The sequence below is a fragment of the Polypterus senegalus genome, chromosome 2 (assembly GCF_016835505.1).
Source record: "Polypterus senegalus isolate Bchr_013 chromosome 2, ASM1683550v1, whole genome shotgun sequence".
Lineage (NCBI taxonomy): Eukaryota > Metazoa > Chordata > Cladistia > Polypteriformes > Polypteridae > Polypterus > Polypterus senegalus.
This window is the reverse complement of record NC_053155.1, coordinates 145101010-145158408: the sequence shown is the minus strand read 5'-3', so window position 1 is coordinate 145158408 and position 57399 is coordinate 145101010. Positions and strand designations below refer to the sequence as shown.

The window sequence follows — 57399 nt, the reverse complement described above, 5'->3', positions numbered from 1 at the left end:
TAGCATCTGTGTTTGCAAATATTTTCACTCCTTCACCCACTGCAGTTTGCTTACTGCGCCAACAGGACAGTTTAAGATGTAGTAAACATTGCTCACTACCACACCTTGCAGCATTTAGTCTTCCCAGTTACTTTTGCCAGTATCTTATTTGTGGATTTCAGTTCTGTATTTAACAGAATCATACCAAAATATCTCCAAAGTAAACTTCTCAGTATTAACCTGGACTATGTCTATGGATTCCTGAGTTTCTAAGAAATGGGCAACAGACAGTAAAACTGGGCATATATCAGTCAGGGACGCTGACCCTAAGCACAGGGTCCCATTAGAGCTGTGTTTCTGTTAAACTGCTGAAGTCTGCTGTTGACAACAGCCGGATTGGCCTGATCACAGATGGGGACGAGATGCCATATAAGAAAGAGTTGAATTGGCTGACTAATTCGGACACCCTCAACAATCTCAACTTGAATATTCTGAAAACAGTGGAAATGGTTGTGGATTTTAGGAGAAGCACCTTACCCTGGTTATAAATGGTGTCACTGACAATAAGGTGGAGTCATTTAAATTTCATCACAACAATCTCACTCATAGTCTGAACTGAGGTGAAAACACAACTTCTGTTATCCAAAAAACTCAGCAGCATATGCATTTTCTCCATCAACCTGTTCCAACCAGAGCTAGTTCAGTTTTATAGAACTGATATAGAAATTGCCCTAACTTTCCGCATAACTGCCTGGTATAACAATGCATCTGTTTCCTCAAAATATACACTGCAGCGTGCCATTTAGACAGTAGAAAAGATTGTAAGCCTGAAATTGCACCTTATTGATAAGACCTGTATAAATCATGGGTCAGTAAACCTGCTGGAAATATAACCAAAGACAATACTCACCCACGTAACCAACTCTTTCAGTAATTACCATCATGGAAACATTACTGGTCACTAAAAGTACGAACCACTTGACACATCAAGAGTTTCTTTCCTACTGTAGTCACTCTGGTTAAACATAGTCACTGATTCATTTCTGTCTTTTTCTGATCTCCAAACTCATCCATCCAACCTAAATTACATTTATTTTATAAAGACTTAACATGATGTTGTCACAAAGATGAGTCACAGATATCATGAAGGTTTGGGGCAGCCATCCGTATATTGTTTCAAGGCTGCAAAATTGAACAAAGATGTTCACAGGTTTAAGTCCAAAATAGAACTGATAGTATGGAGGTAAGACGGTGGCTTTAAAGACCAGTAAAGGAAATGACGTAATTGGGGCCGGAACTGGAAGTGACGTTATAATTGGTTTATAAAGCCTTAAATAATCTCGCTCCATCTTATATTCCAAATCGTAACCTTAGATCCTTAAATGAGTGTCTCCTTAGAATTCCAAAAGCTAAACTTAAAAGAAGTGGTGAGGCGTTACACTTTCTGCTGTTATGCACCTAAAACCTGGAATAGCCTGCCAATAGAAATTCGTCAGGCTAATACAGTAGAGCATTTTAAAAAACTGCTGAAAACACATTACTTTAACATGGCTTTCTCCTAACTTCACTTTAACTTAATACTGATACTCTGTATGTTCAATTCTTCATAATAACTATTCACAGTGGCTCCAAAATCCATACTGACCCCTACTCTCTCTTCTGTTTCTTTTTCCGGTTTTCCGGTTTCTTTGTGGTGGCGGACTGCGCCACCACCACCTACTCAAAGCATCATGATGCACCAACATTGATGGACTGAAAGCCAGATGTCTACGTGACCATTATCATCTGGTCCTTCCATGAAAACCCTAAACACAAAGAGGACTGTTTGATTTACGTTAGGTAGATTGCCCAGAGGGACTGGGCGGTCTCGTGGTCTGGAACCCCTACAGATTTTATTTTCTTTTCCAGCTTTTTGGAGTTTTTTTTTTGTTTTTTCTGTCCACCCTGGCCATCGGACCTTACTTATTTTATGTTAATTAATGTTGACTTATGTTTATCTTTTATTGTGTCTTCTATTTTTCTATTCATTTTGTAAAGCACTTTGAGCTACATTTTTTTGTATCAAAATGTGCTATATAAATAAATGTTGATTGATTGAATTGGCACCGGACCTTGAAGTGACGTCGGCGAGACCGGAAGTGACGTCATCAGTGACGCCGGAACCCTGTGTGATATCCTGTGAATGGTCTGCAAGAGAATGAGTGACCCAGTCAGTGCACCCCGCTGCCCCCGGTCTGGCGTGGAATTACTATCATTTAGGCCTTTCAGCTGTCTCCCAATCGCACGTGTGTGACAGTGTATTAGTAGCAAGATTTCAGTTCCATACTGTCAAATTGTTTTATATATTTGTGCTTGCTTTGTAATTACATTAGAACATTAGAACATTAAAAAAATCTAGATAAGAACAGGCCGTTCAGCCCAACAAAGCTTGCCAGTCTTATCCACTTAATTTTTCTAAAAAAAAACATTGTCTAGTTTTAAAAGTCCCTAAAGTCCTATTGGCTACCACACTACTTGGTAACTTATACCAAGTGTCTATGATTCACTGTGTAAAGAAAAATGTCAGAAATTTACCCTTGACAAGCTTCCAACTGTGTCTTTTAATCTTTCTTCATAGTTCATTCCCTGTAGCCCTGTAGAGCGTAGTTGCTCTTCTCCAGACTTTTTCTAGCATTGCTATGTCCTTTGTGTAGCCTGAAGGCCAGAACTGTACTCGGTACTCCAGATGAAACTTCACCAGTGCATTATAAAACCTCCTTGGACTTGTACTCTACAAATCTTGCTATATAACCTAACATTCTGTTATCCTTCTTAATGGCTTCTGAAAACTTTCTGGCAGTTGATAGTGTCAAGTCCACTAATACTCCTAAATCCTTTTCATAAGGCGTACTTTTGTTTTTCAGACCTTCCATTGTGTATTCAATACATTACACTTTCTGATTTTAAATTTCATCTGCCACAAATTTGCCAAAGCCTGTATGCTGTCCAAGTCCCTTTGTTATGAATCAACAGATTCCAAATTATCTGCCAATCCACTGTAATGGACAGCTGGCAGTTCAACCTGCACAAAACACCCAGGACGCTAGATGGTGACTTCCAGGGGACGCTGCAGGGAGACACAGAGATTTCTGTTGCCAGTATAGCCCGGAAGTACTCCCAAATCATGAAGATGGAAGGACAGGCTGAAGAAAATGCAAGTCTCCATCTGACCCAGAAGTGCTGGTGAATCACATGGACTGAGGGACAGAAGCACTTCCTGATAAAGGACTAGTGGAGACCCAGCAAGAGAGTCGGAGTTGGGAGGGAGTGTGACAGAGCTGCTGGGAGGAGAGGAGGAGAATTATTGTGTGATTATTAGCTTTTCATAATAGACCATAAGGCAGCAAAGAGCAATCTAAAATGTTTGAAGATGCCCTGGTGCTAAAATTTCTTAAATATGTCTATACAGTATATACTGTACGTACATATACTTTTTGTTTTAAGATTCCAGTGTAACTCCAACAATAACATAATGTACAAGTACAAACAAAATTAAGGAAAAATAACTGCAAAAAGGCAGTACGTCACTGATTGAAATCTGTTGGGAGGCCTGGACACCTGACCAAAGAATGAAATGACAGTGGTATGTTGTGCAGAGGTGTTATCACTACTGTCAGCACAAGAGTCCTGAAGAGGAGGCTACAGCACCCCAGCATTTGACTAATCATTATTTATTCATGTACTCACTAACAAACCCTGATGATTTGTGATCTTCAAAGGTAGATTCTGCACACTTCAGCAGAATATTCAAATCAGCCATCTGACCTGTCAGATCTTGCTTCTTTAATAATCTTAAACTTAAAGCAGGTATCCCACTTCTCAAGCAATTTGGAAGATGTGTCAGAGCCAAATAAAAGACTGAAATCTTGATTTACCTTTAACACATTAAAACAGAATACATATAACTTCGCAATTATTTCACTCAAGATGACTGACTAAAATAAAAGGTTACACAGAAAAAAAATCAACTGACTACAGAGTATATGTATAAAACTGATAGATAAGTAAAATTTTAAAATTTTAAAAGTTATAAAATTTTTTATAACTTACCAAGCCTTTTGTATCCAAAAATCTCGGAAAGACGGAAAGTACAGATGTCATTTTCTCTGAGTTATGCACCAGTTGCTGGCGGTATTGAAATGTTTTTCTCATTTTCTCATAAATGAGTACTTTATCTGAACAGTGAGTCAGGAAAGATATTGCTTCTCTGCAACTGTCTCCAGTTAGCTGTTCTTCTGGATGAAGAATTTCTCGCACTGAACTTGGACTTCCATTTTTATTTTGTTTTACTTCCTTGCTTTGAAACAAAGTCTTGCGCTGCACCGTTTTTAGGCGCCAAGCAAGGTAACCAGTACCACTCTCTGTATCATAAAAATGTTCCTTAAAAAATAAAATAAAAAGCAAACAAATTATTATATATGCCATCTCTTAAAACTTTTACAGCATAATAAACTGTATGTCAGTAAGAAAAAAAAAAGATTTTGGTCACTTACATATCCTTTTATAGAAAAGGGATCCTTAAGAGAAGGAAAAAGAGTAACAATCCCTAAAGCATATTTTTCTCTCATTTCTTTTGCTGGAATTCGTCTAAAAAAAAAAAAGTATATTTTATAGTTGATCACACATTATTGCATTAATCTCTCCATCCATTATCAAACCCACTAAATCCAATTTGGGAATGCAAGGGATCAGCCTATCCTGGTTTACTGGATACATGGCAGACATTTGCCAAGCACCACATGGCATGCTCAAATATGTCAATATAGACTAATTTAGAATTGGAAATTAATCTAGCATGCACATCATGTGGAAAGAAAACTTGAGTACCCACAGAAGTGGAGAACTTTCAGAATTTTTAAATTTATATTCTACAAGAAATATTGTAAAACTAAACCCAAATAAAATATACAATATACTGCATTTAAATGGAACTGTTTAATCTACTGACATTACTTTACATCCACTCATTCGTGCATCCATCCATCCATTTTCTTGGCCCACTTATCCTGGGCATTATATTTAAGTATATATTTATGTAACTTAAGATATAGTTGTACCCCTGGTCTTCTGTCATGTATGCAACCAACATGTTGATGAGCTGTCTCCTTGTGCAGTCACTGAGCGTTCTTTTTTCCCAGTATTCCTGCATTATTTTTTCTCCGCCAGGTTTCTTCATTAGAATGTTTTTAACAAGCTAAAAAAAAGTTAGGGGTGTCGACAAAAAGTAAAGGTCTTAAAGATACTACTCTACAATGAGAAATCACATAATGAACATATAAAATATTATGATCACGTATTAAACAAATAAATATGTTGCTATGCCTCTTTAGCATCTGTGGCTCTATCAGGTGAAAGTTGCGTCCTCTTTGCTGGTGGGCCTGTGTCCTGTTCGCTTGCTGAAGATACTGAAAGTGTGTCAGTGCAGGAGCTGGGGGATGAGTGTGCCAAAGGAAACTCTAAATAAATGCAAAAATGAAAATTTAGACACTTTAAAAGGCATTGTACTCAAAGCGTTTCTACCTTTTTTTTTTTGCAATAATACATTTAATACTCGTTAGTAAAACATCAGAATTCTGTAATTAAATAGCCTGACAGTCAAGTATTCACAAAAGTTTGTGGCCCCGGTACACTAATGGCGTTTCCAGCCTCTTACAATGCATCACCTTGAAACGCTGTCGCAGTACAATGATAAGTAAAAGCTGATAGACATAAGACTGTACTGTGGGAACACCAAGAGGACTCTACTTACCAGCACCGATGTCTTTCACAATGTAACACATTTCTGGCTTTAACTTGACTGTTTCGCCAAACACTTCCTCGTCGATTTCTGTTCCACTGTCATCGTAAACATGCACAATTAGATCTTCTGGGAGCCCGAACTTTTCCACCACTTAATGATATAAAGTAAAAGAAATAATCACAACTTTTACATTTGCTTGTTTTGAAAACTCGGTCAATTCAATATAGCAGTTATGCATTAAAAATAAATACAAAAGTCTGTGTTTTACTCGCCTTCTTTAATAAAATCAGTGTAGTGTAATCCATCCTCGCCAACTTTAACATATTTTTTTTTGTATCCCGTACTGAACTTTAATGAGCGTCTCCACAATTTTTTATTCTGTTGCTTACTAAATGTCCAGTTACCGTCTCTCGGAAATCAGTCACATTCGTCTACACAGAAGTATAATTATCTATGACCAAGACAAAAAGCTCGTTTTGCCACAATATGGCTTCTTCGTTTATAAAACTAATTCAGAGAATTTACAATTATGCGGACTTTGAAAAATAATAATGCTGATTATTACTGATACAATTTCAACTTCATATCTTAAAATTACATTATGGTTAAACATTTACTAAAAACATCATCATCGTTCAAAAATATCTTTTAAAATAACATCCAATGCGACATTTGTACGAAAACGTCTTAACTTAACTCAATATTAACAAATATACATAGTTTTGACTAAAATATTAACTACAATAAATTTACTTTAACAGCATCCTTCATAGCAATTGGCACATTATATGGGGAACACTCAAATAGCTGTGCTGAACTTTCCAGGTCAAAATTTATAGTGCCTGGTCCCATGAAGACATCTGCAAACAATTTAATTAAGTTGCTGCAGATGCGGGGCACTGATGAGGTACCACCTGTGAAGTACAGCTTTGCTGGAATTGTAAAGCACATTAGCCCAAACCTCTCATTTGTTAAGCCTAGCAGTAGAGGTTCCTGACTACTCTCCAGACTTTCAAATTCCAATCTATGCACACAACCATGAATGACACCTTCTGTCCTAAGGAGGTCATTGTTTGACCCGAGGACAATTTTAGCTTGGTATTGCTCGGACACAGTTCAGCCCTGGATGCTAATCTGATTTTGTCCTTTAAACACATAGCATCACTAGTGGCTCCGGAAACTAACTGACATTGCTGTGGTTTCTTGTGAAGCTACAGTACAGTGTAACTAACTACTTCTTACCTCTAGCACCCATAGTACCAATGCCCTGAATAGAGTAAACATCATTATCAGCACTGCTGTTTGCTTGGCTTGTATCTGGATCAATGGAAAGGAGTTTCCCTTCCATTTGTCTTTTCTTGCTTTTCAGGCACACTCTAGCAAAGTGGTTGGCTGTCCAACATAAATTGTATGAATTTCCATACTTCCATACTTTCGATGTGAACTGCCACAGTATTTGCATGTTTGGCGATCTGTAACAGAGCACTGCAATTGATCTGCTTGCTTTGCAGCACTGATGAGAAGAGACGACCTATAAATTTGCTTTGAGGTGTTATTAGCACTATCCATGGGGGTTTTGTCCAACACCATTGACCTAAGTCCCATATCAGTAAGCTCTGCTGATTGACATGTGTCCACTGTTAGGGCCAGGGTGAGATCTCTCTCTTGTAGTAAGCCCCTGTGGGTTGTGTCATTTGCTATACTCAGCACCATTTTATTGCGAATGAGTTAATGCTTCATACTCCGAGGTGGCAGATTTTTATTTTAGGTATGTAAGAAAAGTGTCAAATGGCTCCTATTCCCACTGTTTGCAACTGCCAAATACATAGCATTCATAAATCCCATTCTTTGTAGTTTATCCATCCCTCCAACACATGCAGAATGCCTGTTACATTTGTCTGGTCCACTGCTGAAGGACTCACATTGTGCTTGTAGGCATGTCTGCACTCTGTGCCCATGCAACTCTGAAAAGTACTTGCTTGAATTGCATCATCCTAGCAATGCCATAATCTTTGAATTCTAATCTCAGTACAACCCAATTTGCACATAGGTCACCACTCATTTCTATTGCTTTAGGAGGCAGAATGTGCATAGACATGGCCGCAGATGATTGAAGGACAGGTACGGAACTACTTACTTGACTTGATTTGCAGACGTGCCTCTTTTGTCTGTGCTTAAAATGCAAAAGAAAAACAGTGCCTTCTTGGTCTTTGGAATTATGTGGTTATACTTCTGACACCATGTTTCTCAAGTTAATAAAGACAATAGCCAGGCATTCAGTTTAAAGTCGACCATGTTGTATGATGCTGGATAAGTACACTGCATAAAAATGCTGGTGCTGGTTCATTAGCTAACATCTCTAACGGACACTTGGGCCAGGTCTTTACTACAACACAGGCCAGCCAATTCCTCCTCCATTTCATCTGGATCTGCCAGTATCTCCTACAGATATAGCCCTCATAGAAGTCTGACTCTTCTACTGTAGGCCATCCTCTAAAAAGTCCAACATTCAACAGGTCTTGCATTGCACTGGCCTCATTATTAAAATTTGACTTTGGGTTACTAAACTGCTTTTTTATATTAAATTTAAATGATTTCATTTAAATGGCAAATTATGCCAAAAATATTATTACTGTATATACTGTAATGTGATGGTGTCATGCATTGCATATTGTGCCGGTAACTATATTTATTTTGTTATGTGTATGGATGTTAACACAGTATTTCCTAGCAATTACATTGCCCATCAATAAAGTTACTCCTGCCTGTAATGCACATCCTAAAAAATGTGTGCGCAGTTTTTAAGAAAACTGAGTAATGGGAGAAGGCAAAATTCAATGTCTAAGGACAGGTTGAGGTCAAACTATGTATTATTGTGGTGTTAATGGAACACAAGTTTTTATGGGTTGGCTTGCTCTCACTCCCTAAGAGTTACACTTACACGGAAAGACAAACAGAGACCCTATTCACTCACTCTCTCCTCAGTACTCCATATAGGGACTCACTATCTTTAGCATGAGCAACCTTTGTTCCTGAGAATAACCTTGACACATAAAGGCTGACACACCTTCATTGTCCCCCCAGATATATCCGATATATCCCCAAGAATAACCTAGACACATGGAGGATGATGCCCCTTGGGCAATGCTTCTTACCTACCAGTGATGCATTACTCCCACCATGCTGCTATCATCTGGGTGCGTCTCCCCTTAGCCTTTAAATACTGAAAAAGAAAGTGCCATCTCTCTGTATCAGGTGCCCTGTATGTACTTTATTACTTCAATCACTCAAGATGTGTAAGGTATAGAAATATAAAAGGAAAACAGTATGTATTAAAATTGAATAATAGCAAATTAACTAAATTAAATAAATTATAGAAAATTGTGAGTAATATAAAGTCTGGATGTAAAGCAGTAACAAATGTACGTTCTTGCTTCCATTCCAAAAAGGTTTACATATTACTTACTAAAGATTAGCAACAAAGGAAATGTCAGCATCAGAGGAGAGATGTAAATAAGGCAGCTTATTTAGATTTATCAGTGGGTTTGATGCATGGACAGTGTCTTTAACATTCAGTAGGATAGTTTCTCCCTGATAGAAAGGAGTCTGTTTCTCTCAGATGTCTCTCATAGCTCTGTCTCACTGGTAGATGGGTCGTTCTTTATGCCACATGGCCACATGTGGTTCTGAAACCTCATGATGTTGTACACAGATAATTGGCTAGCTACTGTTCTCTTGTGATGGGCAGCTCTGGCAAAAAGATAATGACTGTACATACAATACACTTCATCTTATAAAGGGTACTTTATCTGTGCAGGCCGAAATTTAATTTATAGGCTGCCTTGCTATTGTATAATCAGATTATAGTGTGTGTTAAACACTTCTCTATATATATAAAATCCAGTGTCTATCTGTCTGTCTATCTGTATGTCTTACATCCGCTTAGGTATCAAATAAGCGAACTACTTAATGGATTTAGATCAGGCTTTTTTTCTAGAATTAGTTAGAACATTCCTGTTGATTTTGCGACTTCTCTCATCACGCTTGCAAGAGTGATATATTTGCGATAATCCAACGGGAGGGAGGGGAAGCGTGACGTCAAGAGTAGGGAGCCAGGCAGGGCCCTCCTCGCCGTCCTTTTTCACTATATTGTGGGTGGAGCCTCAAGGAGCAGCTAGTATAACATAAAAAGGAATATAAACAAAACCATAACATTGAAGTAAAATAGTCTCACAGCATTGCTCGTCACAGGTTTTCACAGCACTGCTCTGTGTAAGACAGTTTCAAAGAGTTCATTTACAAATCATCACAGTCCATCTAAGCAAAAACATGTAAAAAAGGCAGACTGCAGATTGCTTACAGTCCCAAAATGATAATTGTCCACTCCAGAGCAAAATACCAAAAGATCTTTAGACTGAGCCAAAAATCTGTCCAAAGGATGAAAGTCAGAGGGCAAAACAAGATTGCAACCAAGTAAATAATTTTCCCTAAACAAAATTTTTTTATATAAGTGTAACCAAGTTATTTTAGAATTTCCGAAAGCTTGGATATCTGAGTTAATCTCATGTAATTTTTACACCATCTTTTATATGGAGTTGTCACCAACACAGAAATCTAATTGAAGTTGACAACCCTGCTGTGTTTTTGAACAACTTCCATTCTGGCTTAATATCCGTAACTTCCCATGAGAAGCTCTTTTGGATGTGAAAGTTGGACTCAGCCAGAATGGAAACATCTCTTGGTCTGCATATTTGATAGACTCTTTCAGCAGAGCAATGTGCTTTATTCACTGATGCAAGCTGTACTGCATAGCATGCAACAGGCGACTTTTGCAAATTTCAACCCTACTCTCACAGAGAAATGTTGTCAAAGGGGAGAGACAGACACCAACATAGTTATCAACCTTCTTCACAAGATCTGGCTCAGTCTGTGTCAATGATGTAATGCTCCACCTTCTCAGAAGCTATTTTCTGCATGCCTAGATATAGTCCCTCTGTATGTAGTCTGCACATGAATATCAAATACCTAGCAGCATACCGATTCCTTACTCCTTACCTTGCAAATGTAAAGTCGACATAATATCTACAAGCACCTTCTTCAAAGCTAAGCTTGGCAATTCTACATGGACTACCCAACCACTATGTTATAACAAGTAAGTATGAACCCCAGAAAAGGTTTCAGCAATGGATCCCAGTATCCCTGTTTTGGAGAGGATCACATTCTTTTAATTGAACCAACATTAGAATCATATTATGGTTCAGTATCAGCAAAGGCGCAGAAATCAGCACCTTAAACATCTGGATCACATAACCCTAAGAGTCTCTTAGACAAACGTTTTAAATACAATTTTAACTTTCAAACATTGATTAGACTTTTTAAATACAATGAATTCTTATTTGTACTGTATCTTTATACAATTCTCAAAATGGAATTTTCAGCTGTTTTGCAATCTTTCAGTAAAAACAACAACCAGAGGAAAAGCACTTTAGGAATTAGTCTTTCATTTGTTGTTTTGTTTCAAAATGATACATGATGCTGTTTTCCAACTGTAATGGTGCCATTCTGTTCCCACAATGCAGAATACTGTTGAGTAAGCATCTGAATCCTTGAAATGAGAAGGACAATTCCAATGAAGGACAGGTTCTAACATACAAGTCTGGTTGGAGCTGAATGAAATTAAATGCACAAAATGTCTTCTTTATTCTAAAACCTGTTATGGAAATCAGGGATGCCACTAGGCATAGACTATGCCTGTTACAGTGAGTGCAAAGAAAAAACAAAACTGGCCAGGCCTGATTGTACACTGGGACAAAACAGGGCATCGCACTTCTCAATTGAATTGCCTTGCTTTCTCAGTTTTTGACAATTTTGAGTACTTCAACTTATTTAATGTGAATTCACCACTCACTTCCACTTACAATAAATGTTAATTCATCCACTACACACATACCCCCACTCTATTTAGTATTTCATAGTTGCAAGGAGGAGTAAAAAGACATCTTTCTTAGTTTTAGAACAATCTTTTTGTAGTGATTTCTCAACATTGGCGTGTTAGGGCCTACTGGTGATTTTATCTTAATTCTGACTCTGTATGCACTTATAAGTTGTTGCTAAAACTATATGATCAGTATACAACTGATCGTTGGTGCCACATTTGATGTGTGCTAATGAAGTAATTTTAACATCTTGAAAACACTGGTGCTGACTGTCATTGTGGGAAATGCATTTATTTAAACCCTTATGTCCAAAATAACCATATCACATATCAAAACTCTTTATTTACCAAACTGCTATTGTGTTCATAAGAATTAGAATGCTTTGAGATCAGTTCAGTTTATTTTGTATGGTGCTTCTTCACTAATCGAAACCAGAAAACCTCAACATATGATATCATGATTCAGCTCGTCTTGATGTCTAGTTATGCAAGATGTCAAGGTTTTTGGGGTTCTCTTGGCCCCCTAGACCCTCTAAAACCTTATTTTTAGACTATAGACTATTTCAGGTCAATTTTTTGTGCAGGCAATTACACTCTTATTGTTAAAGAGTAAACCAATAGGTGTCTTTAGCAAAAATTATCAGAATGACCTAAAGTTATGAATATCACATCATACAACCCTAGGGGTTCACCCCGTAATGGGATACAAGAGGGTCAAAGTTACTCTTTTTCACACAACTTCAGAAAAATAGGAATTGGTAATAAAGTTGTGTGCAGTATTTTATGTTACTTCGAGGGTGACCACAAATATTATATCTTTGATATGTGATTCTTTACTGGTGGTCCTAGACTTCTAAGTTTCACTCCTAGAAGGTTAAATTGATATATTTCAAACATATATATATATATAATTCACTAAGGCAAGACAACCATGGAACACTAAGGCAAGACAACCATGGAAAGCACGCGGAAGGCGTGGATTCACTAAGCCGACAAGTGAGACACCTATGGTGCGCGGAAGGAGCCACGCCCACCAAGTCCAAGACCATTGGATACGCGACAACTCGCAGGGGCCACGCCCACTAACTCGCGGCGACACAGAAAAATGGCGTCATTTACATTCGTCTGTCGTAGAGGCCACATACAGTGCATGTCATGCACCTCCGAGCTAAGTTGACTGTTCATAGAGGCATGTTTCTCGCGAAGTGAATCGCCATATGCAGCGTGTGAAGCGGTTTGCGAGGGTATCCCTTGGGATCCTAAAACAACCCTTTACAACTGAGGTTAAAGCACAATGAAGTAAGCAGTCTTTAAAACTGAGTTTTCGGTTACAACGCACGACCGCATGCACCATAGGAAACTGTTTTACGCTACATACAGCTATTAGCAAACATGCATCTTCTTAGATGCTCCTGCAGGAACACGGAAGACGTTTCCCTGCCCACCAACACTCCTTTTTCACTGGCGGCGTCTACCCTTGTTCTCTAGCCATTCACACTGCCTGCCCATTTGCCCGGATGCAAAACTCACCGACCACCCAGTTAGTCCCTTTCGTCTGTGCTAAGAGTCCACATGCACGTCTGAGCCACGCGGCGTTTGTTATGCCGTGGGTTCACTATCGTGTTGTATTTTGCTCTCTCCAGAGTTCCATCTTTTCAGTCACTTACTATTGTATTCTCACACCAACCCGTTTTAGACAACCGTGTCTTTGCAGAAGTGTTTTGCATTTAATAAATAATTATGCATGAGATTGAGCGTGTGTCTACCCGCGGAGAGGCGTGGGTAAGCCATTGAACCCCATTCAGACTGCAAACCGTGGAATTCCCACTAAGTGCGACTCATATGCTCCCACTCATTACGTCCCTACCCTTTGTACACACCCCCTCCCACCTCGCTACTACCGTGGTCGGGTGTCTTGGTGGATTATATATAGAAAGGCAGCCAAAATCACACAGAGCAATGAAAAGTCTACGTGAGTCACAGGTGCGTCTGGACTGTGTAAAGACGGCGACTCAAGTGACGAGTTGGAGGTGGGCACATGAGCGGTCAGTGCATATTGAGAGAAATCAGCAGACTAGCATGATGGACAGAGCTGAATGGATGTCCTTCTCCTCTCCTTCCATTCCACACTCCGCACGTGCACCCCATCCCTCTGCCTGGCAGGAGAAGGTGCGATGCCGGTCCGCCAGTTTTCAGTCACGGACGATTGTTTGTTGGTTCGTTCCGTGCGTTGTTACAATGTTGCTTTTCTTGCAGATTTATTACATTACCGATTTTTCAAATGTTAATTTTCTCCCTGTGCTTAAAATCATTAAAAACTGGCCTGATTTTTAAATTGATATATTTCAAACATGTTGGCTAGTGTAAGTTATTATTTAAGACTATTTAAAGGTCACAGATTATGAATATGTTGTTAATTTAGATTTTTGATCCTTTGCTACAAATGTAGCAACTCTTTACAATCTATAGAGGGTGAAACATAACAAGTCTCTATTACGATCAAGAATATTTAGATTTTAAACATTTAAATTGAAGCACACATTTTAATATTTTAAATGTGTGATGCAACAATTCTTGTTCATTATGTACTTCTGCCTGATGTAAAACATTTCTTATAAACACCACATATTAGATTGGCGTACAGTAATTCAGACTTATTTTTTAACTATAGCTAATAAATACTTGATCTTGAGTTTTGCTTACCTCTCTAAATTTTGGTTCTGTAATTTAAGTAGGTGTCCTTATAACCACTTTTCACAAATGGAATGAAGCCAAAAAGACAAATATATCTGAAATAGTTTAATTTAATTAATACAGTGTACTCTTGTGGAACCTACATGGAGTACAAAGGTAAACCAAATAAAAGTAAAATCCTGTTGTTGAACCCCTGTCAACCATGTATCATGGTTCCCCTTCCAGCTCAGGGTGGCGAAGGAGCAGTACAGGAGAAAGCTGGAGCAGAAGTTGCAGAATAACAGTTTAAAGGAAGTGTGGGATGGGATGAAGATCATCACTGGCTGCAGCTCGAAGCGGGGTGCCACCATCGAGAGAGACGTGGAGAGAGCAAACCAAATGAACAACTTTTTTAACAGGTTTGACCACCCTAACTCACTCTCACTTTGGAGTACTGCATCCTCCAACCATCCTTCTGCTAATACCAGCATAGGTGAGACATCCCCACCCATAATTACAGCAGCACAGGTAAGCAGAGAGCTGAGGAGACTTCGTGCCTGCAAAACAGCAGGTCCAGATGGAGTATTGCCACGACTGCTGAAGTCATTTGTGCGTTGGAACTGGGGAGTCCTCTATAGCCCATCTTCCACCTGAACCTGGAACAGGGGAGAGTCCAGACGCTTTGGAAAACATCTTGTATCACATCCTAGTGAGCTGAATAACTTCCAGCCTGTTGCTCTGACGTCACATGTGATGAAGACCATGGAGCGGCTGCTGCTTCACCACCTGAGGTCACAAGTCCGCCACACCCTCGACCCTCTGCAGTTCGCATACCAGGAGAAGGTGGGAGCGGAGGATGCCATCATCTATATGTTACACCGATCCCTCTCCCACCTGGACAGAGGTAGTGGTGCTGTAAGAATTATGTTTTTGGACTTCTCTAGCGCCTTCAACATCATCCAACCTCTGCTCCTTAGGGACAAGCTGACTGAGATGGGAGTAAACTCACACCTGGTGCCATGGATCATGGACTATCTTACAGACAGACCTCAGTATGTGAGTCTCCACTTACACCTGAACACCAGCAAGACCAAGGAACTGGTGGTGGATTTTAGGAGGCCCAGGCCCCTAAATCCCCATGATCATCAGAGTCGACTGTGTGCAGAGGGTACAGACCTATAAATACCTGGGAGTGCAGCTGGATGACAAATTGGACTGGACTGGCAATACTAATGCTCTGTGTAAGAAAGGTCAGAACAGGCTATACTTCCTTAGAAGGTTGGCGTCCTTCAACATCTGCAATAAGATGCTGCAGATATTTTACCAGACGGTTGTGGCGAGTGCCCTCTTCTACGCGGTGGTGTGCTGGGGAGGCAGCATAAAGAAGAAGGACGGCTCACGCCTGGACAAATTTGTTAGGAAGGCAGGCTCTATTGTAGGAATAAAGCTGGACAGTTTAACATCTGTAGCAGAGTGACGGGCACTAAGCAAACTCCTGTCGATCTTGAAGAATCCACTGCATCCACTTAACAGTGTTATCTCCAGGCAGAGGAGTAGCTTCAGTGACAGACTTTTGTTACTGTCTTGCTCCACTGACAGACTGAGGAGATCGTTCCTCCCCCACACTATGCGACTCCTCAGTTCCACCCAGGGGAGTAAATGCTAATATTATTCAAAGATTGTCTGTTTTTACATGCATTTAATTACTCTTTAATTTAATCATTTTTTTTGTATCAGTATACTGCTGCTGGATTATGTGAATTTCCCCTTGGGATTAATAAAGTATCTATCTATCTATCTATCTATCTATCCAAGTACCACTTTTTCCTTCTTGCCTCTCTTTTTCCTCTTACACTCTTTCTCTTTCTTAACATTGGCCTCATCTCTCAGGCTTCATCTCTCAGTGAGCCTTCTTCACAGATTCTACTTAACTTTAGACTGAATGAACCTTCTAATTTGAATTTGCTATAATCCCCCGTGCTAGGGCTATTTTTGGATCAGTTGTGGTCATTCTTCCTCATGAAATCAATGTTTTCTCTGCACTCATCAGTGCCCACTATAATTTAAAACAGTAAAGAAGGCAGCCCATCATTCCCTTAAAGAGGAGATAAAACATAATCCCATTCATCTACAGCAAGAGAAACAAAAAAAAGTGATGTAAAATCATGACAACTAATTGTCTCTAAGGTTAGACAAGCTTACATAGCATCTGGTGGGTGGAAAGATAGGCATCCAAATTCCTGACTGTTGCATCCAGCTTCTGGCTTGAAATTGAAAGCCAGAAGGAGTAACCAGCAGCTTTGATGTAAGACTGGCCCCGTCTCCTGGGGCTCCATCCATAAAACACTTGGAATGGAGGAACATTTAAAAGGACAGTAAATAATTATAAACCTAACAGAAAATACATAAAAATATAAAAAATAATATTTCAAAACTGACAATAAAACATAAAATCTACATAAATTCAGAGCATGTAACAGATGGGAGGAGTGCAAGACAGGATACTCCTTCTTTCCTGTTTTAAAGGCATTCTCTGAGTCCCTAAAGAAAAAATCTGGGGACAAACTCAAACAGTAGCAGAGATGGGGAACCTTACCTGAAAAAAAACATTTACAATGGAACCCCATATTAATGATCCATATTGAGTGTTTTCACACATGTATATTTTTTTTGGGTGAAGTGGTTGAATGTAAAATAACCATTGTCTGAAGATATGTGAGTTTTTTAAGTCTACATTCACACTGTAGCTGATAGTGACTGCATCCTGATCCTTGCATCGCATCTGATTTGTTTTTTGACTGCTCAAATTTATTGTACTACTTATTCAAATCTGATATGAATATGGATGTCTGCCTTGAATATGCCCCACATTGGCAAAATGCATAAGACAGCTTTGTAGGACTAATACTAGTTGATGAGCTAATTAACATTGTTTCGGTGAGAATGTCCGTGAAGCTCATTATGTCATGGAAGAGAAACAGTTGATTCGTGCACATTTATTACTACTGGTGTTCTGTATATTGAAACAAGTGGGACAAAGAACTGATAAGAACATAATGGGACACATTTGGATGCAAAGTAGGTGTTACAAGAGCAATGTAAAACCCTTCTGAAAGGTTTGATTCCATATCTATATATATTGTTTTGCTAATCACACTTCTCAAAAAAACATCAGATCTGGGACATGTAAGAGTGGAAAAAATGGAATAGTGCCGCAATGTGAATGTGGTCTGAAATATCAAATTTAAGGCTTTACATTGGGATTTAACAACATCGCTGCTGCTATTAACGACTAAAGTAAAAGAAGATCTGAAGAAACATGGTTTGACTGGGAAGCAGGTGCAGTACAGAGCTGTATGGAGAAGATTGAACAAGCACATTGACCCTATATAGAAGTAATATGAAAAGGGTAAAAAAATGAAATAATGCAGGGGAAGAAGAAGAAGAAGATATCAATGACATGGTAGAGTTTATGAAAAGGATTAAGAAACTGAAATGACAAAAATGGCAATAGTATATCAACAAATTAAACAGACTAAATCAGAACACTTTAAAGCTGATCAGAACTATTAATCTTAATAAAAACAAGTAAAAATAATAAAAAAAAACTAAACATATGGAACCCAGAAAATTACTGATGGGATTCCAAGAAATCATTTATAATTTCCTGTATTTAACATTTTTTTTTGTCATCAGTCCCAAGAAAAACTCTACAGTGGTGTTCTATTGTATTTCAAATTTGCCCGCCTCCCGGTTGATGTCAGTACCTTTTCAAACAAATGTTCTCTCAAATATCAAATTGCTGTGCCAAACTAGTTTGTTGCAATTTGGGGAAAAATTCCTATGGAGTTAATGTATGAAGCATTTGAGAGCTCATTGTTATTCTTTGCTTATTTCTATTCAAATACTACATATTATTATTACTACCTGGGTATGGGGCTGTCAGGTTGCACAGCACATCTTTATTAAGAAGCTCATGGCCATCTATTGTACAATGGGAAGAAGTGGGCAAAGAGGACAAGGAAAAGAAACCTGTCGAGCTTGCCACAATGCTCAATTCAACTGATGTACAGTAATCTCTGGTTATGACACTCAATGGTAGCATTTCACCAACTCTGTCTTCCACTGATGATTTTAGCATAGGTGCGATCTTAGGTATAGTTTGCTAATGGCTTGTTGTGCAAGTTGCTTGCTTTGACCAGCACATTGTTATTTTCTTTATCTTATCATGATGTAACTCTTCATTGTTTACTTGCTTATTTTTGCAGAATTCAAACATTTCCACTCCCAACTGACACAACACATGACACAACATAGCAGCCTATCACTCTTTTGTTTAACCCAAAAATGTATTTTTTTTCTTTTTTCAAAAATTAAATATATATTTTTGTAGCTAAATTTGTGGAGGTCTGATGACGGGGTTTCTTGAGTATAGAGGCACCAGTGCCTCATGGGAGTTGTGAGGGCATTCGCTACACAATTAGACACAGCCTGGTTGTAATCACACAAAAGATATTGCATGTCTTAACAGACAGCTTTAGTTAACAAGTGGCAGAGGTCAAAAGAAGCAAAACAAATGGGTTGGATTTTATTGAAGACTGACTTACTGACAAAGTAACTTTCTTTTAAGGACAAAACAGTAGTCAAGATGAAACAAAACATTTCAGTGTACAGTGCAATTTTTGAAAGTCAGTGTGCACTGGTAAAATTCCTAAGGACTGGAAAATAATAAGTATCCCATTGTACGCCAGTAAGCATAGCATACATCACGGGTAAACTAAAGGAGAAGACTGAACAGCAAATAAGAAAGAAGTGTTCATGAACAGTCAACATGGGTTCAGACAGCAGAGGTTGTGTTTTGCTTATATGTAGGAATTCTATGGGGAACCAACAAAAAGATAAACTTAACGTAGTGCATACAATGTTATTTATCTTGATTTTCTGAAGGCATTTGATTAGGTCCTAAGTGAGAGGTTAGTAATATAACTAAAACAGGTGGGAATGTGTGGAGTTGGGTGAAAGAATTGGTTAAAACACAGGAAGTAAAATTTTATGTGAGGAACCTTATCAGAATGGAGCGGCATTAAGATTGGTGTCACTTGGGACAGTGCTAGGACCACTGCTATTAAAAATATATACTGTATATACATGATCTGGATAGGAATATAATTAACAAACTGGTTAAGTTTGTACCTACCAAGATAGGTTGGAATCAGACAAAGTTGGATCATCTACTGTAGAATCAGTTAAATCATTGCAGAGGGACTTGGGCAGCAATCAGGTCTGGGCAGATTTGTGGCAGATGGCATTTAATATGAAGTAAATTTAAAGTTTTATGTGTAAAAAGTAAAAATATTAGGTCAAATACACAACAGGAGATCTGAAAATCAAATGTTCACCTTCTGAAAAGAATTCAGGAGTCATAGTAGTCAATTCAACATCCAGACAGTGTCCAGAAGCCATTAAGAAGGTTAACATAATGTTAGGTTATATAGCACAATGTGTGGAGTACAAGTCCAAGGAGGTTAGGCTCAACTTTTATAACGCACCAGTGAAGTCTCAGCTGAAGTACTGTGCACAGTTTTGGTCTCCAGGCTACAAAAAGGACATAGCAGTGCTAGAAAAAGTCCAGAGAAGAGTGAATAGGCTAATTCCAGGACGCAGAGGTATGATCTACTGTATGAGAAGAGACTGAAGAAATTAAGATGTAGCATGACTGAAGTGTTTCAAATTATGAAAGGAATTATTAAAGCTATTACTTTAAAATGAGCTTAACAAGAACACAGACACATAATCGGGAACTTATTAAGGGTAAATCTTGCATAAACGTTAGAAAGTTTTCTTCGTATAGAGAACCATAAACATATAGAATATATTATCAGGTAGAAAGTTGGACTTTAGGAACGTCCAAAACCTGACTTGATTTTGACTGCTCCTCAAAATTTTTCTAATGTTCTGGTTTGGTAGAGTAATATAATTCCCCTTTTGTATTATTAATGTGTAGCCTTTGTCAGAATGCCTCAAATCTCACAGACTTACCACTATTAAAAAAATAAGAACTTACCACTATGCTATATCAGGTGCCGCCTCGAGTGGTAGCCATTCCAGCAGCGGTGTGTATGACTTTATCTTTCTACCTTTTTTCTCTATTTTTCTCTATTTCACTGATCACTCCTACCACTTTCTTTTATGTGGACTCGTTCCCTGGACACGTTTTACTACTTTTACTACTTGGACATGGATTTTTACATGCTGAGACTTGTCTATTCAAGTAGTCAGCTTCAAGCGCTGAGAACATTATGCCCACACCGATGTGGTTCCCTATTTACCTGACGAGGTAAGAAGGCCGTATCGTGGCAGCACAGCCAGCGCTAAGATAAAAGCCAAACGTCTAGTGAGATAGTGGCGCTACAAACCTTGGGTGCCTTCTGTGACCCTGGGAAATGTGAACTCACTATCAAATAAGATCGACAAACTGGCTGTATGTTATACCTTCATTGTTATCACTCTTTAATTTAATATTATTCTTTATCAGTATGCTGCTGCTGGAGTATGTGAATTTGCCCTTGGGATCTATCTATCTATCTATCTATCTATCTATCTATCTATCTATCTATCTATCTATCTATCTATCTATCTATCTATCTATAAGGTATTGTAGTATATAACGTCTCTCCACCTTCCCTTCTAAAAGACAAGTAAAAGACAAGCAGGAGTTAAGTTACACTTTAAATAATGTATTATTGATAATATTCATAAATAATAACAATAAGCAAAGTACAGGTGAATATTAACAACCATACAATATGATAAATGCTGATGTGTAGTTTCCGGTGCCACACAGACTTGTAGTTACTTTAAATGTCTCTAGTTAAGGCATCATTTGTGGTCAGCTTTCTTCAGAATAGGCCGTATGCCTGTCTCAATATGGCTGCCGAGCTGTACTCTTCATTGTGTTGTCCTTTTCAGTTCATGATATGTGAGATGCTACTTCATCACATGTTAGTAAGAGAGAGAGAGAGGGATAAAGCAAGCAAATTGCTCTGTTCAAATCCTACAGCCAATAGGGTGTCGGGGTACTCAATGGCTTCAGGCAACTTTAGACCAATAGAATTCTGGTGCAATATAATGGTTCAGACATACAAAATATTTATCAACTTATATGCAAAATTTCACAGCACAACCTGTTCTAATGTTCTTTTAAACCAGAATCCTTCCCTAACATATTTGTTGGTCAAGGGCTAGTATTTAACATGCTCTTTCCTTTAATTTCTTAAAGTTCAGAAGCTACTTATCTATTTTACAGCATATCCATCATGGCATGTAAATCGTGTGCTGCAATTGTCAAAACACAGTATCAGACCCCATGGGTAGCAAGCATACACAATGCCACCATCAATTAAAAACAAAATGCCATCTCTAAAATTATGGTAAAAATAAATATGCACATAAACAAAAATTATTTTCACACTGCATAGAAAACCAAAATATTGGTAAGCAAGTATTAACATATTCCTGACAAGAAGGGCTTTGACATATAAAGAGCTGAACTGTAAACTTCCTATGGTGCTTATTTCTCCTTTCAGTAATTGTTACAAATTGGTGTCTGGAATGGGAAAGCTACAACCACATGGTTGAAGTTTCATAGTGACAATGATGTGCAACTGCCTATTGTTCACAGTATAGTAAAAGACAGTGTCTGATAGTGAGATGATGAAGCTGCAGAGGAGTTTTTTTTTTTGTTTTGCCAAATACAGCCATATTAATTTTTGCAAGAATTATTGATAATGATTTCTTCAGATGAATGAAAACAATAAAACCATACTTGAATTATACATATCTGCACTGAATTAACCATATATTGATACAAAGTACAGGCTGTTTTGTAACTGTTAGGTACCTTCAGACACATAGTGAGTGGTATGTTTAAATTGTTCTAAAAAACAGGCTAATGAATTTGAGGATTACACTTATATAATGATAAATTTGGCAATACTAAACATTCTTAATAAACTACAAAAATTAATATGTTAATGAAAATCTTCAGAAATAGTTTCTACAGCACCTTTCACATTATGTGTCCTAAAACAACTTTTATTATCATATATAGTATCATATATGATATATATCATATATAGTCATCCTTTTACCACTCTAAGCTTATCGTACATTTTTAATCTTGTACAATATTGCCATTGATTGTGTTTCTCAATATTAGAGGTCATGTGAAATGTTACCACCATTAAAATTTCATAATAGGACTATTTCCTGTGGTCTTTCCTTTAATTGCTTAACATTCAGATGCTACTTCTATTTTTATGTAACCATTATGACATCTCAAGTCATCCAACATGCGCATCACTGTGTTCTGATAAATAATATGGTTAAACAGTTATTTTTCTTCTTCCTGATCTAATCTGATTTAAACAAACTTAATTTACATATCAATTTGAAATACAAATGATTATGTGCAACGGTTATGTTAGTGTATTCTTATGCAATCCAAGCATTTGCCTGTGCTCATTTTAAAGGTGTTATCTTTGATAGTAACCTCTCTTTTGAGAAACATATTAATTCTGTAGTCAAAAGTTTCTTTTTCTAGCTTCGTCTTTTAGGTAAGATCAAGCCTTTTTTATCTTCTAGGGATCTTGAGAAAGCTACTCATGCTTTTATCTTTTCTTACCTTGATTACTGCAACTCGCTGTATTCTGGGAATAGCAAATCCCTGATACGCAGGTTACAGTTGGTCCAGAATGCTGCCACTTGCTTTCTGGTTGGGGCAAGAAAGTCTGATTCTGTTTCTGCAATATTAGCTTCCTTACACTGGCTGCCTGTCAGTTTTCAAATTGATTTTAAAATGTTGTTGCTAGTTTTTAAATCTTTACATGGGCTTGCTCCTGCCTATTTATCTAAATTGTGTGCTATACACCAGCCATCTAGAGTGCTTAGATTTTCTGGTCAGTTGTCTCTTGTTGTCCCTCGTACCAAGTGTAAAACTAAGGGGGACAGGGCTTTTGCAGCTGATGCTCCTCACCTGTGGAACTCATAAAGAAGTCGTGTACAATTGAACTGTTCAAAACAAGATTAAAGACTCATTTCTATTCACTTGCTTTCCGTGACCTTCAGTAATACTGATGGTGTCCTCATTATGATTATATAATCTTACTTCTAATTATTATTTATTTTATTTATGTTCATTATTTTATTTCTATTTATGTTATTTATGTTAATTGTATGTTTTTTTCTTTTTTTATTGTAAAGCACTTTGGCCACAGAATTCCTATGTTGTTTTAAATGTGCCATATAAATAAATTGTGCAACATTCCCGCACTTCGTAGCAGTGAAGTACTGCCTTAAAATTTGTATTAAGAAGAAAAGTAAACCTTTTTAAACTGAGGGAAAATATACAAATAATTATTTGTTAAGGATCTCTTTTGTATACCACGTTGTCAGTTCGGCCCTCCGGTTGTAATATGACCAAGATGTGCGCTGAGCTTACTGTTGAGCATGCAACGTACAGTTGGCCATGTGAAAAGCAATCTTGCCTCAAATCTCACAGCTTGGATTGCTGCTGTCATAATCGGTTTGAGTTTCATGGTTTGTTTCAATTACGACAGTATTTACAGGACTTGTTGTGTTAAAGTGACATTCGGCATCTTTCAAGTGTTGTAAGCATACAACCGGTCTCATCAATAACTTCGCATCCAGCTTTTGAGAGTTTAAACATTCATAAACATCAAAGTGTCCACTACTGAAATCGTCACCTGTCAATTTAAGATGTTTAAGAGGCATTGGCCGTTGTCCAAAGGTGTAAAATATTTGGCCATTTCGGTACACTTGAAAGCAACAACTGAACACTTCAGCGGCAGCCATCAACTGACATGCAGAACCATAGGTGAAGGGCTTAAGCATTTCACTCTTCTAGTGCTCCTGTGTAGTATAATTATCTCCTGTACCGTCATCAGTTCACACCTTGAACCTGTCCCAGTCATTCAATACATAAGACAGAATGTTCCTCCAGATATCAAGAGTGAGCCTGATATGGCCGTGCAATATGTAAAACAGAGAATGGAAAAGGTAGGTGCCATCTCCGGGCATGGAAACCACTTGGTAAGTGACAGTTCTTTGATCGATGGTGATCACCTCGATAGACATGTTAATGGGGTTACGGTTGGAATGATAAAGGAAATAGGTACTTGAACAAGGTAAAGTAAGTCTAAAATACCTTCACAATAACTATAATTGTAATAAACAAACAATAAAACAGCAGAGAAGCCATGGATTAAATAAAAAGGCTGCAGTTATCAGCAGGGAGACGTGAATTCGGTGGCGAAGCAAGGAAGGGAATGAAGAGACCGGAGCGACGGACGGCCTTATATAGGCAGGCAGCCAACAACGTGGGAGGCGTGGGGATGGGGGACCCAACGCCGCCTCATACGGCGACCGAGCTGCAGGCTATGGACATATATATGTACATAAGTAGGATTCAGTTAGCGTTGGGAACCCGCGTACCAAATTTCTTGAAGATGGGCCCATAAGTACCAAAGACCGTTGGAAAGTTCAATATGGCGGCCGACAGTGGCATCATACCACCGAAATAAGTACGTACATCGGTTTCGGTTAGCGCAGGGAAGCCGACTACCAAATTTCGTGACGATGGGGCAATAAATAAGGAAGTTTAACATGGCAGACGTTGTCGGCTGTTATGAACATTACATGTAGAATTTCGAAATGAAACCTGCTTAACTTTTGCAAGTAAGCTGTAAGGAATGAACCTGCCAAATTTCAGCCTTCTACCTACACAGGAAGTTGGAGAATTAGTGATGAGTGAGTCAGTGAGTCTGACATTGGAAAGTTCAATATGGTGGCCGACAGTGGTGTCATACCAACAAAATAAGTACGTGCATCGGTTTTGGTTAGCGCAGGGAAACAGCCTACGAAATTTCGTGACGATGGGGCCATAAATAAGGAAGTTTAACATGGCGGGCGTTGTCGGCCGTTATGACCATTACATGTAGAATTTCGAAATGAAACCTGCTTAAGTTTTGTAAGTAAGCTGTAAGGAATGAACCTGCCAAATTTCAGCCTTCTACCTACATGGGAAGTTGGAGAATTAGTGATGAGTCAGTGAGTGAGTCTGTCAGGGATGGCTTTGCCTTTTATTAGTATAGATTGACATTGACATTAAATTGGTTTTGGTTATGCCGTACAATCATGATCATATTATTAAATGTCATGACGTTTGTGGCAATAAGTGTTGGGTTACTTCTTAAATGAGGTCCATTGTATTTATTTGAATACTTGTTGAACTATCTTTGTTGTCATATTTACTAATGACTACCATGAAAAAAAACAATACCTTGTTAATTAAGTTGCATGGAGTATCTGACAATGTTTTAATGACTATTCCAGCAGGCTCAGCTTAGTTGCAGTCTGTGTGGATTCTGCATGTGTCTTGTGGTATTTCTCTGGATGCTCCAGCTTTCGTCACAAAACTCAAAAGTTCGGTTAACTGCTCCCATAAAAGTAATCTAGAATGGTCGGATGCCTTGATCAAAGTTGGTTCATGTCTTGCACCTAAAGCTGTAGGGATGGACCACTGTTCCCTAGGACCCTGAATTGTATTTTGTTTGAAACTTGAGTAATGGATGGATTTTCCACCGCTAATAGAAACACTCTACAGTTCATTCTGTTCTTTTGGATTTGTGTTTATGCAAGAAAATATCTGGGATAAAAGTTTCTTATAAACCTGAGTTTCTCTTAGAACTGCTACTTATTAAATACTATTTTCAAAGGATCATTTGGTTTAATCTGTTTTTTTACAGAGAGATATATAAACAGAGGATTACCTCAAGAACATCCTAAATGAAGTTACTTTACAGTTCTCAGGTCTCTTTCCTGTTTCAGAACCTATCATGACCTTTTGGCTTAATGTGACTGCAGCTATTTATTTATTTATTTTTGTGTGTGTTTATAAGTGTCAGTATGCTGTAATGGTTTGTGTGGTTAAATGACTAAATGCATGTTAACCAAAACAAATTAAATGAGTCAGTAGATAATCTGGCATTAGAAATGATGTGTAGCTGAACATCTCAACTGAAGTAATATTACATCTCCACTGCATATTTGAATACAACTAGCTTTTATTCAATGCTTCATAATTAATTAGCTGCCATGTACTATAAATGTTGATTAATGGCACAGGACTTCAGTGGCATTTTTGCAAAAAGAGTTGAAAACAACTGAAACACAGATTGTCAGTCACATGTTAACCTTTACAGGAAAACAAAATAGAATTTATAATGGATAAATATTGTAGGCCTGGTCCCACCCCAACTGTCAGAATCCTGTGAAGAACACCATGCAATAGACAGATGTTTTGTTTCATTTTTGCCACCTAAGAGAGATTTCAAGGAAGCTGATAGAATTGTAAAGAAGTCTAAATTAAACACAAAAATGAAAATAAAACTTTTGGCCTTTCTCTAGTGCCAAAACTCCAAAGCACACATCAAGGATCCCCAAGTATGGTTCTTGAGCGTCATAGTGGCTGCAGGTTTTTGTTCCAACCCAGTTGCTTAACTAGAAGTTGATATTTTTCTATAATGGAATACATTTAACTATTACTCTACAGTAAAAAGACAGAATGTGTGTCCCCATTTAAGAAATCACTTGGCCTGCCTGTCAATTTCTTTTATGCTGTATTCCTTCAGAGTGTCTTGAAGATATCTTTGCTGGGTCAGTTATGAGATCCCTCACAATATGTATTATATAGAACTTGTGCTCTAATGTGAAGTTTGCATTGTGATGAGGAATTATTTTTACAAATATTGTCCCACCTCTGAATAGACATTTTATAGTCTTTGTTGACTGCAGCTGTTAGATTAACCTATTAGGAAAAACTGTTTATAATCAATGACACATACCAACTCTTCTGTGTTTTCTATTTAATTGGGAAAGGAGTTAGAGAAAGACCTGATTAAGACCTCCCACAGACTCCATAGTTTGACATGCATTTATTTCTACACTAGGAACATTACATATAAAAATAAAACAACCTGTGGTCTCCCTTAGAGATTTCAGCATGTAATTACTTGTACATTTCATCAGTGGGTAATATAATGTATGAGTAACTGCGTATGTGTGCAGCATGAAAAAGCGTGAGGTGCTGCTGAAACAGAAAAATGCTGACATTACTTGTTTCTCACAAATGCCAAGGCCTCTAAGAGACCAAGGCACAAGGGTGAACGCCTAGGTTACCCTGATGGCAAATTTACCCATGAATAACAGAGATATTTCACATAAAAATGTATTTCTCATTGTCATTTCTTTTAATTTAGGGATTTCTGTGTGTTTTCATGTGCTCAAAGTGAATAATGGTTACAATATTCACAGGCAATCTAAAGTACCTTTTAATGATTATAATCACAGTATTTTTTAATACATTTACACAAGGGCATATTTTTCCCTGTGCTCTTTTCCTTTCAATTGAATGGAATATGTAGATGCATCATGGTTAATTGAGAGAGGGGAGAACCAATAAGATGTGCAAGGCTAAAACATGACTAACTTTGTGTTAGGTAGATTTGGTATTGACTTGTTCTGCTATTCACTGAGACAGCACTTAGACCTGAAGGTTACCTTCTCTTAGTACCATTCTTTGTAGTCTGATCTTGATCCACAGCTTGTCCAGTACTATCTCAGGTATACTGCAACTGACCCTTTAAGAATAAAAAAAAAAAGAATTAAGAGTTGGGAATTGTAAATAGCGAGTTATCTAAAATGAAGCATAAAAACACTGTCTGAACAATAATTGGCCTTAGAAGCAATAGGGGACTTCTAATGAACTTAAACATAGACAAAGTAAAATAAACATTACACTAACTTAATGATGACAGCTCCCCACTGCACAGCCACTGCAAATTAAAATGGCTTTGACCATGTAGCATGGTGACAAAATGTTGGTGTTTTAAATTTGGCTTTGTTTGCTTTAGGTTGTATTTTAGGCACACTTTTGTTATTTTTCTATTCAAATTCTTTTTGTAATAAACTTCCATTCCATTATTTTCTGTTGTCTACTAGAAAATTATATATGCGAATTTGGGACAGCATAATGAGTAGATCATGAGTGTCAGCCAGTGCAGTGGACAGGAGGCAAGGAGGTTGGGAGATGAGAGGTGAGCAGTGATCAAGAGGAATAGCACACCAGTGGCGGGTCGTTCATGTTGAGCATTGAGGGAGCAGGTGCAACCACTCACTTCGCGGATCATCCTGATGATGCCAAGGGGTGGTGGGAAGATGATGAAGCCAGGCTTTGGGCATCCCATTAGTAGTCAGTTGAGTTGGCTGGGAAGAAATCCACTGAATTGATGAAATGCTCACTGGTGTGTCAACCACACTGAGAAGGTGCAATTGGTGAGCAGTAAAATTAAACAGAGATGCACAGAGACTCTTAGGGCAATATACTGTAGGATGAAGTAGCATATCTCAGATTTTAACTCTGTGATTTTAGTTTTGGTTTAGACCCTATTTATTGGTTTACCTATTTAATGATTGATTTTAAATCCTTCAAAGAGCACTTGATTTATATTGGACATATTTTCATTTATTCATGAAAGATTTGCACTGAACTTATTTTTGGACACTGCTTTGATGGAATAAAATACATACTCCAGAAGGAGTTGCTTTCAACAAAGGTAATCCAAAGAAAATAAAAAAAAAAACATAAATCCAGCAAGCAAAGTCAAAAACAAAGCATACAAATCAAAAAATGCAATCATTCCACAAAATCACAGTAATAACCACTAGGGAAACTAACCAAACCCAGCACATTTAATGAACCGCAAGGGACTGCTTCTTACTTCAGCCTTCACAGGGTTGAAGGCAGTTCCTTGATGGAGGAAGAGGTGGCCATTCCTCTTGGAGAACCACTCACAAAACACTTTAAAATATAATAGAACAATCATAGACACATAGAAATTAAATAATCCAAAAAACTAATAAAAATACAGAATGCAAATAAATACCAACGGTAATAATATTAACATGTATACAAGACTCAAACTGAACAAAAAAAGACATTAAACAGAAATTTGAACACCAGCCAGGGGAGGAACCCAGGCTGAACTATAACAGAAATACAAAGGCAAGATCCAAACCAGAGAAATCCAAAATACTAAATGTCTCAAAAAACAGACAAGCACAACTATAAACTAAACTAAATGCCCACTTATGCTTAGTACATCTGTATCACCATAAGAGTCCGCTAGGGTGTGAGGGATGTCCTGTGTGCACCTGTGCCCATTACTGCACATGTCCTAGACAAGAAAACATGTTAGTAAAGGTTTTCTGAAGTGATTCGTTGCTACCAGCACCTGAACAATCCAACATTAAAAGCACAAATACTCATTGCAAGTGGATTGCTGTTTATACTTCTCAATAAAATTATAGTATTCATTCATTAATCCTTTCAAATCCTGGGAGAAACACAGCCACACTCAAACACCTATTTATGACACCTTGAAGAAATTATTTGGACACCATGATAAGGTTACTTACTCAGTCAACCATAAAAGAACAGGAAAACATGAAGAGAGCTTTATAGGTTAAAGCAAGATGATTTGCTAAGACTCAGCTGGTCAGCATGACTCTACTGACTAATATCTGAGCACACATCAGAATTGTCAAAGTACCTCTAGACATATGGGATGAAAATTCTGTTTGTAGCTACACAGCAAAATCTAATATTCAAACTGTTCAGAGAATGTTTTACAGACATAACACTAACTCTTGTAGATGTTAGGACGTTTTCATGTCACATCCACAACACTTCCACAGCTAGACTAACAAGAGTTCACCAAGTATTGACTTTTGACAACAGTTCAGAATTCAAAGGGTGAGCTGAAATGTCCCTATGACAAATTGAGCAGATTGAAAATGTCATCACTGGATGAGTAGAAGTTCAGAACAGTGGAGGACAGCTCTGTTCACTGTGCTGCTCATGTGTTCACAGGATGTTCACCTTGAATATCATGCTCATGCCTGGTAGACAATGTTTCATCTCATTCTGTCCATTACCTAGGTGGACCAATATTGATTTTCATCAACAACAGACTCAGATACAATCTTCTACAGGACCAAATGGAATCGTTAATGCTAATGATCACTGGGAGGGTCATATTGATAATCTTAGAAACAGACACTGTGATAGAAACAGCTGCAGAGATGAGAGATCTGCTGAGAAGTCTAATGCTCAAGTAAGGTACAATATATGTTGGTGTTCATTTCTTGTTTTTTTCTGGTTAACTGCTTCAGTACCTCCACTAGTTATATTGTATGACTTACAGCTGTTTTTTTAAACAGAAAGGAGACTCCATCTAGAAATAAACAGCCCTTTATATCACAGAAAGCACATAACGTGATGGTTTTCTTAAGTCTTGCTAGACTACACAACTCTATTAATTTTTTTAGAGCATGACCTATGACCATTGTCTATGAGGGTGTCAAATAATTCAACTAGGAATTACAAGGGTTATCTGATTACACAACTTTCTCCCCATGTTTCGTCAAGTTTACTAATGTTCTAATTCACCAATAAATAACCATAATGTTTCCTCATTTTGGAGGCCAGTCAGTGAGAATTACACCAAAATACTCCTGAATTTTGGCCCACTTTGTCATTGTATAACAAATTCAGAAGACCACACAGATAGCTGGATTACCTCCCAAATTTGACAAGGCTCACCGCTTCCCATGCACTCACTTTTCTTCTTTCCTTGCTGCCAACAATGTTCTGCACTGTTTGTGGTGTGCTGTGTGCATTGTACTGCCAGTTCTCTTGCAGACACAACAGCCTATCCCTACAACTTACCACCACACTGTGTGAAAATCAAAACCAGTTTGATTTTGTTTTAGCAAGTCTCCGAGAGTTAGACACTGGTATGACTGAACCACTGAGGGTGTCACACAATACAACTGACAGTAAAAGGCACACACAACTTAGTGTGCTTTTGGTAAGATCATGTAGATGAAGGAAAGGTCATGTAGTGGAACACCAGCTTAAGTCTTAATTATGACTTGTATATTGTGCCCTCTCTATCTTTCTCACTCTTTTTCTCTTTCTCTACAGGATCCAACCTGATGGAGCTTGAGAGGTGCTGCAAAGAGGAATGGGCGAAACTGGCCAAGGATAGGTGTGCCAAGCTTATGGCATCATATTCAAAAAGGCTTGAGTCTGTAATTGCTGCCAAAGGTGCATCAACAAAGTATTGAGCAAAGGCTGTGAATACTTATATACATGTGATTTCTCTGTTTTGTTTTTTTTTTTATAAATTTACAAAAACCTCAAGTAAACGTTTTTCACGTTGTCATTATGGGGTGTTGTGTGTACAATTCTGAGGAAAAAAATGAATTTAATCCGTTTTGAAATAAGGCTGTAACATAACAAAATGTGGAAAAAGTGATGCGCTGTGAATACTTTCCGGATGCACTGTTCATATTTTTTCTACATATTTCAGTTTGATCAGCTTGTAAAGGGTCAGTTTAACTCAACACTTGACCTGTCTCATGTGCCACAGATATTCAGCTTAATTAAAATTATATATACAAGTAGAAGGTAGGAAAATTCTGCAGAACTATATAGCCATAATATAGGGGCCACACTGGATGAGCTGCTCATGGCCCCACACATTTCAACGGACAGCCCTGCATATTGTGAAGTTGTCCCAGTATCTCATCCAGATACTAATTCTAATTATGATTTGTTAATGCCTTTGAAAATTTTGAAAATCTGATTTACTCTAAGTCTCCATATTGCTTCCTCTGCTTATAGATCTGGAGCATTACCTGATGTACTGAAATCTTTTTTGTGTGTATTTTGTTACCTTTGCACTCTATGGGCATCTGATAAAGATTCTGATTTAATGAACAAGAACAAGTAAGAACTTTATCTGGGAAAACAGTGCCCTTCTTTTCTACTTTATACTCAGGATGGCTGCACTCACTCAGTTTACTGTATTTCCTCCACTAAGCTTTACACTGCTTTGTTTCTGGTAGTAAATCTGTATGCCACACCATATGCTACAGTTCTGGGAAAACAGTACTGATTCAACCAAATTAATATTTTTTCCAAGAAATATTATGAAGAAATAGATGTAATAAAAATAAATAATAATGTTGAGCAATACAAGCATATCATCTGCATACATTTTCACATGGAGAAGCATGCAGAGACTTTGCAGTTACTATGATGAATATTTCCATAGTGCAGATGACCGCAACAACTGTTTACAGCAAAAGTGCTGACAAGGTGAAACAAGAAGTTTGTGAGAGAATAGAAAATATTAGTAATGATTTTAAATCTTTAAAGTAAAGGATATTGCAGTACATATTATAGTCTACTGTGATGGGCTGGTACCCAGTCCGGGGTTGTTCCTGCCTTGCACCTCATTCATGCAGGGATACTCCGGCTTCCCTGTAATCTTACTCCGGATAAGTGGTTTTAGAAATGGATGGAATATGAAAAATACCAAGTATTAGCCTGGCATATGTCCATTTATAAATCATTCTAGATATTTGGTGCATAAAGCTGCCTTTATAGTTCTTTTATGCTTGGTTCATGAATGCCTTTATAACAACAACATTTATTTCTAAAGCACATTTTCATACACATAATGAAGATCAATTTTCAAAGAGAAAGTTACAAGAAAAGAAAAACAAATTAGATTAAGCAAGAATAATAATAATAATAATAATAATAATAATAATCCATACATCTTATATAACATAGTGTGTAAGATAGAGGGCATCACTGAGCCCCAAACTCTGGACACAAGTAACACAGACACAGTCATAGGTTCAGGCACAGCACACAGATTTTTCCTCCTTCTCCCTAAGTCTACTCCTCTTCCTCCAAGCAAGTGCTGTCCCCTGACTCAAACACACTTGTATCAGGTCGAGTGGCTTCTTTTACCTATGACCCAAGAGTTCTTCCGATGCTAGAGTGTAGCCTGATGAGAACACCTCCGAGTCAAACAGACGTTCCTGAAAGGAATGGACCTCAACATAGCTGCTCCACTGGACTACAGGTCTCACCATGCCCTATGGGTGTCCATGTGGGAATCCTAACCCATCAATGCTGCCATCTAGCAATACAGGATCCAAACATTGTTGTCTCCCCAGGTTTTTCCATTATATTCTCTTCCCGGCTGGGTAAGGGTTTCTGTTCTGCCCTGGGTGGAAAACACATAAGTCCATTTTTCTTTATTATGGCATCCCAGCTGGGCAAGGAATCGTCCTCCATCCCCTTTGGGATGCTTGTCCATGCATTATTGTACTCATAATAGATATAATTATTAGAAAAGTTGTGTCCTTATATTCAACATCTTACTATACGTCTCTACAGATGGGCACCATGATAAGGTCAGATGGCTGGGAATACAGAAAAAAACAAAAAAAAAAAATAATCATATAATAATAAAAAATAAAATTTGCAGAGATTCCAAGGCCAAAAAGGTCACCCATTGTGCATTATGCCTAACATAGATGTCCTTAAATCATTCCTCATTATTTCCATGCTTCATCCAAAAGGATTTGATTCAGAGAGTCTTGTGGACAGCTGGTGTACCCACCTTCATTCCAGTAAGACAGGTAGCTGCACAGTGCCTCAATTAGGTGGTGTTGGTGATATGAAACACCACCACAGAACTTCTCCAGATGTTTGAGGAAAGCATGGGTTTTTCCATGTATGCTCACTAACTTCCATAGCTTTATTGACTGCGATAGCAAGAGACAGAGCAATTCAAGATGAACATAAAAATATAGCAGGTAACAACTTAGTTTAAATATCAACAGCATGAATTTAGGAAATAGGACCTCCTGACTACACATAACAGATCTCAGCAGCCATACAACTCTTGTTTTATATTATCCATTTTAAACTGATATTTAACCTCTACCACTCAAGCACTATTTTGGTTGTTTGTTTCAAAATGACAGTAACACACATTTACAAGTGTGAGTGCAATCATTGAACCAAGGTGTGCTTTTTGTGCTCTGACCACTTTTGTGTTGTGTGAGACAACTCCTGTATATCTAAGGGTTTTCAGAGGCACGTTATAATTTAGTGTTAACTGAGCTTTATTGTTCTATACAATTAAGTTTGATGTTTTCGTAGTATCCACAAGTTTTCATGTAGAATTGTAGTCTACATGCAATACTGATCCTGTTTTAACATTGGCATTGGTAAGATCATGAAAAAGTCAAACAAGATTTTTTAGTGGTTAAAGATACCTTTATTTACAGGAGTAATACATTTTGAATCTTAATGCAACAAGTAATAATTGGGTCCAATGTATGATTGTAATAATGAGTTGAACCTTTGACAATTTGGCAAAAGCCAACCCTTCATTATTGTCCGGGATGCTTTTGTTAATTTCATACTTTTCTACATATTTGTCGTTGTTTGTATGACTTTATTATGACTTCACTTTTACAATGCATCATTTTGAAGTTTCATAGACACCACCATTTTGTTGCTGTCTTACCTCATGTATTGCATGACATTTGACAGGCCACTAGTATAGTATACAGTTAATATCCATGTATTTGGATAGAGTCCTAAATATAACCTTGCAGTTCTTTTGATTTTCGTCTTATTAAAATCTGCTTTTAGAATCCTTACGTTATTTTTTTGACTTTGTCTTTTGGTTTCTATGGAGCCCAAAAGGGGCATGAGCAAAAATGAACCAAAAAATCTTATTTCAGTGTTCACGAGAAAACTTTCAGTGCTCACAATATCTTTTTATATGCATATGAGAAGATTTTGCGCACTTGCAAGATATTAGGAAAGAAAAAACAGAAATGTATTTATGTCCACATCCTGTCAATCCCAGAAGCTGGTTGCAATACAGATATCTACTACATGAACAATGGAGAAAGATGATTTTCTAGATTCTTTGAGGTCTAGAGGAAGACTTTGAGCTTAAAATATAGGCCTATGCAGCAGTAGAAGCAGAACAGAATTATTTGGAGCACCTGAAGTACAGAGCTTCTAAAGTGACACGTGTATCCCAGAAACACTGTCGCGTATGTACACAAAAAGATCTCATGAGCATGTGAAAGTTTCTTGTGTGCATGCAAAAAAGATGTTATGCACATGAGAAATATATAAATTTTTTTTGTTCATGTCTCTTAGGGGCTCTGTAGGTTCATGTTTTGGATTTGATGGTTTTATGTCCCATTTATGACCTTATTAGTTTTATTCTGATTGTTTGTTCGGTTTGTTCATTTGGGTCATTTCCTGGCCAATTTTTTTCATCTGTCCTTCTTCAGAACATGTTGCCAGTTTTTTCACTGCTAGGCAGAATAATACTAAGATTAGCAGATGTCACACACGTGCTATTGGGAGGCAGCTAAAAGGCCTGAATAATAGTAATTCCACACCAGACCAGGGGCCTCATGTATAAATGGTGCGTATGCACAGAAATGTTGCGTAAGAACTTTTCCACGTTCAAATCGCGATGTATAAAACCTACACTTGGCGTAAAGCCACGCACTTTTCCACGGTACCTCATGCCTTGTCGTACGCAAGTTCTCCGCTCGGTTTTGCAAACTGGCGGCACCCAGCGTCAAAGCAATGGTACTGTTCTTGTGTGATTACTCATTATTTTCATGACGCGGCTTTATTAATACACAGAAACTAACCGCATATTGTTTATTAGTGTAATGCATCTGATTGTAATTAACTCGTAACAATATAATGGTCCAGGGAACAGCCATAGTATTCCAAATACCATAACTGCTTTAGCGTTGTTACTCTCACTTCTTCTTCTTCTTCTTCTTCTTCTTCAGCTTCTTCTTCTTCTTCTTAGGAGTTGCCACAGCGGATCATCTTTTCCATATTACTCTCACTGCACCACTCGGAGTATTTATATCACTGTATCTGAGTGTGAATCACAGCAGCAGCTGATCGGAAAGAGAATTATCGGTATACAGCTTTAAGGACACAATGTTTCAGCCACTGCAAAACGTTTTAAAGCCTTTCCTGTACAGACCTCGCGGTTCAGAAACAGTTTAATCCCAAGAACTTTAAATGCACTCAATCAATTGCTCCTTGTAGAACTGTTTGTACTTATAAGTACAATCACCCCACTGTAAACTTGCACTACAGTTATAATATCTCACAACCTGAGCCACTTTATAAAGCGCGTATTTACATATGATGACATATCATTTTTAAGGTGAAATGCAGCAAAATATGTTTGTTAAATTATACACATAAAACTTTAACTTCATTTAAATAATCTATATTCTTCACTGGGAGTGTTGTGAAGGATAGAATAATTAAACATGTACTACGAAGATATTTCAATGTTCTTTAAACGTTTTGAAGAATCGGCGCTAAGCTTACAGATGGCTTAACGTCTATTACAGAGCTGATTGTATGGCGATCGGTTACTTGGGGAAAGAAAAGCAAGGACTCTTGGGCGCCAGGCAATATATATTGAATATAAAACAGAAAGAGAAAATAACAACACAGCTAAAAACGCAGCGACAAATTTCGACAAAAGATAAATGCTTGTCATGAGCACGAGGCTCATGAAACACATGTTTAATAATGTGCTTTAGCTCCTATCATCATGAAAATGACATCACGTATACATCTCAGTATTTTAGTTATTCAGAGAGCTGTAATATCACAAATGTAATGGACTCTGTGTCCAGTTGGAGGAAGAGAGCCAGTTTAAGAAGCAAGTAGTGATTCACACACATAGATCACATACGAGTAGAAGATCAAATACAAAACAAAGCATTTAACGTGCTACTTTAATTACGATGTGATTTGAGAAACTGGTTAATTAAACGATTTTAAGATGAAGTTTATAATGTTCTACTAAATGACAAAATAAACTACGTGATTAAAGTGGAAATGTCGAGATTGAAGTTGACATTTCGTGCTTTTTCCCCACCGTGTGCCTTTTTTCTCTGTACCCTAATAAACTTTCATATGACACTCAGACAGTGGGCTTACAACTCTTCTTCTCATGGCGACTTTGATATGTGACTTCTTTTTTATTTCCGGCACTGTGCGATTTTGTGAATGTGAGCTTTCAAGTTTCTCCAACACGCTATGTCACTCGATCAACTTCATTTTGTTGATTATACCACGGTTTATTTGAACAAATAGTATGTTTTTCCTTTGCCTCCACTTGGTATTCGCTGAAATTCTTATATTTTCCCCGTGCTTTTCCCATTGTCTTTTCACAGAAGGCTGCGCTTAAGGGCGATTTATATTGATTTGCATATTCAAATAGGCGTAATTCTGGGAGGATTTGGGGCGTTACATAATGCGCGTGCACGAGCGTTAGTTTTCACGCTGATCGGGATTTATGTAGCGGAAGAACGTGGAAGTTGGATGCGCACAGATTCCTGCATCTGGATTTTTCTGTGCATAAGCACATTTCGGCTTTTGTGCTTACGCCATGTTATAGTGCGAGTTCTACGCACGGCGTTATACATGAGGCCCCAGGGGATGGTGAGGTGCACTGTCATTCTTTCTCAATCCCTTGCAGACCATCCACGGGAAATCCCGCACGGTTCTGGCACCTCTGATGACATCACTTCCGATTACACCCCCCCACAAAACTGATGGTGCCACTTCTGGTTCCGGGCCTGATGACCTAACTTTCTGTCTTGGCAAACAAGGCCGCCATCTTTGACAACCTACCACAGTTCTGTTTTGGACTGTGACTTGTGAACATCTCACAACTATTTACCTATTTGCAGCCAGGGCATATTATATTGGTGGCTACCCCAAGCCTTTCTTGATGTCTTTGGCTCATTCTTGTGACAGAGGTGTCTAAACCATTTGTGAAAGATGTGCATTTCCAAATCCATATGAGCATTAAAAACATACATGGACACTACATGATCATAATTAAAGGCTGTAAATTCAGTCAAAAATAATGAAGATGACCCAGGTAGTCTATAAATTAGTATAGTAATTGTGCTTGATTCTCTTTTACTTTTTAAAATATACACCTTAAAGTATGTGATATCACCTACCTTTAGAGACATAATATGCAGTTCATCATTTAAAATTAAATTCAAAACAATATTTCTGAAATTATCAACGAATTATACCTAAAATTAATGAACAGTGTTGGAGCTATGAGTCCAGGTTTCAGTAAGAACAGATTAGATTGTGTATGTATTAATCCTATGATTTGATTTTTAAGTTTTGAATCATGTATGAATGATTTCAAGCAAAAATATTTGTTTTTCAAGCATTTATTTATTTTATTATTATGATAGTAATATAATCCTGTCACCATTTTGTGTTTTTTGCTGTCTGTGTTGCCATTTTCTTCTAAATTTTCATAATGTTCTATATTGTTTATAATATTACGTTATTATAATGTTGTAGATTGCTAAGAATACCTGTATGGTGTGACAGATTACGGGTTTCCTCGCACCCTTGTACCCTCGGACCACACGTCAGACAACAGATAAAGGTCCAAATAATTATTTATTATAATAATAAAGTGCACAAAGCACACTCCTCTCCACAATTCTCAAATGAACAATACAATAATCCAATAAACCAATCCTCCACTCCCAGACGCTTAGCCACCCTGCCTCCCAACTCAGCTCACCGTCTGGGAGCTCCCACAGTCCTTTTATATACCCCGACCTGGAAGTGTTCCCAATCCAACAGTCCATAAGTCCTTATTCCTTCCGGGTCATAGGGCACGAAGAACTCTTCGGTCCTCCCTGTAGCTCCCTCTCGTGGCCCCCATGGCATCCAGCAGGGCGGTGCATAAAAACTCCATTGTCCATGATGCCCTGCTGGTCTTCTGGGGACCTCCATTCTGCAAGGAGGGCTCCACCTGGCGCCTTGGGGGTATTGACTGGGATAAACAGCCGGCCATCCTCCACAGTATTCCCCCCCTAGCGACGAATTACAAAGATTCGGAGCAGCCTGCCCCGAGAGGGAAGTCTTCCTCCAAGAGGACGTTCCGGTTGAGCCTGGATTAATCCGAATATCTTGGTCCCTGGAGAACCTAGGGGGAATATTATTCCAATTCGATATCTTGTCCCCCTCTCTCCAAGGACAGTATCGCCAAATGTGGCCCAACCTTCGGCACCCGTAGCACTGCCTCCGTCCTCCTGGTATTCTCCCCCTGCGGGACTGAAAACAATTAGGAAATGTTAGGTCCGCCCCTTGTTTTGCTGGGAGTGAAACCCCTGCCGCCAATAATGGTGCTTTCTCTCTTACTTTGTCAGGAGACCCCCGTTTTATTTTCGGGATCTCCTGCTTGATCTGGGGCTTGTCCACAGTCTGAGTCTCTCTACTAGATGAAGAGAGACCCTTTACTGTCTGCACCCCTTTTATTTTATAAATTACTGGTGGCGGCGTCTTTAGGGCTGTCTCGCTCCCGGAGTCAGGACTGTGTAGCTGCCCGGATCGATTAGCCCTTCCGCCGGCCACTCGGTTATCGTACCGGCCTCTCTTGTAGGGCACGCCGTGTATTGGCACCCGCTATTTATTTAAAGTGGGCCCGGATTACACTGCGTCCCTCTTGTTTTATATACGGTACGGGTTTCATATACCTGTACCGCCACATCATGATATACGGGAGGCTCCCCACCAAATCGGCGCACGTAGTCCCTCAGCTTTTCCAACGGCGCTTTGGCTACTGCTCCCAATTCCCCAACGATCTTCTCAATGGTCGTCAGGACCTGTAAACAACGCTTTACGGGCTCGATCAAGCGTTCGAGTTCCCGCAAGTCAATATTATTTATTTCGACCGGCATAAGACTTACTTCCTCATCTGTCTTCTCTGCCGGCTGGGAGCCAATGAGCACGCCCGCTTCTGGCACGGGCTCTGACGGGTCTCACGGAGGCTTCTGGGACTTGGAGTTCTCTAAGGCAGCGGTCGAGGATCGGGTCGCTTCTTTCAGCGGACTGAGGTCTGTCTTAATTACTTTTACGACATCCGAACAGCCATTTCCCGACCCTCCTTACCTTTTTGATTTGTGAGCGGTGCTCCGCTCGCCTCCCCTTTCCCCTTCGGAAAAATCAAGTCCATCTTTTCTTGGGCGAAGCCACAAACAGCTGGACACGGAACGTCACCTTCCTGGAATCCCTCGTGGTACGCCCCGTGTCCATTGCCGGCACCCGTAATGCGGAAGCCTTTCAGGTTACTCGGTTGCCTGAACAAGAGCGCGCCATCGCCTTCGAGTTTATCTTCTGCCTCCCGCAGAGCCTTCGGATGGACATCTGGGAGGTATGTACACGGGACAACAGGTGTTAAATTAAAAAGATTGTAAAGTACATTCCCTGCACATACCTCGTCGGAGATGTCCTCCTCTGGAAATCTCTCCCGAAACGCGTAGCTGCTCCATGGCTCGACTTGAGCGCAGGCAATGTCGAGCGCTAGACCTCCGCTGTTGCTGGCGCCCTGCTTTGTCTTCTTCTTCCCCATGACGGACTTGATAAAGGTGAGGTTTCTGGCGATTTTCTGCGTGTCTTGACGCTGTCTTCTTGGGGTATTCTGCCCACAATACAATTTTTAAATTCAGGTCCTCCGCCAAACTGACGGCCAGAGAATCCTGCCGACTACGCCAATTGTGACAGATTACAGGTTTCCTCTCACCCTTGTACCCTCGGACCACATGTCAGACACCAGATAAAAGTTCAAATAATTATTTATTATAATAATAAAGTGCACAAAGCATGCTCCTCTCCACAATTCTCAAATGAACAATACAATAATCCAATAAACCAATCCTCCACTCCCAGACGCTTAGCCACCCTGCCTTCCAACTCAGCTCGCCGTCTGGGAGCTCCCACAGTCCTTTTATATCCCCGACCCGGAAGTGTTCCCAATCCAACAGTCCATAAGTCCTTATTCCTTCCGGGTCAGGGTAAACAATGCTTTTTCTCACCCCGGAAGCCCGTCGCTCTTCCTATGAGGAACTTCCGGGTCATAGGGCACGAAGAACTCTTCGGTCCTCCCTGCAGCTCCCTCTCGTGGCTCCCATGGCATCCAGCAGGGCGGTGCATAAAAACTCCATTGTCCATGATGCCCTGCTGGTCTTCTGGGGACCTCCATTCTGAAAGGAGGGCTTCACCTGGCGGCTTGGGGGTATTGACTGGGATAAACAGCCGACCATCCTCCACAATGGTTACAGCATCAAAGCAGACAATATCATCGCAAGTCTGGGATTTAAGATGGTGGAATGACATTCCTTGCATCCTAGATTTTCTATTTTTATGCAAATCATTAGTATGTGGACCAGACCATATTTGTCAATATTTATAATTAGTTTCTATTTTACCGGCTGATCCTCAATTCAAATGTTGTCTTTTAATAATTCACTAGTGTAATGAGAGCAATAATAGACTATTTTATAAGAATAATAAAGAGGTCAAGTGCAATTAGTTAATGAAGAATGAAATTGAATCTATTCAATATAAGTTACTGCTTATTAGTATACGATATACAAATATTATTGTCATATCAAAAATGACAATTTCAATCATTATCTGTGTTGGAGGTTTAAAACCTCTGTGTAGTACATAAGCTTATACTTCAATTAAATTTTATAAAAAGGATTACTACCCATGGTGAATCCACAAAGGCCTTGCATTTTTTCTTGCACATTATATTATTATATCATTACTGTTCTGCTTAGCATTAGAGGTTTACTGATTTAGAATTGGTAAATTCTATAATTAATGATTTCAACTTCACGGAACCTGTTATTATTACAATAAATCTTCATTATGCCTCTCATTGACAAAAAGAGCAATGTGTAGAAATTACATAATATTGTTATTTATTATCCATCCATTACCCAACCTACTATTTCCTAACTACAGGGTCATGGGGGTCTGCTGGAGCCAATCCCAGCCAACATAGGGTGCAAGGCATGAAACAAACCCTGGGCAGGCAGTTTTAAATGTTTTGTCATTTTGTATTGAACTTATCAGATTAGTTAGAATGATTGCATAACTATGAATGCAGCAACATTAGATATGTTAAAAAAAATACTTTAAATTATTATGCTATTAATTCTTGGAGTTTTCAGTATAGTTTATTTTAAAATGTTTTATAAGTTTGTAATAAACATATCAGATTAATTTGAGTGATAGTATACAGTAACTAAGAATGCAGTAACATTAGCTAGTCTTAAAAAAATGTTCTAAATTCAACAACCATGGATTTTATGAACCATATCCACAACACTCTGCTAAGCTTCATCTTTAGCATGATGTGGAGCAGACTTAGAGGTGATGCATAGTTGCCTCAGTTACCAAGCTTTAATCTTCTTTGGCAGAACTAAAAAGAGTCTGAAATAAGCTTGGGTTGTCCATTTAAGTGAGGCGTACTTGCTAAACATACCTCCCATATCACTACCCAATAGTGAAGAGAATGCATTTCTATACTGTATCACAACAGCTCAATATAATTTCAGTAAGTGGGCAGAAATAAGTAAGCTCCAACATTTATTGTTAACTTTGGTGTGCATATGGGCTGGAGATGGTGGCACTGACCAAAAAGCAGGAGACAGAGTTGGAGGTGGCAGAGTTAAAGATGCTAAGATTTGCATTGGGTGTGACGAGGATGGATGGATTAGAAATGAGTACATTAGAGGGTCAGCCCAAGTTGGACAGTTGGGAGATAAAGTCAGCGGGGCAAGATTATGTTGGTTTGGACATGTGCAGAGGAGAAATGCTGGGTATATTGGGAGAAGGATGTTAAAGATAGAGCTGCCAGGCAAGAGAAAAAGAGGAAGGCCTAAGAGAAAGTTTATGGATGTGGTGAGAGAGGACATGCAGGTGATGGGCGTGACAGAGTGAGATTCAGAGGATGTTCTGCTTTGGCAACCAGTAACGGGAGCAGCGGAAAGAAGAAGAAGAAGAGGTGTACATAGATATGAATTTTATCTTTAATCCCTTAGTCAGCTGTTAATAAATTACTGTTAATGCCTGAATAAGGTCATTGGCCTGGGAGTGCAATGTTGGAAACTTTAGAAGCTGGGGGACATTTTACTTCAACTGCTTGAATTATATAGTTTGCAATTCTAAAATTAAACACTATGAAATCATCAGTTCTCAGAACATTGTTATTGTCATGCCCCAAAGAACATGCTGCTAAACGCAGAGCACCAGCTCTGTTTCTGAATTGGTGATCTGGGTGCTGAGGGACTAAATTTTGACTTTTAAGACACCAATCTCATTGTAACTCATTCATCCTGTGGTGGAATTTGTGTTGCTGACTCTGGGCATGCATTGACTACAGACAGACCTGGACAAACTGAAGCGAAATTAGAAACTACTGATATGAAAATTATATCAGTAATTATGTTTAATGTTGTGGCTAGTGATGAATGGAACTGATCCTCTTTGCTGCCTTTCTTTTTCTAATTATTAATGCAGGCTTCACTTTAGTTAGTTCTGCATTTTGTGTTCATTTTGTTCCTCACAGGGTTGGGGTGGGGTGTTTTATCTCATTACCTTATAATTTGATACATCCTATTTCTTTCTGTATTGTACTTATTCTTTTCAATTAACATTTGTTTACATAAAAGTAATGATAAGTTTGTTACTGAATTATCAAAGCAAACTGAGCCAATCTGAATTTAGGTTTGCCTAAATGCTAACTGGTTCTTAACGCAGTCCTTCAAAGCATATATTTTTACTACAAACTATGCATTTTTGACAATTACAACTATTTTTACTGTCAACATCAATGTTAAATCATACCTATTGCAGGACAAACACTTTAATGATGTTTGTATGTTTATTGAATTCTTGTAACTAACAATTTTACAACAATTTGCATTCTAAGTGTAATTACATGTGTCAAATATGTTTTATTTATTTAGTTGTAGCCGTGCCATCAACATACAGAAAACAAACTAAAGTTTCGTTAAACCCTTAAACAATCTTCAACTGATTTGTTAAGTTGATAAAAAAAAAGTTCAAAAAGGCTGAATCTTACAGAAAAGTATCATTATTTATTAAGAGGGAGGTCAGCAAAAAAATATAACCGGTGCATAGCTCCTTTGTGTTTGAGACATATATGACACATGGGGGTGTAGAAAGAAAAGCTGGATTACTGAAGACCTTAGCCATTCTATACAGTCACGTTTCTCCCCATTGATTCTGCGAAACAGCAGAAAGCCGTTATTACTAACATCATTGGATTCATGGACAGTTACTGCCATTAGGTCATACTGTACAGTCACTCATAGTGAGAGCTGCATGATTGATCTACAGTACAGTATATCATCTGGTGACGTCCATATTTGACTAGTGCTGTCATCAAATGAAGTACTTGTTGTGAACTAAAGAGGACATGGGTGTAGTTAGGCTGAATATTGAAAAATACAGCTAAAAACCAAAACGTACACAAAGTCAAAATGTACACAAAAGTCGTAAAAGATTAAAACCCTAAACCTTTTCCAGTAGAAGATCATATATTTTAGATTAAGCTTTCCCCTTTTATATTTAAAAATACGGATGTGAGGCTGTGAGGCCTGTAACCTTTTATAAAGGCACTGTAATGAAGTCACAGTCTGTGAACCATATGACTAGCAATGGGTTGCTATAAATGATATGGTGATGCCCATGGCCAACCAACAAAAAAAGACAAATGTAATGGCATTGTGATGTTCTCACCAAAATAACAATAACATATTTCAGATATGAAAGTAGCAATTAATTTAGTGTAAATGATTTGGAAAACATTGTCAAAAATTATCATAACGAATTCTAAACAACTACTAATACTTTCTGATTATGTATCTGGAAATTGACGACTTTTATGTTGGTCAGGCATGCATATAAGAATTTAAGTTTACTCTCTACATGTGAGAATAAACTTGAATTTGATGTTGCATTTAAGCTTTTGTTGAGTTTGTCGCCTGTGGTTGGTGTTGTACCACTATTACTAGTCTGAGAAAGATATGTAAACAAGATTTTCTTAGGACTAAGTATGCAATAATAAATTGGTGTTGAGAAGGGGACTGATATGCTCTGTGTCACAAAAATGAAACATAAACAGATAAAGGTTTGGGGCAGCCACCCGTGTAATATGGTATCCCGGCTGCAAAAGTCGTTTTTATCAAATGTTCAACACTGAAGTGCATACAACTGAGTCCAGAACAAGACTGAGGGAAAAGGGAAAAGGGTAGGCTTTTAAAGGGGAAGACAGGAAGTGAGGTCATAAGGATCAGGCCCATGTTCTTCACTCATTGGTTCGAGCCCAGACGTGACATCTCAGGGGCCGGAGCCGGTAAGGTCTACTTCCATTGGCTCGGTCCCGGAAGTGACGTCAAGAGAGCCAGGTGGACTCTCCCGGGAATGGCCTACAGGAAAGGGAGAAAAAGAGTCAGTGCACTCTGCCACATCCTGGCATGCCTCAGAACCGCCGACACTCAAGCCCTTTAGCTGCCTCCCATGTGCACGTGTGTGACATTTGCTAGGCTATCTTTATGACTGAATATTCTAATTTGAGAGGATACTGATGTCTTAAAGGTGGCAGCAAAACATAACGAGAAGCTAATACATATGGTAGTAATAGACTGGAGTTTTTACAGATTACAAAAAAATACAAGGGTAGAATAGAAGTGTGATTGACTAAAAGATTAAAAACTTGATAACAACCTGCTTGCTACAAATTTTGATAGGGCAGTGCGGTGGTCAGAAGTGAGATTAGTAGTCAAGGCAAGGATCACTGCCCAAGCAAATAAAAAAGGACAAGAAAGAAATGTAATGTTTGAGCTGTTCCAGAAGGAATAAAGATGGTTTAAAAATGTGCTGTATTTAATGTACTTTATGTTTAATGTGAGCACAAAAATCACAGCTTTAAGTGGGAGTACTGGATAATAAAACATAAACAAATGACACATTTAACGAAAAATCTACATTGAATATAAATTAATTTATAAATTCCTCAAAAGAAACATCTAGGGTAGCCCTGTTCATCTTTTTCTTTGTGAGATTAAAGAAATTATTTCACATGACAAAAAATACAGAGTACATATTTTATTTTATAACATAAGGTGAGAAAGTAGAAGAAGTTCACAACAATAAAGCAACTAACTCTTACCTTTTGAGAAAGACTGGAATAAATTTAAGGATGAATAACAAACATGGGAGAAGGCTGACCTGGCTTCCCAATGTCCACACAATGGACTCATCACTTCAGCTTCTCTGTCTTTACTCTTTGTTACCATTGTTTAGATTCCTCTAATACAGTGGTTCCCAAACTCGGTCAGTGCAGTGACCCAGTGGGGTACCCAGGACTGAGGTTTGGGAACCACTACTGTAATAGTATTTAACATTTTATATCCCACCATTCATTCTTCAAAAGTCAGTGATGGCTACGTGGTGAAGCCAAATGTGACCCATACCCATACTATATTTTGAGCTCCAAGTATAGTCCTATTGTTTATTCTTGCCTCATCTTCCAGACAATAATACTCTCATCTTGTACATGTCTAGCCTTTGGAATCATCATCATACAATGAAAATGTATTTTCTTTCATTGGAATGCAATATATATTTTTTATGTGAGGCATAATGATGTTGTGATTAGTCCTGTCCTTTGTGCTGGTTAACATATGAGGTGAAGGGTAGCAAAATTGTATTGTTTTTCCAAATTTTTATTCAGGTTAATAGTAAAATGCAATCATTTTATGTCCCAGTGATGTCTCTTCTTGACCTTTCCCTATGCTCTACATTCACCATAGCCACACTCTAGATTAACTTCTATTGATCCAGCACCAGGTGTCTGTGTGGAGTTTTTAGTGTGTGAGTATTCTTGGTTTGTTTGCACACCCCAGAGACGTAAATGTTAGGTTCATGAATGACTTTGAATTGGTCTGGTGGGAGTAAGTTTTGGTGTTTTTTTGAGTGTGCTGAAATATCCTTGTGCCCTGACTGGCAATGGTTCATGCTTTATGCCACAGTGTTGCTGCATAATATTCTGCCCTGATCTCCTGAACTGAACACAAAACATGGGTGGATCTTGTTATGTTAGTGAAAAGCTTATGACTTTAAGCATCATATATAGAATATGGTGTCATCAGCTAGCACAGTAAGGACCACTGCATTGCACGTTATTGCCATTTGCATAAGTTTATGTCAATGTAATATGTCAAGCTGGTGATTTTGAATTTAAACAAGATAGTCACAGTGTTACATATTGCGGAGGTAATCAAAACTTCAAAACATATTGTAATACATACAAGTGGATATACCTTGCCCATTCAGAAATACACAATGCTAGAAGAAGCAGCAAGATGGCTGGGTGTCCGAGACAGGATGAGTGCTGCTCCCTGCCTCACACCTAAGGGAAAGACAATGGATAACTGCTCCATGGGGTCAAAGAGTTCTCCAGTGCGCAATGTTCTTTAACTCCTCTGGCATACCCCCAATTTGGGCTCCCACAGAAGTTCGTGGGAGCAGTAGTCCAGGAGTACGGCCCTGTTGGGTGCCCTGGGAGCTGCCAGAGGGCACTGCTGAGAGAAGTATCTCCTACTTTATGGCTGCTTTATCTGGAGCATCTTCCGGGGTGCAATGTTACAGCACTGGAAACGCACCCAGGCCCAGTGTAAAAGAAGCCAGTCTGCCTCACCCAGAGAGAGGATGCAGAGGAGGTGGACAAGGCTTGCTTGGGGAGAGTGGAAGGACAGAAAAGGGAAGAATAAGAATGTATTTTATTGTGTTGGCTTAAGGAAGGTACTATGTTAAATAAAGCAACCTTGTTTGAACTCAGGACTGTATGTTGGCAGTTCATTCTGGAGTCTGGGCACTGATATTCCCCTAGTGGCCACAATGCATTATTTAGAATTTTAGACCATACATTGTTTTGAAAATAATTTAAATAATATTGATATTAGTGCAATTTGGCTTTGACTTTTGTAAAGTTTAACAAACATGAGCATGTTTGTCATCCTGAATAAATCAAATCTGTAGCTAATTCTAAAATAAATTTTGTTCTATCAGTTATTTTCAACACATTGATTTTATTAGATAGATTGATCAAATGCGTATCAATAGACTATGCTGAAACAATTGGTGGTAAAAACTTCAACTTACAATATTCCGTAGAATATCTACAACCATTAACACTGACCGGTCTTCCACCGGCCGAATTACTGTTAAAAGAAGGATGCATCGTAATGTTATTGTGTAATTTATGTATAAGTGATGGGCTATGCAATAGGACAAGATTAGTTGTATTCAAAATTGGTCGAACAATACTGACATGTAAAATTTTAACAGGCGACAAGAAAGGTAACGTAGTACATCTTCCGCAGATGACAATAAACACCAAAGGAGATTTTGATATGCCATTCATATTAAAACGTTTACAGTTTCCTGTTAGAATAGCTTTTGCTATGACAGTTAACAAATCACAGGGGCAAACATTTGAAAAAGTCAGTTTATTTATTAGAGAGAAAGAAACGCTATTCACTCATGGGCAGTTAGACGTTGCGTTGTCACGATGTAACTCCAAACACGGAATCAAAATTCAATGTGATATTGACAAAAAGTTAATTCCAAATATTGTTTTTACTGACGTTTTACAGTAAAAGTTTAAGTTTAAAAAGTATTTGCATGTTCATTTCAAAGCCAAACAGAACAAAAACGTATAATGCAATGAATACTGTACCTCTAGCACAACATGAAACATAATTTTCTTTCAATTTATTACATTTTACTATTTTTTTACTAGGGTTAATTATTCGCTGTAATGTAAAATAGTTCTATTATACATATGTATCAATTCCCATGAAAATAACAATCTGTTTAAATTGTACATCCACTTCCCCATATGCGAGTGGCAGATCGGTGAAGTGGCTAGCGCAGAGCACCCGTCCGGGGATTGGTGAGCGAAGTAAGCAAGGGGGCAGAGCCCTCTAGTACATACATAAATAAATACAAAGTTTGGTTTGAACATATACCAGATTGACTATAAAGTAAGAAAATTAAACACAAAGAAAGCTTCTGACTTGGCTGTCACAGACACAGTGAGACATTATACAGGAGTATTACTACTGGTATGAAGAAGCAGAGCAGCATTTCTGGACACACTTCTGCTGAATAATTCGCTTGCTGAAAGTCTTCAGTGTTAAGTGTGTTAGAGGGAGGATGTGCAGCATTGTTTCTAATAGCACTCAGTTTTGCTTTAATTTTCTTCGCTGCCACCTCCTGGCAGTCCACAGTGCTTACCATACTAAGCCTGCCCTTTTAATTAGTTTGTTGATTTGTTGGGCCTCTTTTGAAGTTATGTTGCAAGCCCAGCATAGAAAATTGCACTGGCCATCACAGAGTTGTAAAAGATGTCAAGGATGTCATCAAGGAAAGGAACATAATCTTCTAAGAAAAAAGAGTCTGCTCTGCCCTTTCTTAATTAGTTCCTCTGTTTTCTGGAGACCAGTCCAACTTGTCTTTAAAGTGGACCCCCAAGTACTTGTCCTTAAATAGTGACTGGACATTGAGACCTTTTGGTGCGGCAAAAGTCAATAGTTTTGCTGATATTAAGATTCAGACAATTCTATTTGCACCAAGAAACAAAGTACTCCGCCTAACTCCTATACTCTTTCTCATTCACACCTGGATGCACACAGGGGTTTTATTAAAGAGGATCATGCGCGGCCGTGGCAAGGCCATTCACTGTGTGCTTAGCTTCCTGTGTGTGCGCTTTATTTGCTTATCTTGCGCGGCAGCGGCTAGGCCATTCACTGTGTGCCCGGCTTCCAGTGTGTGTGCGTCCACGGAGCCATGCACATGGGTGGGGCATGGAGCAATGCGCTGCGCGGCCCGCACATGCGCACTTCACCAGAAGACACACACACGGACACCTGGACGCACACAGGGGTTTTATTAAAGAGGATGAATACAAATATGAACGTTATAAATTAAACAGATGATAAATACTATAAGTATGACAGGCCAGTGGTTATACTGAATATAAAGACAATAAAGTCTAGATTTAATTGATTAATATGTGCATACAAATCATTTTTAGATTACTTTGTATGCCATCTAAAAATGAAATGACTAAATAGCTTTCTTTCTAAAATTAAAACTGAAATCATTCTTATTTATATTCAGTGATTTAAGAACTAATAAAGTACAGAATACTTTGAGTAATAACAAAAAGTTGTTTCATTATTAAGAAAGACCCTGTCTCAGTCAGATATTTTGGATTCTTTATTCCCCCACCCAAACTGAGAAGTTCCTTATCTGAAACAAAGGAAGAAGTAGTTGGCTAATTTCAACAGTTGAAACAGTGGTAGAACTTGAAGCAATCTTTTCATCTTCTTTCTCAACAGCATAGTTCAGCATATAATGCTAAAATTGAACATAATCTTGGAAGTCAGGAATAAAAACAACACATTTACCTTGTTTAAGATGTCATCTTGCCTATGAGTGTTGTTAAGGGTACAGGGATATAAGGGTGACAGCTTATATGAATGACTGGAAATCAGAGCATCCAGTACAAACTTGAACATTAAAAAAGTTCTGTTTCGTCCAAGCAAAAGTATCAGTTAGTATTAATTACAAAAAAATTAAACTTGTTTAGTCTAATTACCAGTCACAAGCAGCCGGAGTAAAGTAGACAGATGTATCCAGCAGGGGGTGCATGCACCCTGAGAAGAGGTTTGTTAGAGATTGCAGCCATTACTAATCCTACAATATACATAAAGGTGTATCTTACATTATATATTTCCCTAGTGGTGATTCTAAATGGAATAGAGAATCAGTAACACTAAAGTAAAATTATAATAGCTTCAGTTTAGTATAAGCTTAACATTCAGAAGAACTACTTGGCCAAAACATGATACAGACGTGCTTGTCCAACTTCGAGACACAGTGTGGAAAAGTATGTTGTCCTAGGCACAGGCAGGAGCAATGTCTTTCATCTGTCCATAGGTAAGCTCTGCTGTTCTGGGCAATGTCTAAGCATGTATATATTTCTTACAGTTCAAGAATCTGAAGCACGATCATGCAAACTGTAAACATCGGTACATTCTGGTTTGCTGGTTCATTACTAACAGAAATTAGAACAGCCACTTTAAACCACAAACTGAACTTCTGGGTCACTGCACACTCCTTATTTCCATGAATATCCTGCTATGGCAGCAAGCAAATGTTTGTTGCTTATCTCCTTGTCATGTTGCTAATCTAGCGAATCTGCCCCCTCTGCCAGTCAGCTTGCCCCGTGTTATGTGAGAGACATATGTCCTTTTCTGTCAGCTGCCTTACCTAAATGTGTCTGATTTTTGTTTATGACAAACTGTAAAAGTGGGCTACAGCAGGAAAGAACTCTGAACTCTGATCCGGGAATACTTGGAGTACTTTCGATGGCCCTTACAGCACTTCCGCCACACTCGGGAGTGCTCCCGGAAGATCAGAGTGCACCTGGAGTACTTCTGGGTGCACTGTAAAATAGGATGCCTCACTCTGTTCAGGGAGCCAGAGTCGGGAGGTAGAGGACAACGCTTGTGTGGAGGAGTGAAGGCAGTAAAAGAGAGAGAGAAGAAGCAAAAGAAACTGACAACAATATTGGTGATTTGTGCACTTTGTGCTAATAAGAAATAAAATAAAAGGGTGTATTTTGGGCTTGTGTCTCTGTGCCTGTGTGTGTCCGGGGCTGATTTCCACAATATAAATAACCAGTTGGGGGAGTTAGCTAGCTCCCCAAACCCCAAACACAGACAACCCATCTCACCTCCAAGTTCATATAAATGATTCTTTAATCCACAAAGTTCAAAATAACAATCAAATAGGCCAATACACAGACTTTGAGTGTTTGCTGTCTTTCTTTATTTTCTTCTCTCCTCCTCCAATGAGTTTTGCCTGTGACTCCCAGAATTATGGCAGCAGGCTCCTTTTAAGGTGGCCCCGGGAGCATTTCCTGTGATGTAAAATGGTCAGTTGGAAGTACTGCTGGGTTATAATGAAGCCAGGGAGGTCATCACCCTCTATCATCCCCCAGGGATTTCTATAGGGCTGCTCATCCAAACTCCAACTCTCATGCAGCTCTGTGGGTGTGCAGACTGGGAGTCCATATGAGGGACACTGTCACCTAGTATAATGGGGGATGAACTGCTTTCTTTCGTTCTCTCTTGCCAGTTCTAGTAGCCTTAGGCATCACCAAATCAGGATGGGAATTATAAGGTGTCTCAGCCAGGTATTACTCTCATTTATTCCATCCCTCTGTTAAAGCATCCCAGCCCAGTATGGAATTCACCTCTGTGCTGGGACATAATGCAACCAGAAGGGGGTGCCACTGAGCCCCAAACCTCAGACACAATATCACCCAACACCACTCTGGGTTTAAAATAATAGACGTTTATTTTCACCAGCCTCTTTTCCAGTGCACACAGCCACAAATACCACAGTATCACTAAATAAATGTTTTCCTTTCCTTCCACTCATCCTGGTGAGTTTTGTCCTCTGACTCCCCAATTTGAGGAGGCAGACTGCTTTTCAAGTCAGACATGGAAATTCTTCTGGTGCCTCTGAATAAGAGGGGGCACTGACACTAACATTATCATCTCCTTCCTATTCCGCAACCAAGACAAAATGCCCAAGAAGGACAACTGACAGCCCCACTGCCCAGAAAATGCTCTCCCCTTTCCGGTGTCAGCCTTATAAAGCCGACCCATTCCCAGAAGGTCGCATCAAATGAGAAACTGACTCTAGCAGAGCATAGAGTTCCTATTTGTTTAGTTAGGTGCTGAAACATCATTTGATACATTTTGTTTGAGCTATTATTGTCCATTTTTCTTGTTGGAATCTAAAAGGGGTGTACCTGAACTTTTCTGTGGCTCTCTCTCATTTGTCTGTCTGCCTTGTCACCTCTTAGAATATATATAGTATATTGTCATGGAATGGAAAAGACGTAATGGTTAGTAGGGCAATGCCTGTATATTTTTGTATTGGGTTGTCAGTGGAACAAATATGTACAGTATAATACATGTGTTTTAGAAACAGAAGATTGGATTAATGCATATTGTTGTTGGATTTTTTCCTTAAATAAAAATGATTATTTTATGATTTGTTTTTGACACTGTCATACATGAAATCCACATATATACCTTTTTGATTTTAGTTTTGTTGTCCAAACATAAACTGTGCATACCTTAAATCTTTTTGAAAAATGGAGGACAATGTTTTTCTATGATAAATATTTTTTGATATTGCTATGACTTATGTGGTGTTGATAATTGAATATGTGGAATAAAGTTCTATGTTCTTCTATAACTGCTGCATACAAAGTTTCCTCTAAGAATAATAAAGTGGACCTAAAGAGAAAGACAGTAAGGTACATATCATACATCTGTTTTTCGTAAATACAGTAAGCTGTGCACAGTTATTTATACTTAGCAGAAAATAAGCCAGTCTGAGTTTCTTTTTTTTTTTTTGGACAGATAAAGTATATTCTTCCTGTTCTTTTTAACATAACTTCTTCTGCTGTCTTATCTTGTCAATCAATTTCCTGTGATATGATTCATAAAAACAACATGTAGTCCTGAAGATGGAAGTTGGCCTTTTGAATAGGAAATAATAGCTCATTCTTTTTTGCTAGTGTATGTAGGATATGGTGAACTCCTGCCTCTGTGTTATGTTTAAAATCTTTGGAAATTCTATGATAATTGTTTAGAATGGCTTTGTTTTTGTAGCTCTTTCTACTTGAAGGATCCCATTATCTGACTGATACAGGAAATGGATGAGACAGCCAGTTTATGTATAAATTGTTCCTTATACTATATGCTAACAGGACTGATAGTGTGCAATGAGCATTAGCAAAAAGTTAAGGGAAAATCAGATTTTATCTATCTCTTTTAAACCCAATGTGCCAATGTGTAAACTGCTACCTATTGCTGCTATTCATTGCCTTTCTTCACTTTTTGAGATGTTCTGTCTGCTAAATGCCTTCATCGTCTCATCATCTGTAGACAATCTATGCTCTCCTTCTTAGTAAAGACATTGTGTTTAGAAAGGTATTGTACAGAAATATACTGTATATTAGAAAAATGAATGGGTGCGTTTTGAATAGAAGCATCCATTTTTCAACCATTTTCTTAATCAGCTGATTTTAATGATATTCTAGGGGTGCTCAAATGGGGTTGGGGGCAAGGTCTGAGTAAGTTGTCCAGACTATGACAGGGCACACAAAATCCCAACAATACAAACTCTTTCATTAGTGTGGTTTAAAGCTACTGATCAGTAGGACCACCTGAACATGAGAAGAATAAGCACATTCAGAAAAGAAAACATCTTAGCCATGAATGGTAATGGGGTCTAAGTAATAGAGAAAATATGTTTATACAGCCTGCATTGCTTAGAACATAATACTTTTTTAAGTAAGTAAGAAAGATAAGTGCAATATATCCATCCATTTTCTGAACACATGGTCTAGGACCAGGCAGAAAGTATGAACCAACTCTGGATAGTGCACTTGTCCATCATAGGGGTCACTCACTGACTTTCACAAATTCATGGACAATTTAGAGCTCCAGTTTAGTTAAACTGTTGGTCTTTGGGAGGAAACTGCAATATCTGGAGAAAAACCTCACATAGACTCTTGGGAAAAATGCAGATACCACACAGACAATGGCAGTAATGTTCTCCATCCATATTACTGGTTAATAAGAACACACCAAAATATGTAAAAAAAAAACATACCAGCTCATTAAAGGAGAAATTTAAACATGATTAAAGGCTATTGCCATAAGAGGGAAATAAAACTTCATCCAGAGACAGATAAAAATCTTATTGAGTCCCTGGCCGCTCTTTGTGCACTTCACGTGTAAGTAAAATCTGATGTCTTTTTTATTTACATTCACATATAATGTGCAAAACACTTATTGTGATAGCCATGTCTCTCTGTTTCAGCAGACCCCACAAATAATCAATTTTGCTAAAATATGACACACTTATTCTTTAGGGAAATTTGTCAAGACAGTGGAATATTTTTGAGATATCTTCAACACAATGCGTTGTACACAGTTTTAAAATTTGAAAATCTACTGGAGAATTAAAATGGAGAAACGTTCTATGCAAATACGACCATTAATTAGTTCACTGTTTCAGTGTTACCTTGAGAGCTTTTACGCCAACTTGTATATTTTGTATATTTTTCTCTTGTTCACCTTTGATAGATACTACTGACAGCAAACAGATCCCCAATACAAGTTAATGAAGCACCAGCAGACTGTGTGTGTGGATAGGAAGTCACTGTCACTGGCTGATTGTGCACACACAAGACTGCACTCCTCTTATCACAATTTCCAGCTTGGTGCACACAGACACAGCTAGATACAGCTTCCTCCTACTCCTGGTTTAATTAGTAATAGGTAAGTTAGACAATCTTACTAACTTTAAAAGTATAAAATGCAAGCAAGGAAAGCATAGGGTTATCTACATACAGTATGAATTTTCCATCGGAATGGCACGTTTACCCATAATGGTCAGTTGCTTTCAAAAAATGTTTGCCTTTCACTTTTGTTATTCCTTAACATTTGTCATTATTTAATAATTTATTTAATGAAAATTGCTAGAAGCCAGACAGAGTCATGCAAAAAAGGACTTAATTACAAAGATTTTTATGTATTTAATTAGGTATTTTGTTTTGGTTATGTTAACTGCTAACTGTAAATTGTCACTGTGTGTGAATATGATGTGTGTGTGTGTATGTGAGAGAGAGAGAGAGCGAGAGAGAGTGGTCTTTGTGATGGACTACAGTCCTATCCAGGCCTGTTTTTAGCCTTTTGCCCAATCCTGGTGAGATAACCTTTGGCCCCTGCCATCCTGAAATGGACTGAGAAGCTTCAAGAATTAACCTACTGAACTCAGTCCAACTGAAGGCTACAACACCTACACAGCTTTCGAATGTTACACTATGCATACATTTTCAAACTTGCTCAAATCATTTCATTGTATGAGTCATGTTTTATTTTTAGTACCTGTAATGTTTATCTTACAGGCACAAAATTAAAGTGGTGAGCAAAAATGGTTTAATTATTATTTGAAACATTCCACATGAAGATGCAGAAAATGATTAAATCAGAAGGTGCTGCCTGTGATTCTGCATTGAAACTACAATAGAGCTATTATCTTTAACAGTCAATTCAATTCAATAATCTCTCTATATGGCTGGAAGAAGGGCAAAAGAAGCTTTTACAAAATTTGTTACTCTTGCTGTAACTTCAAAAAGTTATGTTTTTCCTTCACAAGCCACACAAACTGAATAGCACAACCTGTCTTCTTATCTTTTAAAGGACAGGGTCAAGGAAAAGACAGAATTTCAAATGGGGAACTAGCCTGACAAATTTCTTTCAGTATCTGAAAACTCTTAACCACATAACGGTTAACCCTCAAAATATTACCGGAAATTAGTTGGTATCCACAAGCAAATACCTGTTTAGGCTTTAACAACATTAATCAGCATTTCATTTTGCAACCATAAAAGTACTTACAGTTCTTGTACTTCTGTTTGTTACTTTCAAATGATTTTGAATCATTGGCCAGTCAGCAGCTATGTAGATGTCATTATTGAGCTGTACTGTATCTTGCTGTTGTTTCAATAGAACTGCATGTGTATGCTGAAGATTTGAGTATAATTGTTTAAGAAGCTCTACACAACCCCTTATTAAAATTAGAATGCTTGGACAATAAACACATGTAAAGATGAATGAATAAATGAATACTTAATGCTGTTATCATAAGCAATAATTTGAGGAAAACGTCAAATATTTTTACTTCCGTAATGAAGCACTCAGAATGAGGAGTTTCTTCATTGATAGTGGATACCCTATGACAATCAAAGGGTCCTGTTAGTGCTCTGTTAGTGCTCCCTCTAGTTCAATGAAAACGCAATAAATTTGTTATATGAAGTGCTATCAGTTAGGATATGTGTATCAAAAGTAGAAATCTTATTAAACATGGAAACGCAATCTGCACACAAAAGTCATTCCACCCTGTACTTCTGACCAGCAT

General features: G+C 38.3%; 1 protein-coding gene across 1 annotated transcript; it reads right to left on the bottom strand.

Moving 5' to 3' along the window:
- Window positions 1–3770: 3770 nt before the first annotated feature.
- Window positions 3771–56951, bottom strand: LOC120524418. Its single transcript, XM_039746273.1, has 8 exons — window positions 56880–56951; window positions 28005–28084; window positions 5768–5908; window positions 5341–5474; window positions 5076–5212; window positions 4512–4605; window positions 4069–4398; window positions 3771–3893 (listed from the first exon to the last, which is right to left on the bottom strand). The coding sequence occupies exons 2-8, from the start codon at window positions 28018–28020 to the stop codon at window positions 3771–3773; spliced, it is 975 nt and encodes a 324-aa protein (XP_039602207.1). The 5' UTR covers window positions 28021–28084; window positions 56880–56951.
- Window positions 56952–57399: the final 448 nt, after the last annotated feature.

What these genes read in the sequence shown, in the direction of transcription:
- LOC120524418 (XM_039746273.1), bottom strand. An exon ending in TGTGAAAGACATCGGTGCTG is followed by an intron (nt 5,475 to 5,767) that starts GTAAGTAGAGTC and finishes GCATTTATTTAG; the next exon opens with AGTTTCCTTTGGCACACTCA. An exon ending in TTTTGGATACAAAAGGCTTG is followed by an intron (nt 3,894 to 4,068) that starts GTAAGTTATAAA and finishes AATGTGTTAAAG; the next exon opens with GTAAATCAAGATTTCAGTCT.